At 32.9% G+C, this 72,089-nt stretch overlaps 2 protein-coding genes across 2 annotated transcripts; one reads left to right on the top strand and one right to left on the bottom strand.

Moving 5' to 3' along the window:
- Positions 1 to 6,890: 6,890 nt before the first annotated feature.
- Positions 6,891 to 24,367, top strand: LOC123668500 (protein bric-a-brac 1-like). The gene is made up of 5 exons (XM_045602234.1): positions 6,891 to 6,983; positions 13,161 to 13,218; positions 21,617 to 21,880; positions 23,419 to 23,585; positions 23,879 to 24,367. The coding sequence occupies exons 1-5, from the start codon at positions 6,891 to 6,893 to the stop codon at positions 24,365 to 24,367; spliced, it is 1,071 nt and encodes a 356-aa protein (XP_045458190.1).
- A 12,280-nt stretch (positions 24,368 to 36,647) lies between these two features.
- LOC123668675 (F-box/WD repeat-containing protein 7) lies at positions 36,648 to 67,543 on the bottom strand. Its single transcript, XM_045602383.1, has 12 exons — positions 67,502 to 67,543; positions 66,714 to 67,427; positions 62,274 to 62,288; positions 61,077 to 61,151; positions 54,535 to 54,579; positions 53,052 to 53,215; positions 48,963 to 49,178; positions 47,545 to 47,833; positions 46,881 to 47,062; positions 43,877 to 44,102; positions 37,692 to 37,902; positions 36,648 to 36,934 (listed from the first exon to the last, which is right to left on the bottom strand). The coding sequence occupies exons 2-12, from the start codon at positions 67,416 to 67,418 to the stop codon at positions 36,648 to 36,650; spliced, it is 2,415 nt and encodes an 804-aa protein (XP_045458339.1). The 5' UTR covers positions 67,419 to 67,427; positions 67,502 to 67,543.
- Positions 67,544 to 72,089: the final 4,546 nt, after the last annotated feature.

Genomic DNA, 72,089 nt, shown 5'->3' with positions numbered 1-72,089 from the left:
GAATAACTGCTTGTGTTTTACAATCTGGTACAGTGAGAGCTTATCATTTTATTTATTTATTTTTTTGCTTTATTAATTTCATTAAGTTTTAAATCCGTTTAATATAAATGCTACTCAAAATTTGAACGAACTTAACGTTAATCTCCAAGGGATACTTTTTCAATACTTTTCTTTCTTCCATTTATCTATAGTACCGTCTATTCTATTCATAACTACTAGACACAACTTTATTTTTTTATACAATATGTAGTGGTGTTACTAAAGTTAAAAGAGACACTTTCAAAGGTCTTATAAACTTTGTCGCCGTCATACCTACTGACAACAATACCTAGTAGACTTACTACTACTTTTAGGTACCCTTCATACATGAAATCTGATTATTTTAAATATTTGAGTCACAATATTGAAACTTACAAAATTAAACGATTATTCAATGCAAAATAATCTCATTTCATCATTCCCTGTTCGCTAAATGACTTAGAATTTTTAATAACCTACCGCAATGTCGCAAAAAAACGAAAGTTCTCCCGAAAAGTTATATTTGTTTCGGCTCTGTTAATATTTTTTGCTTTCGTATCGTCGCTTTGTTAAGCGTATCACGATTTGACGGATATTTCGAAGTCGTTTTGGACACAGTGATACTTAGTTAAACCTCAACGATGTTTAATGAAGAGGGGGACATATGAATTTCGACGATCGCCTGAATGCTAATCGATAATGTTTCAATATAAAATATTTGAATTTCCATACTTCAATAAATACAGCGTAGCAATGCATTTTTTTTTGTGTACTAACGTGAATACGCTTAGCTGCTACAGCTAATGCAAATAGCACCTAGTTGTTAGCAACTTATCCCTAGAAAACTTTTCTAAATGAATTGTAACATGTCATACTTTTCTAGTCTGTTTTTCTTATTGTTTGTATAAACTTTTTTACTGGTACATGATTACAGTTTAACATTAACCGAACCTAAATATTTTGTGGTATTCTAACAAATAAAACTTACTACTTACTACTAAATACTGCTAGAATTAATTTTTTTAATATATTGCGTGCAAATATTATTAGTTTCACTTTGGTATCACAATATATTATAGGTTTAAATTCAATATTTGTTATTTTTTTAAATATTTATAAAAAAAATAACAGCGACCGCTTTTTAACGAATATTAAAAAAAAAATAACAATTATAGAATTTTTATCATGCCATTAGGCGGTTGCAGTAATTTAACCATTACAATGCTGACTTATAATTAGATAATATGAATACTTGTTTTCATACTGTTGTTTTTTGTTTTATCCTAACGCGTTTGTTAGAAGATCTAAACGCATTGATCTGTGTGACAATGTATATTGTTTACGGAAATTCGCGATCTACAAGAGACGAGAGAGATGTCACAAAAATTGCACTAACCGCGCTTTTAACAATATGCGAATGGATTTGTAAATAGAACAAAATGGCGTCAACACACGAAGGTCCTTAACCCTCATTAGCTGGACGAAAGGGAAAGCGCGCGAAAAAGAACGAGTTTTAATTCGGAAAAGCCAGTTTCCCCGCGCTGAAGTACGCTTCTTTTTCGTTTTGTTTTTTAATTAGTTGCCGCTTAAACTTTAGCGCGGTCCGTTGTTCACTTTTTAATTCTATTTTTATTTTACCCCTTCCAATTACGTTTTGAAGGACAGCTCGCATTAAACGTTGACAACTTGTTAGGCTGCGAAAACAGTTAGCCCGTGTCACTGCTCGATTATTACGATATTGTAATATTCCATGACGGAGCGTAGTTTTAATAAGAACATACGTCAAAAATAATTTTGAAAACGAGAACAGCCATTCGTTTATTAAAAACGTTTAAACGGGTCCGCGCTCGGAAAGTTTGTAAAGTATTTTCAAACTTTTCCGATACGCTTTGCATGCCGGTATTAAAATCATATTCTACTATTTGCAAATGTTTCTTGCAATATACTGTGCTCGTAATTATTTTTAAACTGTACTTTTAGTTTTAGTTAAGTGGCAGTTACGTGATTATTTTTTTAATAAACGTTAAAGTAACAAAATTGGGTTAGGAAATTATTTTAAATTATACCTACGTTCCGTAATATAAAATGTAAATGTGCTATCGAGAAGACTTATTATGTTTAGATTTTATTACGAAGAAATGATGAGCACGTCCGCCATCTTCTCAAGGAATATGGGAATAACGGCATACCGATTTTAATTTAACAAAACATAATAGCACGCTACGCTCAAAGCGTACGTATGGAAACAAAACAATAGACATTGAGTCGTAAAATGCAGTATTAATGTTCTAAATTAATTATAAACAGATGCGGGCGAAAATTTTCTCGGCTGTTACGTAGGTATGTATATGTGGACTGGTAGTAATTGTGTTATCGTTTAATTTGTACTATTAAATACGACCGTGACTCACAGTTATTTTCATTTTATTACGCATTATTCATATTTAAAACGCACATAAAAAATTTTAAACTTAATAATATTATATTTCAAATACAAAATTTTAAAAAATAATATCAGTTTGTATGACAATTACCGATACCTACTTAGACTACTTTAATATATATATATATATATGCAAATGTTTCTTTTTACTATTTTATAATATGTGATATTTGCCTCTCACATACAACAGGAAATACGCTTTTAACTAATGTCCTGAAAAGCCACGATCTAAATCAGACAAATGAAGGGTATCAGAACTGTTGTTCTAGTATTCCAGTGTTCACGGTCTATCACCGGGCTTTGTTAGACCTGCATATTTGCGACTATCACAACGAAAGTACGTTTCTAAACGTAAATCACTAATGCATGTACCTCACGGGAATTATGAACAAATTGGTAGCTGTGATTCGAACGTTACTGCGCCGTTGTGCATAATGAACGCGAGCCGACCTTCCGACGCAGACCGCGGCTCGGCGATTGCCCCATCTTGGTGAGACTCTTGTAATTTACATTAATCACAAGCAATGCACCAGCAAATATTTCCCGTTCGCTCTTTACACCGCTTTACGAAGACTCTGTTTTCAGATTTCGTATCGGGAAACTCGAGCACACCTCGACTCCACGCTTTACGATTGTTTAATTTATAACGATACCACAGTTTCATCATAACTAAATAATTCGTTAGCGGCAAGTTTACCCATACCGGTGCCGAAATAAAGAGCGATGTATAAATATTTGATACGGGACATAATACGGAACTTGTACATTACTTATTCAGTTCGTTCTATCCACATCATGTCAGGTTCAGCCTTCGCAATGAATAATATATATCTGTTATAATTTCTACGTAGGTATAAAAGTCGTTTTAAATTAAAAACAAATGTTCGACAAAGTTGGCAGTAAATAATTCAGTCATTGCGCCCGGTCGCTGCCGTAATAATTGGGAGTGTTAGGGTGTGGGGGACCGTTCGGGGCGGCGAGGGGTGAGGGGGTGAGACCGGGTGATAATTAACATGTTTGTCTTGCTTACATCGTCACCAGCGCCAAAACTACGCCGAAGTCAAATAAAATCTTACTCGTTTTGCATAAGTACCAGCGCTCACTAATATTTGACTTTGTAGATACGACAGGCGCTGTAATTAATGCGAAGAATTAAAACTTTGGTGTGCCCAACCGTGTGTTGTTTCGTAAAGTTCTCATCTAAAATACGCTTGCTTGCTTTCACGCCACGATGCCCCTTGTATCGTTAAACGGATTCACCAAATGAGATATCTTAAGATCTATTTGTTTGGGAAAAATACAATCGTAGCAAAGCATGACTAGCCCGTTGGCGTAGTTTGTAGTGGCCCTGCTTTCTGTGCCGCGGGTTGCGGGTTCGATTTCCGCCTGAGTCTGGGTGTAATATTTGTATTTATATATGTATTATTTCTAAGTATATTTATAAAAAAAAAATATATAGTTATAACAGTTGGCTGTTACCTGTAACACAAGCATTCAGTTGCTTACCATAGGAATAGACGACCATGTGTGTATGTTATAAGATATATATTTATTAAGACTTATCACCTAAAATTAAAATTAATCCGATTTCGAAATATAAAAAATACGCAAGAATTCGACTAAACTTACCGAATACATTTTTCACTAAGTACTTCAAAGATTAACAATGTCAACAACCGCTCTGGTGTAGTGGTCTGGTGCGAGTAGTCGCCTAAAACACCGACGGTTTGCGGGTTCCATTCCCGCTCGCGATCTATTTTTGTATTTGTACATATTTCTTTCCTATTTGGATGTTGGTCCTTGTGGGTCTCCCCAAGGTGCCTCAGAGAGCACGTTAAGCCGTCGGTCCCGGTTGCTATCATAAATACCTGATAGCTATCGTTACTCATAGTTGGGAACATATTCTCCAACCCGCAGTGGAGCAGCGTGGTAGGTTAAGCTCGAATCCTCGTACATTGAGAAAGAGACCTATGTCCGGCGATGGAATGTTACGCGTATAACAATTTAAATAATTTCCACACGCATTTGCACGATATTTTTTTTATAATGGCTTGTAAAAATTAAGAACGAAAGATTATTGGGAGGTTCTCATCCATATTTTGTTATTTTTTTTAAAAAAATAAATTTAAAATGTAGTATAAAGTAGTGTAACGTTATTCTTTGTTTACATTTCTTTTACCTGATATTTATTTTCGTTTGAAACTACTTTTTAATTCATTTTTTAGTAAAGTTTTACGAGTACATTCATTAAAAAATTTCAAACTGATTGTACCTAGTTTTTTAACTCTAATCAAAACAACAAACATTTCGTGGTGTTAAAATAAAATTCGAATGTTTCAACGGTTTTCATAGTTCTGAGCTTGTTTACAAAATTATAATTGAACGAACGTTACTGAGCTTAAGTCTTAGACGTAACATGAATTTGGATATATTTTAATAACCGGTGGAAAAAGGGCACCTCAGTTTAAACTTAAATCTAATTGTTTAAAGTTATGTTAATAGTCATTAGTCTATACTTACAACAAAAAAAGGTCCTGATTCAAAAGAGAGTCAAATCTGTTGAATTTAGTCATAAATATTACTAGCTGGCCTGACGAACTTCACACTGCCTTTTTTTAATGTAATAATTATTTATATCGAAATAAAATATAGCCTATCTTCCAAGTTTGATAAAACTGCACACGGTGTGCAAATTTTATTAAAATCGGTTAAGTCCATCGCGGACAAACAACGTGACGCGTAATTTATATATATTATGATATTATTAGGTAAGGTCATTTTATTAAGTAGTGGGGGTATATAGAAGAATTATTAGAAATTTTTCCTTTATTTTACTTCTTAAATTTCAGAAAATACCGGTCAAATTTTAAATATTGTTTTTATTTTTATAAGGCCTCCTTGTAGAATAATAATAATAATAAATTCTTTATTGGACCAAATACTTTACAACTTAACCCGCCAAACTGCGTGACAGTATCGGCGGAGAGTTTATACAATTTTCGTTGTCAATACAATATACGTGACTCTACATAACGAATCATTATTCATAAACGCGAGTGAAACCACGCGGTTTTCTAGTATATAACGTAAAAGTAATTTGTTATGTAGAGAATCATTTATTCAAGACATACGTCACATATCAAACACAAGCGATTACATTACTTTTATCTTTAAATCACGTTTAAAAGCATTTTTAAATAAATATATTTCTATCGAAACATAAGCGTCTAGTAATATTAGGTTTTTATCATATATGATAGATGATGATATATGTAATATTAAAGTCATAAAACCGTCACTTTATTTGATTATGCTTTGTCTGCGTTTAATACAAAATCTTTTCTAACAGAATAAGAAAAGTAATTTTATTCCTCGATTTTTACAAGTATAACAAATAAGATTTTTATATGTTTTTTTTTTATGTTTTATATGTTTTTATGTTTAGGTTTTTTTTGTTTTTTTTTTTTTTGTTTTTTATATGTTTAAGATTTTTTTATGTTGGGTAGCTGTAGGTACCCTGCGCGCGTTGCTACGCTTTTTTTATTGTTATTTTTTCGGTCGTACCAACTCAGAAATCTTTGTGGGCTGCACAACACTATGCTGAAGATTATGACGTGGTCAAAGGCATAGTGTACGATTTTATAAAGGACATACAGACAAAACATTTTTATATTTATATAGATTAGTATTTGATCATCGTCATCTTTTTATTTAAAATCCATGCTTCCACTTTTTTATTTCAGTAAAACAGTTATCTTCTGTATAAATATTTAGTTTTTATTAGTATTGTCTTAAGAGATTTTCAAGTACCAATTCCTCATATGTGGAAAAATTTGAAGGCATCTCCGTCACTAAATTATTACTTCAATTGATATACAATCAGCTACGCTTAGAACAATACAAATCTTCACTGATTGTTTTTTTATTTGAGTATACATTAAAATAGACGAATTGATCAACATAATTAAGCGTTTGTTATTCAAAATTTGCTCAAAAATAAAATCAAATAAAACATAATTTTATAATAGACAATAAAAAATAAAACAATAGAAATTCTAAAAGTTTTGCTCGACAATGCTCTGCACGTATGATTAGAAGAGCGATACAATAAAAATTAAAATAGCAAATAATAATTAATGAATGAAATACACATGAATAGTGTCCCACATAGGCACAGCGATAGCACTAGAAACAGTGCAACAATGGCAAATAGGAGGGTGGAATAGAAAAGTGCCTATCAAGCCTTTAGACACTGTAAACATATAAAATGAAGGCAGTTATTGTTCTTCTGAAACAATAAGAGCAACATATATCACAATTGACTGAAGCCATTTCAAGTGAAAGCGCTATAGAAAAAAATAACCATTGGGTACCACATCGACGCACGCCTAAACAATCAAACGTGGAACAAAAAGACAGTAATGTGGAAATGGATAATGCAGAAGCGGTGCGGCGACGAGCGGTCACGCTGTGGGCGGCAGCGGACGCGCCCACAGCGTCGCGCCTCGAGAGCGACTCTCTCGTTCAGTCTAGCTGAGGATTAACTTGTTCTATTTCTACAATACGCTTACTAAAAATAATATTATACTCCTACTTATACTATTAGTTATTATTTCTTAAGTAAAGTATTCATATAGTGATAAAAAGTTGCAAATTATTTTACGCAAATATTATTAGAAACTAGCTGGTCCACGCGGTCTCACCCACGATCTCATGGGATTATTGGGATAAAAAGTAGTCTATATATTGTAGAGTTTCAACTATTAACGTACTTACCAAGTTTTATTAAAATCGGTCCAGTAGTTTGAACGTGAAAGAGTAACAAACATAGTAGTAGGACTAATATTTTACGTAAAGAATAAAAACGCTAACTACTCGTATATTTGTATTTTCTTTTTACCCTCGTCCGCCGGCTCTGTGACCGCGTCCCGCCTCCGTCGAGAGGATGTGTGATTAGTTTTATCCTTCGCAGTGGCTCCTAGCCTCCCCATTCTTCACCATCTCGTAACAAAAACGAATCACCCGTAACGTGGAAATGGTTTAAGTGTCTCAACAAATTGAAATCGATAATAATACCAGTCTGTTTTTTTATAGGTACTACTTTAACACTTGTCTGTGCGGCTGCGGTGGCTCGGCGGGACTCTTGAAATACTCGTGCGATTTATTGAAATGGAAGGAACGTGTTAAATAACTATTCACTGTTCAGTTGCTTTTTATTCATTAACGACTTCGCTTCGATGAGTCTGCTTGCTATCTGTCACGGGGTTATATTCCATTTTAACTCTACGGTTTGTCATCTGTGATGTTCACATTTTAACCGCAAATAAAAACGTAACAATTTCGATATATTCATAATCTATTTACGCGGTAATTTCGTAATATCGTAGTGTAATGTACTCGCGAATAATTCGTTTATTACATGCGTGGATAATTTTCGTAATACGGAAGTTTATTACGGCGTTTCTTAGTCGGTAAGTTTCGCATGGACCGGTAGCGATGAGCGCTGAAATAGGATAAAGTAATAAGCGGCCTATTACACTCATTCGAGACGGGGAAGTTATTCACTTCTCAGTGTTCCTCGACTGTTCGTCTTCATTTTATAACACCGTGTTAAGGGTCTCTACGATCAATCTCGGTCGTGTTTATAAATCTCGTCGGTCAGAAAAATACATTATCACTTATTTTCTTCTAATATATTTTATTATTACTTCTATGATTTCATCGAAATAAATAAAAAAATTAAGTGTAATTAGAGCAATTTGAAAACAGTCAATTTGTTAAATATATGTTCTTAAATCAAACTTGGTAATTTATGAAACGTTTAAAAAAATAAACTCGAATGTCGATGGAATATCTTATTTCGATTTAAAATGAAACGATAAACGCTCATTTAACTATGTTTTCACATTTTGATTATATGTACGGCGTTCGTCGATTGCTTTGCAGAGGTCGTTGAAACCATTATTATATGGGGAGTATCATTTAGAAGTTAGGCCCTATAAATGTGGGTGGTGGGGTGCTGGCGCCGGCCTTATGCAAACCGATTAAAATATTATTTTTGTTTCATATGTGCGACAATTAAAATAATCATTTTTCTTTTATTTCACGAAGACATTATCAACTTTATCATTTTATTTATTTTATACTAACATAATAAAACATAATTCTTTTAGATTACCTGCTTATTTTACTATATAATATACATTTTGGATACAATATAAGTCAACAATATATTCTACTTCTATCAAAAGTAAGTCCACGGGTCGTAAACATTTTTTATGACATCTCATAACAATCGACGAAGTATTATCAGAAGTATCGGAGGTATTCATGTACCTAACATGAAATTAATTAACGTACTAGTATATTAATACAATTAATTGTACAAGTACTTGTTACTTGTTATCACTTTCTATTAAGTATTCGATTTTAAAATTAAAGGATGGTACTTTAGTGTAAGTTACTTAAATTAACAGAAATTAAATAATACCACCAATGTACCATACTTATACATATAATATTTAATAAGTAAAAAAAACATAAATAAAATATAATAATCAAATGTTATTTTACCAATATTATAACAATATTTGCTATGATTTAGACTATTTGAATATGCTAAGACTATCAAGTTTCCTTTCTATAAAAAGATAAATAAAATTAACTTGAACAATCAAACAAAGCAAATTTATCAATTATAAAATATCGTTACCGGAGTTCACACTGAAACAATACATTATAAATTATATTGTTTGTTTAAATTATACACGAATTTAGTATATTTATTCGAGAAATGTGACATGTAATTAAAATACAAGTCACATCGAACAATTATAATCACGAAATAGAAATGCACTATTAGAAATAAACGTCGATGACACATGCGGTAATTTCGCTATACTATTTAAAACCTTATTGTAACCATGTTAAAGTTCAAAAACGTGTAAAGGTATTTCAACAAAGGACCATCCGTACCGTTACCGTTTTGTTATCAAACTAAACCTTAACGACCCGGACTTAGAAATTATTAAAGCCTATAACCGAGTTGTTACAAAACTAATTATAAATAAATGTTTATTTAATGTGTCATTTCTAAATGTTACACATTATATTTGATTGTAATATAATAACTTGTTTTTATTTATCAAATAAATTTAACAATCAATAGCGAAATATATGATTGATCAAATTAATAATTCAAATGCTTTAATTGGTCTTCAGATCATTGATGTTTGTGCTTAGTTTTTCCCTGTATAAGACATCTCGTGCTATCTTATAGCCTAAACTCAAAAAAAAGCAAAGTAGTAAATCTGAACCACCTCAGCATACATTATATAAATAAGCAAGTGTAAACTAAATTTACTTATAAATTATGTAAAAGACAAACGAAATTAATTTGTCAGCCAATAATTTTTAACTTTTTTAAATATCGAACTAAACTCATTGGACGGTATTGTATTACTTCACTGAGCCGATATACAAGTTAAATTCTTAACCTCTGCCTTATTACAAATTTCACATGTATTATTTATTAAAGGAGACACAATATCACTTGTAAACAAACATGTATACGTAAAATATATTCAGAATTAAATGCCTCATGCAAATATGAGTCTCATCTTGATTCATTCGTTTATGCAATTTTGTTTCGGTGAATTTGTCACGTGGATATGTACACTGGATTTTTTCTTTTGTTTTTGTGTGGTTTACTTTTTATCAAATAGATTTATGAAAACCCAGGTGTAATGGAGTGGATTTTATTATGCACAAAAAATGGCACTACAGTTTCTGAAATGGTTTCGCAGTTTAAATGCAGCATGGCATAACATATCTTCTGCCAGATGTTCTAAATAATCTTTAAGACAAATAAAAAATCGTGAAAGACTAAGACCTACTTAGTAAATATAATTAATAAGTTAGAACATTACGTGGTGTCTTTGGGTCATATTTCTGTTAGGTGCTACTTTTTTATAGACATTCCACAGACCAGCGTCTAAGAGCCATTGTAACGGCGAGATGAAAAGATCGATTCATTAATTTATACCTCCCGATCTCGAACAGGAAGTTTACGATCGGACATTTTATCTAATGCTACTGTATTCCCGCCTATCGTTCCGTCGGGTTTATTTACATTGAAACAGTAAATCGCCTTCGCAAAGAGCGGCATTCTTTGTGCGTCGCTACAACTAAACATTATCGAAGTTTTAATTGTGAATGCAGACAAAAGCGCCTTGTAATAGGCAGCTGTAAATGAGCAACAATAGATTCTACAAATAAAGGATTGTATTAAGTTGACGCGGGACGTCGGACCGCGCGGCGAGGCGATGCCGATGGCGCGCACGTGCCCGAAGTACCGGTTGAAACGTTCCGATGTATTGTTTGTTTACCCGAATAAAACACTAAAATCCAATTCAATAACAAAGAATTAAAGATCCCAAAATAAAATTTATTGCTCGCGTACGATAAAATAGATTTATGAACGCGCCGCGCGAGCGACTTGCCCATAATATTATTAGGTACGCGAGGGCAAACAATTTACACCTAAATATAATATCTAATACCGCGGCATGTACTGAATTATGGAAATATAAACGATATTGCCTCTGTCAGAGTCGTATTGCCAGAAGCATACGGTTATTTCTCGGTAGCCACGGGGTTTGCTTTGTAATTTACCTAACAACATTCTCTTATTAAGTAAACAATTACAATTGCTTCTAAACATGAATACGTTCACCAAGGAAGCTCCTTTTAACTATTTTATCAAATTAACTTGTCCAAGAGTTCTCGTTTCTCTATGTACAGGGCAATTAGTTCAAGGTGGTAATCTAATAAATCATGTTAAAAAGGTTGTCATGTCTACAATAACTTTTTTTTTTTGTTGTAATTTAGTGTTTTAACCATCTATACATAACTTTTTTACATAGAAAGCTTAACTACTATACTATTATCTGCAAAAAGTTGTTTTTTATTAAAGGATACTCACAGAAAAAGACTAAAACTTACATTTTTGGCACGTCATTATATTTCATCGTCAAGTCCTTCATCATTCTGTTGTCGAAGAGATTCGTCACACACATTGTGACAAGGCCTTACTAAATTTGTGGAGTTCTGAGATAGGAAATTATTTCTGTCAAGAAATTAACTTCTATACCTTTGAGCTGTTTCTAATTCCAAGTATTTCGTACTTGAAAGTACGGTCACCAACCCGCCTGCCCAGCGTGGTGACTATGGGCAAAACGGATGAGCTTTAGTGCACGCCAAAAATGGCGTGAACTTGTGGAGGCCTATGTCCAGCAGTGGACTGTGAAAGGCTGAAATGATGATGATGATGTACTTGAAATATCACCCCAAATTGATATAAAAATTCACCAACCGCAGACGCAGTGGAGCAGCAAACTGTAGTTGTTGTAGTTTAAAATCGAGCCCTTCTACTTTATAAAATGACCTTTGCGTAGCCTTTGCCCTATAAGACTTGATTTTGACTTTGACCTTTAAGACAATCAGATGGTCACGAGGCCCCAGAGTTGAGATCAGTATGTTAACTGTCGTTCTATACTTGTACACTAGCGACATACCTATATTTTAAATGGCATTTCTGCTCAGTATTTGACCCATATTGTCGTGTTCCTGATTGATATCAAATCTTAATGGGAGGGGGGGTCAGATTTTGGTCAGTCATAATAACAAACTTGTTGTTATCCAATCAAGGCCATTTACGAGAGATATATACTCAGAGTTTAATATTGTTTCAATCTGCTATAGTTTATTTTCATTATTTTAACCCATTCTAAAAGCATTTGTATACAGCCATATATAGTGTAACATTTTTTATCTATTAATGAAACATATTATTACTTAATAATTATATTATAATCTTATTCGAGAGCACGCAGTGGAGCAGCGTGGTGGCGACTTTTTCAGACCTCTTTCTGATGTTATAGGCTGAATCGTCTATCGTGTCGTATTATAATCTTTAAAGTCAAGGAACACATGTATGGTTTAAATTAAGAGACATCTTGTTTGGAGTATAGTTTTGAACTCAATTGTCCTGTATGTTTAGTCTGTGGAATTATATTTTTACTCTGTTGTGTCATAATAAATAAAATAAAATATGAAAACAATTCTCATAATTGTACGCAAGATTCTGTTTCCGGTAACGAGTCGGCACCGTCACTGACACGTCGCGTCAGTCCTACAAAAATGACAATATGGACATATTTAAAAATGCTCTGCGGTTACCTTCATCAGCGGAATTTAAATGTTTACCTCAAAATTACAAAAAGCTTGCGCATTTGCTCTCGACATTTGCGACGACTGACAAATTTATTTTTTTTCACGTTTGATATTACAAACTTTTAAATTGTGAACTAAATAGTTCTTTTTATTATGACCGGTGTTGCTATAAAAAAAAACTAAAATAAAATTCAACTAATGCAATTCATGTTTTCTCCCGCCTTGATACTTGCCCTTCTCATTCACTAGTTAAGAGGCCTATAATCAGGCATATATATGACCTGATATGTACATATAGACACAGTGAATAACTATCTCTTTATTATAACAGTTAATACCTACATACGTTTATAAGTAAAAGGGGGCCGTTGAGTGTCAAGCGTTTATAAACTTAAACTATATATAACACAACTTACGTAAGTATTGTATAAACTGTTGATTATAATTTATCTTTCTTTGTCCACAGGCTAAATTGCTTGAGAACTCTCATGCATGGCTCGGTGCCTCCACATCTTCGATTGCAGGTCAGTTAAATATTCCGATATTATCTTGCAGACATTCTGTTTGCTATGCACTTTTTATTTTTACTAGTCATTTCATTAATGGTTTCGCAATCGATTTTAAACGTACTATTACATTTATTATAAACGTGTATATAACATGGACTGTTACAATATAATAATTGATATTAAATTATTTCACAAGTCTTATATAAAATGTTACAGGCTTACTAAGTTGTATAACGTCGATTGCGTGACCAATAACATATTATTTTGCACGTAGCACTTTGTAATATTTTTCTATTCTATTGCATTATCATAATCCGTATAAATAATGTGGTAACATTACTCACATACAAGTAACAAAAGTACCGTCGGTGGCGTGAGAAAATTCTGTCTAGGAAAACTATGACTGGGAGTCATATATGATGTTATTATAATACAAAAAGATGGCTCCCATTATTTACCGCGTCAATTCTTTATTGTTTAGAATGATACTATTCCGGATAGTAATCTAGCTAATACATGCTGCAATTTCATCGCTTACTATTGTAAAAAAATAATAATCATATTCTTGTTTTATTACAAGATCATTTTGTATTATACAAGACTATGTTGCTGGACAAGCATCTCAACAAATTTAATTATTTAGTTTCTTTTATTATTATTAAAAATTTAACATACAAATCGAATGTTACTAAATAATATTGCCAATGATACGGATTATGGATAGTGTTTTTATACGTGGCGTTCTTGCTTTTATCTGTCAATCAGAATTCCACGGTCATACACTGAAGCTGAAAGCCCCCACGTGGACGCAGAGTCAGCTCCAAGAAGCGATACAGGCCGTCGTCACGCAGCGAATGAGATTCACACAGGCCGCAACGCATTACGGAATACCTAAAGGGACATTATACGATAATATATTAGGAAAATCTAAACGAATGGCTGTGTTAGACGAAGCGGGGCTACTTAGTAGCGAGGAGAGGGCTGTGCTAGACTTTTGTTGTGAAACGAGTGTGTCACCATACAACCGTCGAACAAAAAAATCACTAGTGGAGGTCCTGGCTTACGTTGAAAAATTGAGACGAAGCAGAGACCCCAATTTCGCGTTCATAGGTCTCACAGGGTTCAGATGGTGGTGGGCTTTCTGTAAGAAGCATTCGATAGTGTCTCTCTATTACGAAGGAACTTCCAAATTAAAAATTTCTAAAGTGAAAACTGAACAACAAACTGATGACGAATCTTGATCGACGTTAAAGGACAACATTATATCATTGAAATGTGGCTTAAAATATTGTTGAAAAATGGTTATGAAATAAAGTTAATAACTAAATTTTATTTCAAGTAAATGATCAAAATACAAATTTTTTCATATTACGTTATTTTACAGATTTACGTCATTATCTCTGAACAAAAAATATAATATTCTTTAAGTTAAAACAGTTCGTTTCGTTATTTTATTGGTACTTCTACTTTTTTTATTGCAAAAAAAAAACTACCTAAAACGCCACACAAATATTTTGTAATAGCACATTATCGTAATATATACTCGCTTTTCAAGGATTGCTTTTTGTCTAATCTACAAGGAAATTATTATTATTTTTTTTTTTTTTTTTTGTTAACCACGTGAAATGTTACAGGAATATATGACTATGTTTATTTTAACCCATATTTGATTTACTTGAAATCCTTACAAAATGTACAAGGCAGTGGTCGCTACAGTTACAATTAATAAAAATAATGTATTAAGAGTTAAATATATAAATACTTACGGCTTACTATTGATGTGCAAAAATTCCAAACTAGCCCTCTCCTCCAACTTTAGGTTCAACTGTAGTCTGTTAATCATATCATTAGTTAAGACTGTGTACTTAATTATGCGTTGAAATGTAATAAAATATCAAATTGACTGATTAATATTAAAATGTTATTGTTAGTTGAAAAATGATCAAATTAGGTAAGTTACTTGTGCCTTATATACATTGTTTGCAGACATTTAATGAGCACATTTAGTTTTATTTTATAAATATTTTGAATTATACATTATTTTTAGTTATAAGTACTTACGTTACTAATATGTCCTAGATATGTATGTTAATGTTATTCACAAGAACTGGAAATTTCTTCTCAAATTATTGATATTAAAATAACTGAAATAGTTTTAATGGCACTAAAAATTTAGAAACGTAACGAGATGTTATAGGTATTTATGTACATATTTTTGTATGACATTTTATTTCTGACCGTTTTATAAACTTTAGGTCTTTGAAGCAACTATCAAAACAAATTAAACTCGACCGTCATTGTAGCACATTGTATCGCACAAATAATAAAATGTCGTAAGTACCATTTAGGTGCCCCTTTCGTCATTGGATTAAGGTTTAAAATATGAAAGCATTTTCTCGAAAAACAAAGTGACTGGGGATGAGACATACGGGGCCACCTGTACAATAATAGTTCTTCGAACGGAAGGCGACCCTTAAAGCGACATTTGGGCTGTAACGATTTTTACAAACGACAATTACTAAAAAAAAAAACAAAGAATATATTTTTATTGATAACTACAATAATATTATAATAATATATAATAATCTCTTTCTTCTAGAACTTTCTATTTTCCTATTCTATTTTCATTTGCCTTAAATAATAATAACGAAAGACATAAAATTATTATGCAAAAATAAAAATATCTTCAATATAAATATGGACTTTACAGAAAGGAACACAAGCTATATGTCATTTTTCAAGACCGGTTTAATAATAAATAATTACGTTAAAACTAGTCTTAATAAAATTTGTTCAACTGATAACAACAATAAACATACACAGTTGAATAATACAATTTTATTTCGCATGGCTTAAAACTTCGGCATCTGATGCTGAATTTCCTATAATAACTCGAAAAAAAAAAAAAAAAAAAAACGGAGCATAGTCGATCAATGCTTTAAAATACTTTATAGTGTTCACAGAATATTAAAACTATGTGCTTAACCAAATTTTGCCAATTCACTTCCGACTAGCGCATCAACAAGCAACACTCATTATTAAGCGAATTTGTATTGTACGTCACAGAAATTCATCGTGCAAATTCAGTGCTCACATTGGTATGTCTTATTCCAACTGACACAATTATCTAACCATAATCTAATTAAAAAAATTTCGTGCCATGGTGTTGTGGTCGCACTTTTCTGAAACGGCTCGACCGATTTTTATGAAATTTGTCTGTATATTTGGTAGGTGTTAGATATCGATCGATAGAATATAGTTTATTGCACACTACTCAGAAGATATTTACATAAAACATAGAGTTAGTAATACACAAAGGCGGTCCTATCGCTTAGTAACGATCTCTAGGTGTTAGGATAGGTCGTTTAGTTTATTTCATATATTTCATAGCGATATGTAATTATTATCCCTATCTAAAAAATATTATTTCCATTCAAACTACAAGCATTTTCATAATACGCTGGAAAGCTCCAAAATAGTCCAAATATCTTAGGTATATTCGGAATGGATGATATACATCCATTCCGAATATACCTAAGATATGTACGTACGACTATTTCATATCAAGTGTGATCACTCAATGTACTTGTTAGATACTAAATATTAATTTTAGGAACTTGAAGGCGGCATCATTCTCGAACTATCTCGTGTTACTCTAGTTCGTTAGTAAGATAAACGTTGCCGATGCAATGCCTGTCTGTCAATTGAGGACCAATAGTAATAACCATTCACGTTGTCCGAAACTAAAACTAAAATTTCATTGTGCAATATGAAAGATGTGTTGTGCTATTAAATAATTACAACAAAAGCATATTTTTTTTGCATGGAGTAACAAGCCTAAATATTTCAGTTCACTGTATTTCTCAATAAAACAATATTTATAATATTAATGTCATAACATGTTATAATAATTAATATCACATTTGTTTGGAAATATTTTATTCATATAGTAATTGATTAAACAATATGGTAGAAAAATTATAAAAAAAATAATATTCAGTTAAACTTAATTATATATTGAATAAAATTTAAAGTGACTAATCCAATTAACATGGTACATTGACTTCTTAACGTAATGCGTTCGCTATATCAACCGCGTTTAATTTCGGTTCTTGACAGATTTTTTGACATTTGTGGTTTTGCGTACCTTCTGTAAGTCGAAGCATTAATACCAGAACACTTAATAATAATTAGATTATTTACAAAATAAATGGTATTTAAAATTTGACCTATATTAAGTACTTATTTTGTAATCCTAGCTGAATTACAAAGGTGACTTAAAGTTCCGTTAATATAATCCAAGTCAGTTAAAGCATTTGCCGTATTTTGACGCAACAAGTCGCATCGCTTCGCATCGCATCGTATTGATTACTAAAGCGGCGTAACACATTAAAAACCCTTCAGTTAAAAAGTATTCATGAATAATTTAATACATAATAAATCAAGGTGCGAAAGTAAAATGCACAAATATCCTTAAAAATAAAATGTTAGCAATCGTAATCAAAACGTGTGCAATTTAATTCGGAGATAAAATCAAATACCGTCTGTAATTGCGTACATAATTCGAGTGGCCAATGAAGGCAATTCCGTGTGCAGACGCACTACAATTAAAATATTGAAATATGTTACCGCTAGAAGCGGGATGATACGATTTTTAATTAAGATAAAATTAATTTAACGAAATCATATTTTTACTATGACTTATACTAATTGTTGTGCTTTGAAAAAACATATAATAATATGTATTGTGTTAATTTCATTAGCTTAGTGTTAAGATATGAGTAATAAATTTTGCACGTGATACTTTTATGTTTTGGCTTTATTTTTTGGCTTATTCCTCTTTCTGTAGTTATTATTGCAAAATAATAAATAGTTAAAATTCAAAAACATTGACTTAAGCAATACTTAATTTGTTATACTCCGTCCATTCCTTTATTTTCTTTTTGACAGTTTAAGAAAATTTTAAATTAGTAACTCACACGTTACCAATTCGATTTGAAATAATAATCGAAGTTATTTTAAGAAGAATTTCTAATCGATTTAAAGAAATATTTTTTACCTAGTTTGTTAAATAAATAAATAGGTAGGTATGTGATTTTCCGTGTATATTTCTCTCATAACTCTTAATATAAACTTGGTTTAGACTTTATTATCCACGCGTTTTAAATTTAAATTTCACTAACGCGTGCATAGTTACATTTTAAGGCAACCGTCAAAAAATTAATTGATGAATGAACAGAGCGATTGTTCTTTTCTTTTGGTTTGAAATTAAATTACAAAATTTCGACTTAATTCCTTGCAAATAATCAATCTTGGAGTCATAGATACTATTTTTATTTCCTTTTTTATTCAATTTATAAAAACAATAATTACATAACGTCAACTTATTTTTATCATATGATTGATTTATTTTGTATTTCAAGAACTATTTGATAGTCTGTGGTTGTTTGTTATGCACAGGGCACTTCAATACTAATCACTACCCGTCAGTAAAGTATGACATTACTGTAGAATTTTATAGTACATTATTCCAAAAAAAAAACTGTAATTAATAGGCGTGAGCTGTCAAAAAGAAAATAAACGGTTGGACGGGGTATAATGTCATTTTTCTTGTCAAAGTCTTGTATTACTTGTAACGGTACAGACTACATAAGTATAGTAAGACTAACCTCTGATTCCACTTCACATAAAAATTCACTTTTAGTGTCACGTTCAAAAATGGCACTACTAATTTGCGTCATCAATTTAACTTAATTGCAAAATTTATATACTTAATGTTAATTGAAAACAAGGTTCCAGGTGTTTATAATAATAACATATACATATAAAATATACATTTTTACCACAACGGTCTGCCTGCATCGAAGTGCTTAATTATATACGTAATTATATTATTAAAGTACAGACAACAGTTACTTTCTTTGTATACGATTAATTATATGCAAAACAACTGGCGGATTTCGATTAACTTTCGCTTATTTTTATTTTATTATTTAGAAACGTCGATATATATATATATATTTATATATTTACAAACGTCCATATAATTTATCGATATATTTTTTTGCAAAAGTCGTTACAGCTCATTATTTTTAATTAAAAATAATATTATACCATCAGACGTTTCAAATTTAATTTATTTTGTAGAACGAATTATATTTATGTTTTGATATGACGAACTAATTTCTCATAGGCCGAATTGAATCGTAATTATAATTATATATGTATACATGTAAAGTTTCAGATATATATTACAAAATGCCATAAAAAATTAGACACGTGTTGATACTTTTCAATATACCTACTAAGGGATTGCTATTAATATTTTTGTTTCTATTATTTTTTTTTTTTTAAATACTATAATTGACACATTAAGAAATGTAATTTGTCAAAGGAATGTTATTTTTGTTTCATTTATTTCGTTAGGAATACATTTTTTTCACGTCTAATGAATATGTATTTAAAACGCGATTGTATATCGTAGATAGTTATCATTTAATTAATGTACGTGCTGTGTCGCAAGCTGCTAACTTAATTCGTCTCTCAATTGACAGTCTAGTCTTGTAAATAAACTGCCTTGTTCTCAGAGTGACGTGAATGACATTCAATAAAATAGCATTCGGTGACTGACTTATACCGACTTATTGACGCTTAGGCCGTTTTTATAATAAGGCGATATTGAATACTCTATGATATAAGTATTTCCTAAGATATGCAATGAATAGTCGTGGTACTTAGTAACGTAAAAGTAGTTTTTTTTTATATAAAAAGGGCATAAGGGGTGTTAGTAAAGTGTTTCTGAACTATGTCTGTTTATTACAAAGTTAAATATCATTACGATTATTGCAGAAGTGCTGTTTAGCGACAAGACTAGACAGTTAATTTAAGTGCGAATTCAACTTGATTGCAACTACATTAAATGTTATTTTATATAATTATACCATTTCAGTGTCTTTGTTGATTGCTAATTAGGTTAAAAACATTTTTACAGATAAAATAAATAAAAAAATGTTAATTAGTTTTTATCACGTCAAGAATCAGTTAATTATTTAAAATAAGTACAAACTATATTTGAGATTTTCTTTAAGAAGATTATAACAAATTTGTAGCTCGTTAAAGAATAAAAGTTATAAGGACTTTAAAAATAATATAATATACACTACATACCTAATGCCGAATTAATCATATTTTGCAGTCTTACTTAATATTATAAGGTAATCTAAAAAGTTAAGATATACAGAAAAGTTGTTCGCTTAACTACCAATGTAAAAATATTTTCGTACTAATAGTTATTGTACTACAAAAAAATAAAATCAGCTTAGTAGTTTTGATTGACTGCATCTATGGCTTATTTCTGGTACTTTTCACAGCTAGATTTTCTTAAAATTTCTCAATGACTAAGTTTTTATTAAGTTGTTATATAATCTCTAATATACCCGACAAGCTCATAGAATCATAGAGCGTCTCGTGTGATTGGTTTGATTTGAATTTTGGTTGAGACATCGTGTACATTTTTGATTGATTTATGAAAATTGTTACGTGAACTTTAAATATAGAAAAGCCTGATAAAATGGTTCCATTTAAAAATCTTCCTAGTATCGATTCCTAGAATGTATCAACTTTGAAATATAATTATTGTTTTTGTTTTTTTTTTAATCTTAATTCTTATTATTATATAATTGTTCACGAATATAAGTTTTTCGAATTGGTCCATTATAATGTTCGTTCGTTCTTTTTTAATAATATCTACAAAAATACAATATTCTGATTGAATTATGTAGTTTCTTTTAGTACTTTAACTATTAACCTCATTATTTACAGATGACTATGGAGGTCAGTATGTAGGTTTCGTTATATTTTTCATGCATTTGTATTTTATATTAATTATTGTTTTAATGTGTGTTGTAGTATAAGAATTTAGACAGTTAATTGACTTATTTTATGTTACATCCAATAGTACCTATGATAGCTATTGCACATCATTACATATTATAAAACAGAGTCGCTTCCCGCTGTCTGTATGCTTAGATCTTTAAAGCTACTCAACGGATTTTGATGCTGTTTTCTTCAGTAAATAGAGTGATTCCAGAGGAAGGTTTATATGTATAATACATGCATAATATAGTAGAGGAGCTCTGATAGGTCGCTAGTTTGTATTATATAAATAATCCTGTCATTTTGAAATAAATAAATAGACAGAAATAATAATAAAGTGGAATAACTAAATCTTAAATAAAAAACTTCGTTTTTTTAAAATAATTATTCATTCGGATGATAACGCGTTCCCCAATATTACGTAGAATAGGGATTGATTTGTCTTTTCAGTATATTAACAATCATAAAATGACACCGTTATAAATAAAATGCGAAACAATTTCAACTATTATAACAAAGACCTTTTCATTTCCAGCAGATAGCTACCAGTACCAGCTGCAGTCGATGTGGCAGAAGTGCTGGAACACGAATCAGAGCCTCGTTCACAACCTGCGATTCCGCGAGCGCGGACCTCTCAAGTCCTGGCGCCCTGAAACCATGGCCGAAGCTATATTCTCCGTTCTGAAGGAGGGGCTGTCCCTCTCTCAAGCTGCAAGGAAATACGACATACCATACCCGACCTTCGTTCTCTACGCTAACCGAGTTCATAACATGCTGGGTCCGAGTGCTGACGGCGGTGCAGGTACGTGGTATTTGTATTATTATATTGCTAGCGAATGAGTGTTGTATGTAACGGTTTTTTTTTTAATTTGTATATATTCTTTTAGACGTTTGGTGTTTCAATAACCTCAAATATTTTCTCAGAAGAAACTTGACATAGATGTAGGTATTTCATTTTTGGACGGTACTAAAACAAATATATACATTAAAGAAACATAGTTTCACTACGGTAAATTTAAATAAGTTTTTCTTGCATATGTATTTATAACAGCTGATCCCAAGAGGCGTAAGATGCTATATTAATTTCTTTTAAAGTTTACCGTACGAAAAAAAAATTTTTTTTTCACATTATTTTCAATAAATTGAATAATTTGTTTAGATACATTATTTAAACATTAAAGTTTGGCTGCAGTTGAAGTCAATATTTTAGTAAGCAAATTTGTATCGAGCAGCCGCGTAATTTCTGAGCGATAATTTTGCAAATGCCACTTACCATATATTCTATTACTCAACACTATAAAATTTTAAATTTTACTTATAACTTATTAAAAGTAATAATAATAAATTAAATATTGCATCAATAATATTGCAAATACTTTCACGAATCTTATTCTACTACTATTTAACTGCGACTATTTAAAATTAAAATAATAACCTGGATTTGTGATTTTTCGGATTTTGTTTACCCTATTCCACTCAAACACGAGCATCTAAAAAAACAGTAGAACTGTTTCTGAACGAATATCTGAAATACAACATTCATTTGCTACTCGCTAAGCCAACGCCACCGGTTTCTGATTGGAGCAAGCGACGACAGAGAATTTTTAATGCCTACATTGGATTACGAACTCAGATTTCGTATTAGGTTACGTATACACCTTCCAATACAAGTACACATTGAAATCTGCTCCTTACGACATTGATATCTAACTAGCTTATGATACAACTCGTAAATATCATAAACATTGTTAAAGATCTCTACCGAATATACGAGCGACGAGAATTGATTTGTACTTTCATTACGGCTAAAGCGAAAATCAGAAACCTGTGACTAGGAATAGATGAATATATCATAACTATCTTAGTGTATGTTTCTATTCTATGTATGTTTTTTTATTTTATTTATTTATTTAATATGTCTGCAGAGCGAATTTTCATACATTTGCGATCTCTCGCCATTGCGATTTTATCTTGAATCACCATGGTATATCCCATTGCGAATTTAGCATAAGCATTATTAAATAAATATTAAATTTTATATTCTCCCAATGTCCTTTTCATTTTTAAGAATATTGTTATTAATTTAGAAATTATTTAAAATAATATTTAAATTTCAACATCTAAAAGACTACCAAAGAATCATTTGAAGTGTAAAATCAAATTTTTCTTTGTCGTGGAGAATTTGAGAGAATAATAAATTATTGTGACATAAATTATCAAAAGCAGTATAATTCAATAATGAAAATAAATATTTTTTTTTTCTTAACATAATAAGTAACTCTGGTCGATTCTGTGATTGTGCTTTGTCTGTTCACGCTTTACGGTTGTGACTCATTCCAGATTTGAGACCAAAAGGTCGCGGCAGACCTCAGCGCATCCTGCTTGGAGTCTGGCCTGACGAACACATCCGCGGCGTGATACGTGCCGTAGTCTTCAGAGACTCACATACACCACACTCGACGCACCACATCAAGGAGGAAGTGCTCCCGGTGTATCCTGCCATCACGGTCAGTATTGAAAACCGTGCGAACTAATCAACGCCAAAAACCCCTCCTACGAATGTCCCGAATGAATTGACCCTTGTTCATATATTTGAATGATATGCAAGTGCGCTTTGCGATCTTCTGATTATTACAAGCAGCTAAGCGATTAAACTTTAGGCTCTATTCAGATTACGTCCTTCGTACGGGTGTTTTTTATGTGACATTTTATATGTTTGCGATTTGTTATTTATTTGACTTTGCGAACAATGTTTGCTCAGTGTTAAGCAGCTAACCATGTTGGCGCATGCGTGTTGCAGGACGGTATGAGCGTGCAGAGCCCCTACCCGGTGGCGTGTGGCAACGGGCGCGAAGGCGGCGTGTCTCCGAATGCGGCCGCCGCCGCCGCCGTGGCTGCCGTGGCGCACGGCCTGCGCCGCCAGATGTGCAACATGGTGGTCGCCGCTCAACGGCCTCCCGATCATCCGCCACACCTCGGATTGCCACCGCTTCCGCTTCAGTCACCTCGTCTACCGTCACCGCTCTCCGCCGGATTGGAATCGCCGCTCTGCTCGCCCCCGCCCCCTGGCCACGCTCTGGAACCTCCGAAGCCCGCGGATCCTTTCCGCCCGTTCGCTTCGCCACGTCCGGACAGTCGTTACGGAGAGCGCGACGTCGTCGCTGAGATAACTGACATGGGCCCGCCTAAGACACCGGTTTCGATCGCTAAGAATGGCAAGGATCTGTCGACGCCGCTTCCGGTCAAGATGGAGCCTCCTCCTGCGGAAGCCCGCGCGGAGAACATCTGAAGCGAGGCCGCGGGCGCGGTGCCGACCCACTCGCCGGTCGGCATTCCTCCGCCGCTGCCCGCTTACCCCTACTTCGTCCCGAACCGCAACTCCGTCGGCTACTTTTAAAGCGGAGCGTGCGAGCGGGCTCTTCGCAGAGCGGGGCGGAGCGGCAGCGGGCAGCTCGCCGCGCCGCCTCGCGCCGAAGACACGGAAGTATTTAATCAAAATGATTGTAACGGCATTATTTGATCATATTTAATTAATTATTTAAAATGGACTCGCTGTGCAATAAATTGCTTGTTATTTAGTTACGAATTTCATATTATTATGGAGGAATATTTTTAGTTGAACTACTATTATTTTTTGTATACATTGTCGTTTATGTATGTTTTTGTATTACATACTTCAAGTATATATACTTTCGCTAAAGTACGAAGAGGAGCGCGGCGCGCCGCGTCTTCGCTGCCGCTGTCGCGCTCGTGGTAGGACTAAACAATTACGTGTACTTGTAAGCTTATAAACGTTTTAGATCCATCTGTGAACGTAGAGGTATCAAAATTAAAAACATTCGGCCGGATTCAAAAGACTGTTTGGTATACCTATTCATTATAAATCAGCAACCTACATGCGTATGCGTAAGAGAAAATCATAAATATAAATTAGCTATAGATGTTAACTTTAAATAAAGCATAGATGTATGTTTCATTTAATCGTCGGGTTGTCAATTTCTCTATAGCACGATAGTGGTGTGAAGCTTGCGGCCTCCCCCGAGCCTGCCCTCGCTCGCCGAATGGTGCAGCGAGCCAGCGACTCGCACCACGTTCGGTAGACTTAGTGATCGCCAAATGTAACATAGATGTATCCTTAGCCAGTAGTGATTGTTCCAAATGTTAGGCTAAATTAGATGTTCGGGGCTCGACCGACCTCTCCGCATTGACTTCAATTAATATTATATCGATGTCGCTCAGCTTTCTGTGTCTAAAGTTCCTCGTGCGTTTATCGAGCTGTACTAAGTAGATGTTAGATTACGACTACGACAACATCACTAGTGTCGACTCGACTTTATCGCGAGCTATCTCGACGTACCTACGGGCTACGGTCGCTGTATTTTATTTCGATTTCGATGTAAGCTCCCTCGGAGCTGCTACGACGTCACTCAAAGTGGACGAGACAACTAGTGTTGTTACCGCATTAAAAATATTGCAAATCTTAATGGATTTAATCGTTATATCAGATTCATTGGTTAATGTTAGGAGAAACATCGGCTTGCCCATTAGGTTTAGTAGCACTGATATCGCCAAGCGTTGGATGTCATTTATTCGAACGTCTGCTGACCTACCTATTGTGTAGCTAGAGTATACATTTCAATTAACTTAGATTAGCTGTGTAACTATTTGTAGTATTCATCATTCACGCCGGCGATTCTGTCAGAGCCTGCGCGTCGCGCTCCGCTGAGCCGGACGGACGGTCAGAATCACAACATCGCTCCCATGAGCGTTGCTGGCGTGAATACATATATTAAGGTGCATATGTACAAATTTGTTTTAACACCTCTCCTGAATACGATGTTATTTTGATTCACACTTTCGGCGGGAAAAAAAAATGTAGTATACAAATCTTCTTGCTGCAAAGGGTATACCATAATTTAGATATTGTTGGCGACAATCGTTGGCGTTATCACATTTAACAATTGAGGGGGAAGGCGGAGCGCACGCGGCCGGGGACCGGTCCGGGCCGCGTCGGATCGGTCCGGTGCTCGCCGCAGTCGGACGTGCTCGTCGTGACGCGCTCCGTCTACGCGAGTCTCGTCGCAGAACAAGCTCGAGAAGCATGTTTAAAATAAGTCTTCAAGTGGCCTTGATATCTAACTTTTATTTGGAATTTGGATTATCTGGTTCGGTTGAAGTTTGGAAATTAGTGTATAAAATGAGACCAAATTATTAAAAATACATTTGCGATTCAGATCTAGTGTTGAAACTTTTGGCTATCCTTTTGGAAATAAAGTTAACTATAGGTAAAATTAAAAAAGAAATAAAAATTATATAAACGGCCTATACGTTTCGGATGAATTGCGTAAATTTGGTAAATGTTACTACGCATATTTTCTATTGTGTAAGTTTAGGCTAATGTGTTCAAAAAGTAAATTAAAATTTTTGAAAAAGTAGAAAGTGCCTTCCAAATTTTTGACCACGGTAAGTGTTGGAACGGGTGCGGCGATGATCGGCTGGAAGCGGCCCGCGGCGGCCGGCGCGGCGCGCGGGGCGGTTGTCACCGCGCGCCGCGTCGCCGCTCGACCGCACTGAACGTGCTTAACTATTAAAAGTAAGACTAATAAAAATTCAAAATTATTATATAAAAATTAAATACATATGACTATTATATAGTAAAAAATATACATAAAATTATATATTTGGCCGATGTGGTATTACCCTGACAGGCAAGCGTTAGCTGACTATTCGGCGTCAAAATTAATTCTATTATATTTTCTTTACTAATATTATAACAAAGATCAGAAAACAATGCATACATGCAATGTGCCATTTGTTTGAACTGATGTTCGGTTATACATCACATTTGGTTTTCGTAGTTATGGTAACGAACATTAATTAATTTATTGTATTGGATTGAAACTATACTATACCTACATTTCGATTACATAAAATATAAGTGACTATATTATTTTCGTGATAGTTAAGTAAAGATTACTTGTATGTAGTGATATTATACCTACACTTGAAGAGGCGATTTTGTTCGATACTGTGTTAATTTATATGTTAGCTATTAAAATCATTACTGGCGACACGCACCGTGTGCTGCATTGCATGACAATTTTTCCAAGTCCGATATATTCTTTTTATATACATTTGTGATAAAATACATGTATTAATATTTTTTATTATCAAGAACAACAATGTTTTGCAATATACAATTTGCACTTTTACTGTTTAATTAATAATCATATATTATTTTATAAATATATAGGCTCAAAGTAATGACTTTCCTTACATGCTGAGCAACCAAAAACTTTTTTTTTTATTTCAAAGTGTTATATTACATATGACTGTTTAGTTTTAAGTAGACACTTTTCCCGTGGGTATCGATTTAATTATAAAATAGTAGGTATTTATTAGTAATATCGTCCGCTTTTGGTCTTTCAATTTATTTTGTATAGCTTACATAGATTACATACAAAATCATACTAGACACATTTTTATGATTCCTGTGTAATTTTAATATTTCTATGATAACTGCATTTTATTCTCAGTGTTATGTGTAAAATTATTTGTTTTTTTTTTTTTTTTTTTTAAATTATAGTAAGTCTCGTATTCATGTTAAAATGTACTTTTGTAAAGACATCGTGAATTATACCCATGTATGAAGCCAGTAAAAACTTTTGCATTTTAGGTTTATAAAAGAAAACTTATTTTTGATGATAATTCAAACAATGCACAAGCATTATATTAGTTAGTTATTTAGTGTATAATATGGACTCAATGTGCTGTCACTGCGAAAATGATTAGTTTTCTTTCCTCCTTGCAATTAATTACAACAACACAGGAGTGATAAAGATTTTTTAAAATGTAAAGATTTTAGTTGTAACTTTATGTTAAATCATGTCTATAATTAACGTTCGACGTTTATGTTAAATACAATTATTGTTGTTAAGATATTTCTTTTTCAACAACTTGTGTTCCTGAAATAATTACCGTGTATATGAATGTTTTAAATGTGATCAGATATTATTAAATTGACGTATGATAGCTCGCGTGTTCGCCGCCCGATCATTCTGGAATTATTATTATTGATGATGGAAGACATTGCTTACGATATTACGACTACAGTTTGTCTTATAGACATGTCTTCTTGAATTCAAATTTCAAAGTCACCTAAGTTTAAGTTGAGGAACAATGAAAGGTTTAATGTGGCCAGTAAATTCTATAATATAAATCGGGCGGTGAACGTGGAGCACCTAAATTAGTCTGTCACTCGTATTTTATCAAGTACAATTATAAAATTGGTGTATTACTTCGATATAACTAAATGTCTACCCGTGTAGTTGACAGTATCACGTAACAGAATCAAAATCATTTAGTAACAGTTCATCAGATAAATTATTATGTAGTATGTGTATCAATTACATTTTAAGTTTGTTATTGTCACAGTGTACCGTTGTCTGAATGAATATATAAAAATAGATAAAAATAATGTGGTTTTATTTTTACCCTACAATCCCGTAAGAATGATTTAATTTTAGTGAAATAATTGTATGATCAAGTCTACTAATAACTTTTTGACTATATCTTTTCCAACCGTTTGTTTTCTTTTTGAGAGCTCACGCCTATAAATTACAGTTTTTTCGGAATACAATCACAGACTATGAAACAGTCCTTGAAATACCTACGATAAATCAATCATATGATAAAAATAATTTGACGTCATGTAATTATTGTTTCTATAAAAATAAAAAAAAAGGAAATAAAAATAGCATCTATGACTCCAAGATTGATTATTTGAAAGCAATTAAGTCGAAATCTTGGAATTTAATTTCAAACCAAAAGTAAAGAACAGTACAATATGTACGCGTTAGTGAATTTAACTTTAAATACTTAATAATAACTTTTAATACTTATTTATTTAACAAACTAGCTACGTAATTGGTTGTACATATAATCTAACAAAATAACTAATAAACAAATAATTAATATTTGTAAACTAAAACTTCACGCCTCTTTACCGTAGGGATAGGCAGAGACCACTTCTTTCTACTTGCTACGATCCTTACATACTTGTTTCGCTTCGTCCACTTTCATTATTCCCTTCATACATGCTCTTCGGTTTAGGGTACTCTTGGCCTTTTTTTAAGATATCCCTGATTTGGTCTCGAAACGTCCGCCTAGGTCTACCCCTTCCAACACTTGCATTCACACTCGCCTTATACACTTTTTTCGTCAATCATTCTTCACTCATTCTCTCGACATGGCCAAACCATCTGAGCATATCTCTCTCAATTTTTGTCACTACATCTTCTTTCAGACCACAAAGTTTCCTTATCTCACTATTTTTTATCCTATCACTCAGTTTAACTCCTATCATACTTCTTAACGCTCTCATTTCAAGTACATTTATTCTGCTTTCATGTTTCTTCTGTCATACCAAACTTTCACTTCCGTACATGAGTGTTGGAACCAACATGCACAGCCAAACGAGCCTTGTTAGACACCTTTCGACTGTTCATAAATGAGTGCAAAGCTCCATTCACCCTGTTTCCTGCATTCACTCTTCTTTCAACATCACTCTCACACTTTCAATATCTCGTAAACTTTGAACCCAGATACTCAAACTCATTCAACTGTTCAATTTTTTCATCTCCAATCAGCAGTATGTTACTACCTCATCTCTTTCAAACACCATCACTTTCGTCTTCTTTACATTTATATCATGCCCATTCTAACAAAAGCTCCACTCGTACCATAGCAGTTACCATCTCCTGCAACTCCTCGGTCGAAGACGCAAGTAATGCTTGGTCATCAGCATAGAGAAGACATTTGACGAGTAATTTATTCATTCTCAACCAACTTCCATTCTCTTTTAACTCTGTCAAACAATTGTTCATGAATAGGTTAAACAGCCATGGTGACACTACACATCCCTGTCTAACATCTTTTTCGGTATTAAACCATTCAATATATGCTCCGTTTATCCTTACACAAGCACTAGAATCCCTATAAAGAGATTGCAATGCTCGTATGACGCCGCGTTGGCGCAACGGTTACAGCCATGGATTGTACCCGTTGCGCTGGCGGTTGCGGGTTCGATCCCCGCACATGACAAACATTTTATTGGCCATACAGATGTTTGCCGGGGTCTAGGTGTTTGTGCAGTCCTTGTGGGTCTCCCCACCGTGCCTCGGAGAGCACGTTAAGCCGTCAGTCCCAGTTGTTATCAAGTACACCTGATAGCGATCGTTACTCATAGTAGGGAATATATCCGCCAACCCGCATTGGAGCAACGTGGTGGATTAAGCTGTGACCCTTCTCCTACATGGGGAAAGAGGCCTATGCCCAGTAGTGGGATATTGATATTTGACGAATGGACAGAGTATATAATAAAATTTTGATCCATGCATGCATTTTTTGAAGTCGGTTAAAAAAAGTACCACACCAATCGAGATCCCACAGACAAACACAGAAAGAGAAATTGGCATTAAAATTATGAGGACCCTTTATTTGGGTCGAGGAATAAAATTTAAATCTTTTTCATCACCAGAATGCTTTATCTGATAAAGTAGGAAGAAAAAAAAAAGTTGAGCAAATTATTCATAAAAAAAAGTAACTGTACGATAGACCTTATAAGGTATTAGTTATTTGAAATCGGAAGCATTCACCTTATAATAAGAATAGAATATTTAATTATGTACTTTAGTTTATTAATTTACATGTAGGTTAGGTACGTATTAAATTTTGCGTCATTTGTATTATTTAGTTTATTTTTAAAAATTCATATAAATCATCTGGCGTGAACTTGGGGAGGCCTATGCAACAAAAAATAGATACTAGAGCCATCTTTAATCATCGTAATAAATTTTATAGTGCTTTACGTAATGTTGAGTTTAGAGAAATACAATAGAGCGCGCGCGTGCGAGAGCGCTCTTGCGAATATTTTTGTTCCGCGAAAACAAAACAGATGGCACTTCATGCATGTCATATTTTAAATTATAAGACGCTTTACTTTATTAACAAACTTCAAAAAAGAAGTTTCACAATACGATTGTATTTTTAACCGACTTCCAAAAAAGGAGGAGGTTCACAATTCGATGATGTTTTTTTTTAAATGTATGTTACATCATAACTTTGGCTGGGTGAACCGATTTCCATGAATTTTGTTTTAGTTGACAGGTGTTGCGTGTCATGTGGTCCCATTTAAATTTAATTGAGATCTGACAATTGCTTTTAGAGTTATATCTAATAATGCGCATTTACTTGACTATTTTTTCGTCGACTTACATTGTATTACTTGTCGATGTAATTTTAATTATAATATAACTTATTAAAAGTTAATAAAAGTGTTACATGAAATTAAGATAAATATTAGAAAAAAAAACTCGATAATATTTTTGATAAATTCATTTATCGTAAACAGTTCTACTATAAGCAGTAAAGCCATAAAATAGACATAAAAGTATTGTTGGTAGACTAATTTTTAATAGAAGAAATATTTTATAATAAATGAAGCATAATAAATGAAATCAATAAGCAGAAGATGGAAACCTTAGAAGTAAAGATGGAAACCTTCTGCCACGACGGCATTTTGCAATAGCACGCAAATTCATATTCCACCATATCTAATAAGAATTATTATGTAATAATATAAGCGCAGCGTAAAATACGTATCGCCATCTATTAAGTAATCTCAGAACTAAAATTAAGTTTGAGTTTGTATATGAATTCAAATATTCTGTCTGTAAGTAAACGATTTTATGTCACGTGTGGATTATTTTATACATACTTTGCAAAACAAGATTTTTTGAAGTACCACTTTGTATTGTATCAACAAGTATTTGATGTTTACTATTTTTTGATTAAAAGTGAACATAGATTTGATACTTGAAACAAACAACCCAATATATACCATAAAGCTTAACCTTTTTCTCAAAAATCATAATTTAAAAAAAAAAATCTCATACACCTAAAATACCTCGAAATTAGACCGTTTATCGGCATAATTACGTTCCATGACATCTCCGGCGCTAAGCAAGTCATTTCCTCTTGCAATAAAAACAAATGTAGACACGTACTTGCAACGAAAGCAATTTTCAATATATATATATACATATTTTAAATTTGGCAGGAATTGACTTATGCCTCATAATGGTCACAGAACGGAATTAACTTACCCCGACTCCACGTAGTATTGTTTGCCATGCCCCTAGTGTTCTTTAGAAGCCCGAGGCGCGGAGGGAGCTAGTAACTAGTAGCTAAGATAGTATTATTCAGACTAATTTAGAAGACAATGTAGATTTTTAAAGGCATATAATGCTATTAAAAGGCAGTCTGTTTAATTAGCACCCATTTAAAAGAAAAAAAATTGACAATTTTAAGCATTATATTGTTATAATAATGGTACGATATTTATGAATTTCTCAATACATTTTAGCAGTAAAAATATAATTACTAGCTGACTCCGTAAACGTTGTTTTGCTTATTAACCCCCTTAACCCCCCCTTATATCTTAGGGGTATGAAAAATAAATGTTGGCCGACTCTCCGACCTACCCAAAATGCACAGAAAATTTCATAAAAATCGGTCCAGCCGTTTAACTAACATTGTTACACGTCGTCCGCGTGAAATTTAGCAAAATTTTTATTTTACAGTTCGCAAAATTATAAAATAAATAAATTTCTAAAATAAAAGTAGCCTAAGTTACTTCTTATTACATCAGCTATCTGTTAGTGAAAGTACCGTCAAAATCGGTCCAGCCGTTTCAGAGATTAGCCGGAACAAACAGACAAGACAGACAGACAAAAGTTGTAAAAAAAATATTTTGGTATATGCAACGTGTATACATCCATATGCATTTAGTATAATGCGGTTATTTTATTATTACAATCAGACGGAGTGTCTAATTGTAATTTTATTTATTTGTATAGATAAATTAAATATAGGTAGGTGTGTAGTCAATTATTTGTAGATATATTAAATAGTACGGAAAGAAATATGAAATATTCGCAGGAGGGAATGAATACGCAACTAATTTGTACGCCCATAACATTGAAAAATAATGAAACAAAAATAACTTGAAAACAACTGATTTTATTAAAAAAAAAGGGTGGTACAATAAAAGCGAAATAAGAAAAATAGGATAAAACAGAATGAAAAAAAAAATACACACAAATCGAAACTATCATGCACCGTATTAATCGAAAAATGTCACAAAAAATAAAATAAAAGTCGAACATACTGTTGAACCAACTCGATTATATTGCATATTTTTATTCATCCAATTTTATGAACTACAACCGATCGTTTACATAAGTATGTATATACGGTGTGGGCCTAGATATGAGAGCATTACAGGATCGACCCTCGAAACAATGTAATATATCGATTAAAAAACATCGATAGTGACACCTATATTGCCTGAATTTTGTTGATTATTATAGTATTATTTAATTATTATTTATTTACATAGACAGTGAATAAATTGATTATTTAGGTGGTCGAGTAACCGCATAATATAACTGAAGTTACCACCACCCTCTCATTCCTAGGCGCCACTTAGGCAAGCAAGGAAATGATTAAATTAAGTCTAAATACTAAATTACATAGTAACTAAGTAAAATTGATGGCGAAAAACGCATCACTTCTAGTAACTAGTGACAATAAACAAGACGATATAAAAATAACACCCGACTGCGCGTACTAAAACTTTACGCTAATTGACTCGGACATAACGTTGAAAAAACGAATACATATCGAACAATCTTCTATCGATATACTTATCAATACATTTTAAAATACAATATAAACAACATTTTTGCCATTTAAATTACATGTGTTATTGCAAAATGATACGTACGATTAATTTACACGACAAAAAATCGCCAAATTATACTTGCAGTCGAGTAAACATAAAAAAAATTAGGGAGAGACCGCTGAAAACAATTCTGAAAAGAGCTCAGTGCAATGGTGGGTAAGAGTACACTCGCAACGAAATAGCTACGGCCGTCCGTGGAAAGATAAAACATCAAAACGGCCACGTTACATTCATACCGCTTCAGACATTTCAACATTCCACCGACGATATTAAATACTATTATTATTAAACTATACCTATTCTTCAGTCTTCGTTTAATTATTTAATCAGCAATAGACAACGCGGAGTCCGCTTCCGGTAGTAGCCGTCAAAATGTCGGAAACCGTACCAAGGTGAGACTCGCTCGAGACTGCCCACCGTTCCACCATCAATATTATTATAATATATATACACAGAATGTTATTCAAAAAACGTCTTACAACTTACCAACACAACCGCTCATTATATTTAAGACAAACTAAAAATGTATAGACACGCTACACATACATTTTTAGTTTTAATATATTGAAAGGAGTAGCGGTGTTGTCGGACCTCCTTAGACATATTTAAATATCAGATTGACTTTATTATGATTATGCAAATTCTAACATCAAATTGATTATTGTTTTAATTCGGTATTACAATAAGTTTGAAAATACTTCAATACGTTATATATAGACATACAATTAATTATCTTATGAGACTATATTTCAAATTATTAAATGATATAATTCCTGGCCATTGATTACACATTGATTATGCGATTATATATTTCAAATTAAAATAAAAAATGTATTATTGACAAACAATTAGTGTAAAGTATTTAATTATTATTATTATTATTATTATTATATTATTGCAATAGATTATGTTTACACAGCTGTAAGATTTGATCTTGTGGCGCTTTACTTTACAATAAATTAATTAAAATGTCATCACATTTAAAATTACGATTGTATATATTAAATTGAAATGAAATAACAAACAATACGATAACTGTAAATTAAATATTGAAAAACCAATGAACGATCAAATTTTATACATTTCATGAACTTTTTCTCTCTCGAATTACAAATTAAGTCGTATACATCAGAAACATTCGTCTAAAGCCAATAGACAATGCACGATTGTTAAATTACTGTATGTACTGTGTATAATGTAATTTAAAGAAGTGAATTAAATAAAACATTTTAGTAAATAAAAGTAACATTGAATATAACTGTTTTACTATTATTTCTAAACGTACACGCAGTGATAGTCAAATCCTTCAAACTATTCTAATTATGTCATTTAATTAGCGCCCGGAGTCGTGCGTCAGATATTGAAAAGTAATAAGTAGCAAATAGACAAGATAACTGCACGTAAATATAAGAACGAAAGAAAGAATTCATTAATCAAAATATATAGTTAAAATGAGTAAGTAAGTAAGAGGGATAAAATGATTTGTTATCATTTAGTTTCTATTGTTCAAATACGGCACTCAGCTTTGTCATTATCATTTAAACTTTCAAATTTAGCATTCAGCAGGCAACTGTTAAAACGAATATTTCTGATGTATACATTTTAAGTTGGTATCTGTAATTTTATTCCACAGTAAGCATTTCACAAATATAATTTATAAATTATATCTAATTATTTGTATAGAACTTTTTTTTACATAATATCTAATACATTACATATGGATTATTAACTTGAACAAAAATTAAACTTTTCATAACACACGATATTTACGCTAAAATAAAAAATTAACATACAATTTCAACTAAACATCAATGGGATTGTTACAAGAATATTGAACGAAAACATACTTATTTTAAACAATGCGTCAAATTATAAATTCCTTAACATAAACTAAACCTAAGATCCGATATCCTCATAACTCTTTGGGACAATGAAGCAAACAATGTTGTAACCGAAACATGCCAATGTGAGACTGTACAGCGCAACTTATAACAATGGGATCAAAAGTTGAAGAGATCAGTCATTGTGGATTATGCAACAGTGTCACGTATCAGTTAAACCCCAACGTGGCAACTCGTAAAAATATATGTGTTACGATGTTAAAAATGTATCATAATGGTATTGAACGTGGTAAAGGTAATCAGAGTACATTGTGAATATGTCATCATGTTCTTCTTTTTCATACGGTTCTTTAACACATCCCGTGTCAAGCCCGGTGGGTTAACATTGTATCATTAATTTCACAACCCACTAGACGATGCCGTTGTACGTACGCTTTCGGCCTGAAACTTGTTTAATCAGATCAAATATTCAATCTATAGAATGCCAAGAGGCTAAAAGAATTTATAATTTGAAATATTTAATCCAATCTTATACAGAACACCACTAGAAATGACAATGTCAAGAGTGAAAATCAGTTTATTTTCATTCCAGAAGTGACCGCAATACAATCAATTGCAACTGGCTTTGTAAGGATTGCGATATCCTTAATACACCGATGGACACGTCGCCTTTGTGTGATGCTCATTGACAATTCATTACATATGATATGATGTAATTTATACATTGTCAATAAATGAACGACAGATTACGGACCGCTAGCAAAAAAATTGCAATTAATTGCTTCGGGGAGGCTTACCAACATGCAAGCAGTATATTAAAATCGTGAAATCTGTCATTAATAGCGGATGTAGTGGTAAGCTTAACAGTTCCAAGGCGCGTACATATTGGCATATCGACGCACAATGCGCCGGTTAAGTCGATGCTATTCGTCACATTTCCTACAAGCACCTGGGATATCGAAATCGAGTACTAGGAGTTTCGTCTCTTCGGTACCATTACGGGAACCAACTGCGCATATGAGTTTAGTCGCGGACGCTCGTATACGCCATACGACGCCCCCAGAGCCACCTGAACTGAGTTCTACTAGATTGCGTATAAATTCGCCGGTTCTGACGTCCCATAGCTTCACAGTACCATCGTCGGATGAGGTGATCACAAAGCGGTTACTTGATTGGAGGCAGGTCACGGCGGATTGATGCTTGTTAGGGCCTGTAAAGTTTTAAATGAATAATTAATATAAAAGATTAAAATTATATTTCATTTAAACGAAAGCGTGATATGATACAATATGAGTATTCTGACGAATTCTAATTGGGAGCCACAAGTTTTATTCGAAAATCGGAATTATTATAATAATAAATAAATATCTACACAATAGACACACGGTCGTCTGTTCCCAAAGTAAGCAACTTAATGCTTGTGTTATAGGTAACAGCCGACTGGTATAGACTACATTTTTTTTCCTATAAACATAGTTATAAATAATACATATGTAAATATATAAATAAATATTTATAGTACGCCCAAACTCAGGGCGGGAATCGAACCCACAACTCTCAGAGCAGAAAGAAGGGGTCACTACAAAATGCGCCAACGGGCTAGTCACGGAATCGCTTTCATACTTCTTAAGTTCGAATATAAACCAAATAGATAGCTTTTGAATATGCTCAAGTTTATTCAGTTACTTCTCCCTGCATTACAGGTATCAGTATAATCGAGAATAGGTAGGACTTAAATAAGAAGAGAGAAAAAGAGAGAAAGTAAAATGAACTCGTTACATGGTAAGGGTTTTAATGAAAAGTAAGTGTTGTAAAGCATATGATTTTTAAATATAAGACAGCATATTTACTTTTGGACAGATCGATCAGATTGATAGACCAGTAAATGTGAATTTTGTATACCACCATGTGTGACGTTTGAAACATTTACATACATATATGGACAAGTTTTCACTAATAATACATACCTGACAATGTGTGTAAGCAATGGCCTGTTGTGATGTCCCATACTTTGACAGTGGAATCAGCATTTCCGGATACTAATATATTAGAATGCAGCTCCATCCCCGAGGTAAGTGACTGATGTCCTGTCAGGGTGTGCTTCAATTGTCCAGATTCCACATCCCAGACACGAATTGACGTGTCCAGCGAACCACTTACAACGTGAACACCATCAAACTGAAAACAAAATTATATTAGATTCCAATATAGTCAGTCCTTGCATGATATTTAATAAAAGACAGACCGATTAACATAGTTATAAAGAATACTCAAATTAATCTCTTATATCTTACGACATAGTATTTGACAATGTGAAAAAGAAAGTGTAAATTACTGTTATCAGTATATATTATGAGTTTAAAAATGGTTATTCATTAATGTAAGTAGGAAAAAATAATTAATTAATTTAAAAATCAATAAATATAAATTCATTTTTTAAGCGTATGTCACGTGAAACAGAACGTTCCTGATTGGTCGAGTTTATGATGACGTCACTTGCTTGTAGCCGCATTTACCTGCTTGTTGTGTTTATATGCTTTCGAATTTGTTTTGAAAGACTATCCTATACTATCCATTTTTTTTTGTGTGATTTATTTGCAATATTTTACAAATTCTGTCAGCTTTATCATGGAAAACGATTTTGTAAAAGCAGACATCAGAAACCTGCCTCAAGTCGACGCAATCATGGTCGGATTATTTTTCAAAAATAATTCAGATTTCTTTGCTTCGGAACTAAATAATTGTTTGCTCGCAAACGAAAAAACAACCGACTCTAATTATATCGACAAGTTGTAGTAGCAGTGTGTCGTACAACGTAAGTAGAAAAAAAAATTAAGAAACGCACTAGTCGTCACTACGATTTTCGAGAGTTTCCCTCGATTTCTCTGGGATTACATCATCAGATTATAGTTTCCTTATCATGGTACCACACTTGGTATATCTCCTTTCCGACAAACCAAAAAAAAAGAATTATCAAAATCGGTTATCAAAACAGCAAAGTATAAAGACAGTTCAGCGGTAACTTAAATTTTATCATAAAAAAAGTAAAATAATGATGAACTTCACCGCAAGCAATAACTTTTATAGGTTATATCGCATCCTTAATAAAGCAAAGATGTAAATAAAAAATCGCAACTTGTGGGAATTGGCGTTTGAAGTTTAGCACTTTTTTCGCATTGTGTTTGATTAAAAATTACCAATTATTTGTAATGCTCTTAATGACTTTTACTATTGATATCAGTAGTTTAAAGTACAGAGATTTATAGAATAATAGAAAAAAAAACCTGTGTTAAAATCTATAATAGCTGTAAAATGGAAATGAAAAAAAATTCTAATATTTAAATAATAAAAAGAAGTAAACAAAAGTGACTTTTATAAATAGCCTCATTTATTACAATAAAGTGATACTTAATCAATTACTCCAACAACTAAGGCATATATTTCAAAATAAAACTGAAGTGTTAGGCGTTAACTTTGTAAAATTTGTCAATTTTTAAAACAAAACCGAAGTAAATCTAAATGTTACATATCATCATCAAATACGTTTTCTGAGAGAATGAAGTATGATAAAAATCATCTTTTTATTTTTAAATAATAAAATACAGTAATACCCCCGGACTTACGCGATAGGTGGGACTGAGCGCTATCCGCGTAAGTCGAATTCGCGTAAGTCGGGGTACAGTTTTGCATATAAAGACATACAAAGTATGTTTAATTGGGACTGGAGACTAAATAAAATAATAATTTAGGAAATAATTAGTATCTAATTCTAGATAATATGATGATAAGTTTTTATTTTTTCATCGTAGTCTTTAATAATGCTAAGTTTACACTCCAAAGATAATGTTTTTCTCTTCTTGTTTAAAGCAAAAGAGTCGGTTCTACTTCGTTTGGATGCTATAGTTGTACTTAGTAAATATCTCAGGTCGTCATACAACGCACAAAAAAACACAAAATCGTAACTTATGTACCTACGCGCCGATTCCGCACTACACGTCTGTGCCTGTGAAAACTGAACGAATAATAATGCGGGTGTGGGGAGTCAGAAACAAACGCCGCCGGTTGACTTTGACTGCGCGGCGTTCAAACAAAAAACGAATAGACGAGAAAATTAAATCGCGTAACTCCGAATTCGCGTAAGTCGAGGTAGCGTAAGTCGGGGTATTACTGTATTCCATATTTACCTTTTAATCTAATACCGAATTATTTGATGTTACTCAAAACGACAGCACTTCAATCTCCGCTCACTGCCGGTGCATCTCTGAATCACGCCACTTTATAAGAACTGACTTGTCAGTTCCAGTTGATAGAAAAGAGAGCAAAAATCGCGTATCTCTCTGTATCTTATAGTTAAAACGCTGGAGTCGAAGTCTACCTATTCTTTACGCGGCGAAGACGCGTTTTATTGTAAAATCTCCAAATCCACAAATTTTGAGTTACATCTTTGTTTTATTAAAGGTGCGATATTGTAAATGATGAAAGAATATTTTTATAAAATTTTGATTGACTTTTCTTTGTTGTCAGGAATAAAAAATAAAAAAACGTTTTTTGAAATTTATTCACCGAACGGAATTGTTTTTTTTTTTAAATCCCAAATATAAATTAATTAAAACAAACAGTTCAAAATTATCTTCAAGTTTCGAAGAAGTACTATTTAATTTAATTTTTTTCAAGCATATTAATATATGTTCATGTGGTATGTGGGTGTGTTTAAGTATTAAATGAACTAAAAAATAGCAGTCAACAGGGATTCCAATATACATCATTGGCTTTTTTACTATTAAGTGCAAAGTATTCTGCATACATTTCATTTTTTCGACATCTTCATTTGTCCATGTAATACTCGTACTGGATTCAGACACCTTTGATGGAGTGGCTGTCAGGAAGAATCTTGTTGTAAAAGATTTTCTTTATATAAAGATACAACACTCTGATTTTTTATCATCCACGCTGTTGATCCTTTTCTTTATATTATTAGCACCAGATGCAGATAGCTTTTTTGGCAAAAGCATGAATTCGTTTACAATGGAGAAGTGTAACTATACAAAACAGTAGTATTGAGAGGAGAAATGGCTGTATCTCTTGTTAGGGACTTAGTTTGCACTCATTTGCTTCTCGTACGCACTTTATTTATAAAATGACACTGGACTGATTTTTCCACTATTACAACAGGTTCTGTTAACATACTTTTCTCACATTTTTGGGATAATTCTGATATAAAAAAGGATTTATTAATTTATAAGTTATTTAGAAATTATATGATATCACTGTCTTAGTTTACTGGAATAAAACTCTGGAAGCGTAGAAATAATTTCAGTATGCTGTAGAGACTAAGTTTGCATACTTTTTGTACAAGCTTCGACTGCAGTAGCAGTAGGCTCATCATTGCTTATTATAGCTAGTTGAATCATCATTATCATCATTACAGCCTATACAGTCCACTGCTGGACATAGGCCTCCACAAGTTTACGCCAAAAATAACGTGAACTCATGTGTTTTGCCCATAGTCACCACGCTGGGCAGGCGGGTTGGTGACCGCAGTACTGGCTTTGTCGCACCGAAGACGCTGCTGCCCGTCTTCGGCCTGTGTATTTCAAAGCCAGCAGTTGGATGGCTATCCCGCCATCGGTCGGCTTCTTAAGTCCCAAGGTGGTCGCGGAACCTTGTTATCCCTTAGTCGCCTTTTACGACACCCACGAGAAGAGAGGGGGTGGCTAAATTCTTTAGTGCCGTAGCCACACAGCACAGTTGAATATCTTCACTTTATTTAACAAGTTCCATTATTACCAGCATGAATTACTAGCTTCATGCATTCTTTTAATGCGATCTGGTTGGCAATGAAATTTAGAAGGCAAAACTTTATCTTTTAAAATTATTTTCTGGCTGAAACCCATTTTGTACTGGTAGTATAGTGGTGTATAGTATTTGCCATGTCATTTTCCATCTGTAACAAACAAACAAGTTTGTAAGGACCTTTAAGTGTAATGCTTTTTGAAATCATAAGTCTGTAGTAACAACATTCTGTATTATAACCGCAAATCAATACAAATTATTTACATTCAGAATGTAATAAATTATTAAAAATATATAAATATTATGTTTACTTACATCGAAACAGTCTTCACAGGAGAAAATATTTGTACTAATCGCTATGTAATGATCCCTCTGAGAAAGTTGCAACCACTTTCGGCGCACTTTGACATTCTTTGGAACACTTACGAATAGTTTTTATGGAGTTTTTATCGACGTATTCCTACATTTTGGTACTGCATAGCATTTGCAACTCATTTTATTAGATAAATCACTGTTATAATAACAATTTCGCTTTTTGTTTGCAACAAATGTATGTAAATGACATGTGCCACAGATCAAACTACAGGCAAGTGACGTCACCGACCCCGTTGCAGCGCCATATTGTCAAAATAGCGTATTGGCGAGATATTTAAATGTTGTACTTTTCGTTTGATATTTTTCAGCAAATATGTAGAAGAATTAAAAAGAAAAGCTATTACTGGGTTTTTGATTATCTACTAAATAAGATAAAATGGATTTTGAAAACCAGTCAAATAGCCTATTTATAACCCAAGAGCCCAGGAGGGCCAGACCTTCGTCATTTTATAAAAGCTGAAAGTTTCTCAGCGCATGCTCCCCACACAAGTTGAAGTAATGGCCAAATATGAAGTTCAACTCATGGTTACTTTGGCAGATACCAGGTATCAAAGGCGTACAAAGTGGCAACTAACTTACGTCATTCATACATTTCTTATGCGTAATTTTTTAATATTCTGTTCGAAGTAATATTAGATATTATGTTCACCAGAGCCACAAACTTTTGTAACTAAACTTACGTCATAGTATAAAACTGAACTTCATACGTGTTACTCGGGTACCTATTAGAAGATTTTTCTTCAGTAACCGGTCAATTTCGATAGCTCCAATCCCGACGTAGACAAACATTTAGGTTGGCCGTGGGTGCGAGTGCGAAGTAATTTTATACGTCTTTGATATCTGGTATGTGCCAAAGTAACCATGAGTTAAACTTCATATTTGGCCATTGCTTCTATCGGTATTGGGAATATGCACTGAGAAATTTTCAGCTTTAATGAAATGACGAAAGTCTGGCCCTCCTGGGCTCTCGGTCTATTAGATTTTAAAATCAATACATTGACCGAAGTGAAGTTATTACTCTACAAGTATTAATAGTTAATTACGCGGCATTTACGATCTTAGAGCTCGAGTCTCCCTACGGGATGTTTTTCCAAAGGTATAAACAATTGCGTCATAATACATATTTATAACAATATTATGTATATTCACTAGAATATTCATTGCTTTGAAATAAATATTATTAATCGCATTGTAAACACGAGAAGGAATCACAAAATGGTAAACTCCGCAAAGTAAACGTCTCCTTTCTGTGTTATGGTATTTGCATGTATAATGAAATCCCACAAACAATTTTGGAATTGTCTCAAAACAAATTTAAAGTTTTTATTTTATAACACTATATCCTAACACACATACTAAAACACATTTTATATATTAATTTCAAAAGAGTAACTGCGGAGTTTCTTGCCGATTCTCCTCTGAATCAGAATCTGCATTCTGAATCGATGGTAGCTTTATTTTTACAAAAATAATAATCAGATTTTTTGATGACAACTCTACATTATTGTATTAGCAATTGTCTTATGACATTGTCTTTACTACAAAAATAGACACAAACCATAATGAAATATAATTACATATCTGTTTATATCGTTTATGACAGACATAGGCGCAGAGCCATGTTGTAGAACTGCTGTGTTGTTTAACTGAGGTAGGGCAAAGTAGGAAATTTCCTGCTCAAAATATGAAGCAGCCCGACGGGGGTAGTACCTCGACCTTACAGAAGACGACAGCTAAATAATAACGTTGTCAAGCAGTGTTGTATTTCTGCTGGTGAGTAAGGTGACCAGAGCTCCTGGGGGGATTGGGGATTGGGTCGACAACGCGCTTGCGATGCTTCTGGTGTTACGGGCGTCTATAAGCTACGGTAATCGCTTACCACCACTAAGCCGTATACACTTGTTTGTTGACCTAGTTATATAAAAAAAAAAAAAAAAAAAACTATCAAATATACTAAGCCCTGTCACGGTACACTATAACTCACTTGTAAGCTATACACTCTATTGGTGTGTCCGGCCAGGGTATGGAGACATTCTCCAGTTTCGGGATTCCATACTTTGACGAAGTAATCGTAGGCTCCGGAAACAACCATTTTACCATCATACTGAACACATCGAACCGCTGCCAAGTGACCGACTAGTACGCGGAGACATTTGCCGTCTGGGATCGACCAAACGCGTAGTGTCGCGTCGCGGGATCCGGAAACAACTCTGAAAAAATTATTAATAATTATAAATAAATCAAAACTTCATTCTATAAACAGGCATTCAAACATACTAACAATATGGTCCTATTTTTTTTTTTTTTTTTGTTTCTTTATGAAATACTAACTCAACAGGAAGGTAAATATATAATAGGCAATTAATTCTTTATCTTAATCATTACATCATTACAGCCTATACAGTCCACTGCTGGACATAGGCCTCCACAAGTTTACGTCAAAAATAGCGTGAACTCATGTGTGTTGCCCATAGTCACCACGCTGGGCAGGCGGGTTGGTGACCGTTTATCTTTAATGCTAGCGAATTACTATTTAGTAAATAAAAATTGGAATAAATTGACGATTATTTCTAGTAAAACAGCATAAATATGCATTTTGCGCAACGCCTTACACAAAATATAATTAACAATTACAAATAACCAGCAATATATTTCTTAAGTATATAAAATAACACAATGCTAAAAAAAACAAGTAGCTAGTTAGATTTTTTTTCTCGCCTAACCCACTCAATGGGATGCAACCTTTACATTAATAACAATATAATGTAATATAATATAACGATAGGAATATTAACAGCTTACGCAATATATTAATAATTATAAATATAACTTGCTTCACAAAAGGTATATATAATCTATTCTCATGTTACAAACCTGCAGAGTTTGTAAGACTGAAAGTGATAATCTAAGAACTAATGGCTCAAATCGAAAATGTTTAAATGTTGGATAACCCAGTTACATCCAACACATAAAAAAATGTTGCTAAAATTTTTATTCCTTTTTATACCATTACATATGTCACGGCCAACTGATAATGTAACGTATATAATTATACTATCGGCTCCCAAATTTGTCCAGCATATTAAGCATTATACATTTTTTAAATGCTAGCTTTATACGCAGTAACGAGTTACTCCCAATTCGGTGCAGTAGTATTCGTGTTAGAGTACGTATTATATTGTGCCTCCTGTGGACAACTGACACAATACAGTCGAAAATCATCATTTTACAGGAGAACAAAAAAGGTTCCAAAAGATTCAATAGGTGTATCTTCTTTTGTAGATTAAAACATTCTCTCTTTCAATGTGTTTAAGGTTTATGATGACAACTTATAAGTTGTATTTTTTTTTTCCACAATTATTAAGCACTTAAATTATGTGATATATGATACTTTTACGGTTGAATCACTTTAAACGTATAACTTGTGTTTGTCCCTTGGTCACGCCATCACGCGTGAACGGCTAGACCGATTTCGCTAATTCTTTTTTTTGTTGTGTTTGTTATTAAAACTCTTTTAATGAAAACTTAAAATGTTTGACATAGATTTGACAGAAGATTGCTTAAACTACTTTTCTTTTTTTTAAATTAATTATATCAATTCGAATACAATATTCATACTTAAGACAGGACAAGGTCTGTCGGGTCAACTAGTTATTAAATAATTATCGCAAAGCAATATTACATAATGTCACAACTTCTTTTATTCTTCCTTCTTTAACATACGGACACACATTCTTTTGTTACTAAAATAGGCAACTTAATGCCTGTGTTAGTAACAGTCAACTGATATAGCTACAATCCAGACTCGGAAAGTGAATCAAACCTACAATTATTGTAGCATTTTTGCAGCATGCTAGCAAAAAAAATCTACACAGATATTCCAGTAATAATAAGCTTAATATATAAGCGCTGCAGCTGTACACTTTGAATAAAAACCATTTAAAAATAATTCAATATTCATAACAATATATAAACATAAAACAAATCAATGTCTAATATGATATTTAGATCAGACATTTCAATAAAAATACTGAAGATTAAATCTGCAAAAGTATTATAAAACAAATTCGCAAGTAACAAAACAATACGTTAATCTTCTAATCATTTCGCTCTTGTTCTGAATTCGCCATAGCTCAATGTTAAGTATCGAATAATATATTAATAACGTTATAACTTTGACGACTTCGTAATTGTAATAATTTACCATAAAAATTATATTGTCATTATTTAGAACTTTAATCTGCAAAGGTATATTTTATTCTTTTAGCTCTGCCTTTTATATTGAAACCATTTCATTTCACATTGAAATCATTAAAAAAAATACAATTTTTGCTTATAGATTACAAAATTAAGTATGAAAATTGAACAAAACATATGTATAAAAAATAATATACATAACATTATATGGCAAAGCAGGAAATTTCCTGCTCAAAATATCGAGCAGCCCGACTGGGGTAGTACCTCGACCTTACGAAAGGTCACAGCTAAATAAAACTGTTTTCAAGTAGTGCTGTGTTCCTGTTGGTGATTTAGCGGACCAGAGCTCCTGGGGGCAATTGAGGATAGAGTCGTTAACGCGCTTGCGATGTTTCTGGTGTAGCAGACGACTATAAGCTACGGTAATCGCTTACAATCAGATGAGCCGTACATATTTATTTATTATTCCTGTATGAAGCCCACTACTCCATATAGAAGAGTTGGGAGTTTATCCTCGTAGTTCGATTAGTGAGTGATCGCTACTACGAGTAATGTTCACTTTCAGGTTGCGATGGCATCAGATACCAACGGATTGACAAGCTCTGAAGCCCGTGGGTATAATAAAACCAGATCAGAAACAAATAATTATTCAAAATCAATTTTTTTCCCAGCAGCAATAGCCTCGGCATTAAGGCAACATTCGCAGCGCTACACATAAACGGTCGTCGCGCCCGTCTAATTGTAAAGTATTTGGTCTAATAAATAATTTATTATTATTGTTGTTTCCTCACCTCTTTTGATGCAAATGCATGCAGCGTACAGTCGACGTGTGCCCGGCGAGAACTTTAAGGCACTGTCCGGTCTTCGCGTTCCACACACGTAGCGTGCGGTCAGTAGAGCCGCTGATAACGAGATCGCCGACCATTTGCGACGACCACACTCCACCAGAGTGACCCACTAGTGTACGTAGACACTGAAATATCATAAATATATCATTTAGAAAATCGTTTTGATCGATTACTATAAAAACTTCAAAACATTAGAGTAAGACAAAGAGCTCTTCTGTCTGGAAGAGTTTGAACTTTGAGCTCCATACTGTTTGTTTCACTTTACACTATCTGTAACAAACCCTCATGACTTTAACTTGCAAACTTGTTATCTTAGTTCAATACTTAGAGTACCTCCGAGTACCCTGAACCATTACGATGACACTTAAATATTTCAAAAAAACACGAGGCGAAACTTTATTAAAAAAAAAAAAAAAAAACTAGAATATTATTTGAATTTTTTTATTTTTTTATAAATATTCATATTAATAAACATACTGAGACTCGGGAAGGGGTTAGAACCCACAATCCTTGTAGCAAAAAGCAGGGCTACTGCAAACTTGCTAAATACGCTCTAGCTAATTGTTATAAAAATTATCGTAACAACTTAATAAAAGGTAAGAGTTACCTTCCCAGTGATAGCTGACCAAACTTTTAGAGTGGTATCATCACTGCCGCTCAGAATCCTGTTTCCATAGAACTGGAGGCAAGTTATCACGTGTTCATCATGACCACGCATTACTATGGGATTGTTGACTGGCTTGTGTAGCCAATTGTCTTGTATCAGAGACTGACGCATGTAAGCCGCTTTCCACGGACTGGCACATCTTGGCAGCGATCGAGGCGTTTTCTTCAGAGTCGTTAGCCCTATGCGACGGCACTGTTCTTTCCATAGGAGGTTATCGTCGGCCAAAAATCTGGTGACAACAAATATATTTGTACTAGCTGTGCCCGCGGCTTCGCCCGCGTTGAAATCAGTTTGTCACAAAGTTTTCCCAGCAAACTTCCAGTGAAACTCTCATCAAAATCGGCTTAGCCGTTCCGTAAACCTTCCTCTTGAAGCCATCTCTTCATTGGTGGAACCGCATGAAAATCCGTTCAGTAGATTTTGAGGGAATCAATCACATACGCTTTTGGGGACTTTGTTTTATAATACACTAACTGTTACCCGCGACTACGTCCGCGTGGTTACGAAGATATGCATTACTATTAAGATGCTTAACGCAAATATTTTTTTTTTATTTCAGTCACTTGAAATGCTTATCACTCTAAGTAACTTTTTCAAAGGCACAATTTAGTATAATTTAATAGTTATTTTTATAAAAAAAAATATTAATAACCTATCAGGCGAACTTATAGCTGCTGTATATGTTTCGTACAAATTATCGACCCCAATTAAACCCCCTTAGAGGTGGAATATCGCAAAATCCGTTCTTAGCGGACGTTTACTAACTATAATCTACCTCTCTGCTAAATTTCATCTTTGTCCATCCTGGATGGATGGAACCATCCGGCGGTTTTTGAGTTCTCGTGATGAGTGAGTCAGTGACCTTTCTCTTTTATATATATATTACGATGTATTATTTGGACACTTCCTCACCATCTATATATCCTCCTTAATAACATAGGACTTTCATATAAAGTTCCAACCCCCATTTTATCCCCCTAAGTTCGTAAGAGTTTCGTAAAATCCATTCTCAGCGGATGTTTACGCCCTAAAAGAAACCTATCTGCAAAATTTCAAGTTTGTAGCTGTTATAGTTTCGGAGATTTCGTGATGAGTGACCTTTCGCTTTTATATATGTATAGATAGATAGATAGATGTATAGATAGATTATTAAAGAAGAAACTTTATACTGATAGAAGATAAATAATATAGGTAGTGTTGATATTGAAGTTGGCTAAATTTCCTTGGAAAGCGTATAAAGCTGTATAATTTTCGAAAAAATTATTAAGAAAAGTGTATAAGAAAAAAAGATAAAAACCAAAATCAATTGGCAATCAAGGTTCTAGAACCAATTTTTTTTTTATCCATTACATTCTTACCTCCAGTAACGGCACGTTTGTGCAGCTCGCAACAAATCTTTCGGCTGCAAGTATCCCAATACGGTGAGCGCGAGTTCCTTTGGTAGGAGCGATATAAAGTCCCTCTGGAATAGTGGCTCGATCGCCTTCATCATGTAGCGGACGTGACTGGAGGCACAGCGGTTGATAAGAGCGTCAATAGCTTGGATCTTTTCTCCGTTTGACCACGATTGAAATCTATAAAAATATAATAATAATAAATTTTCGACAAAACTGAATGCAGCGTTCTGTAACCGACCGATCATACCTAACATTAAAAACGTATTAGAATCGAAATAAATATAACGTTGACATGTCAATATAGAGGAGAAGCACATAATAACCGTTAGTTGATTTTTTTTTGTCTGCCTATAAATAAGCGAAAAGTAATTAGGTTAGTAGAACTAATAGAATATTCTATAGTTTGCAAAAATATATATTCATTCTAAACAATCTCAGATTATAAAATAATTTTGATATAAATCGAATAAAATAAATAATGTGTACTGTAAACGTGCATATCTAAGACAACGTTTTTTACAGCCTGATTTAATTTATGTAGAAACTATTATAGTTGTATATATCAGCAATTATTTTGGAAATAAGTTTTTCATTTTTGGTGCATCTCAATTTTTTTTTTAAATTCTACCATCACAAATGCTATGAGTAAAAATTTTAAAATAAAAATTAATATCCTAATGACTAACTATGACCTAAAAACACATGAGTTCACGTTATTTTTGGCGTAAGCTTGTGGAGGCCTATGTCCAGCAGTGGACTGTATAGGCTGTAATGATGATGATGAATATCCTAATATTTTCATTAACGACCTTATGACATCGTGTGGATCATTGTTAAAAATATAAAATTGATATATCTTTATCTTTTAAAGAATTACCGATTAAAAAAAAAACTATGTTTTGTAGGAATCCCATTTTTCCCCGTACAGTACTTGTCAACATTTTAAGCCGCCGAAACGAACAGCATATCTTAAATAGTTAATAAATAAAAAAATTGCAAATTAACACTCAAAAACAAAAAATAAAATGTTTTAATCGCCCTAATTATAAAATTTATCTTGTTATATAAAATACTCGTGTCGCGGTGTTTGTAGTTAAACTCCTCCGAAACGGCTTGACCGATTCTCATGAAATTTTGTGTGCATATTGGGTGGGTCTGAGAATCGAACAACATCTATTTTTCATCCCCCTAAATGTTAAGGGTAATCCACTTTCATTTGTAGATAAATTATTTATTTCTTATTTTATTATGATTTGGCGTTGAAAAATACATACAATCCTAAATTTTCACCCTTATACCACCAACACCTATTTTTAAATAACGTTTAGCGGCAAGACAACGTTTGCCGAGTCAGCTAGTCTTGTTATAAATATCCATGGCTTACGAAAAGAACTGTCTAAAGTAACAAAATAATAAAACTTTTAACAATAAAGGCGGTGTAAAATATACTAGGCCAAACGCTGATTTAACCTCACAGCGTAATAATGCAAACGTGACCGTGCACGCCACAGTAAAAAAATAATAATTATTTCGTGAAAAAAAAAACTAATATAATTCTTTTATTTAAGAACCTAGTCAAATTGACTTTTTTTACACACTATCCAATTTTTTTCAATTTTATCCCATTTCCAAAGTAACTTAAAATCGTTAAATATGAATTCAAATATAATTATCGTAATGTATTTTGTTATATGTGTATTTGTATTGCCTTGAAAAAATACAGATGGATCATAAAATTCGTTTGGAGATTCCAGGCGCTTTGATCATTCTCAATGATAGGTCAGAGTTAAGTGTTTTGTTGTGAACATCAATTGTGTAGCTCATACTATTGATGGGTCCCCAGAATAAAATCGTATCCGAAAAATTACTGTTTATTGAACAAAGAAACCAAATCTAAGAAAATAAGATTAATTATTTACTACAAATAAAAAATTTATGTATTTCAATTTTCTTCTAAAAGCCTAGACTTCATTTATCTAATATATAAAATTCTCGTGTCATGGTGTTAAACATTGAACTCCTCCGAAACGGCTCGACCGATTTTAATAAAATTTTGTGGGCATATCGGGTAGGTCTGAGAATCGGCCAACATCTATTTTTCATAGCCCTAAGTTATAAGGGGGGGGGGGGTTAAGCGGGTTAATAACATATATGGCAAAGAAACGTTTGCGGGGTCAGCAAGTTATGTATACAATCCTAGAACAAGATGCTGTTTTCTTGATTTAATATTTATAACTTTTAACGGTAAATCGACAAAACCTACTTCCTCAAATGACCAATACAGTTAAAAATAGTTTTAGGAATTATTATTATTATTATTATTAACAGTCTCTTGTTTGCAGCGTTGACGACAAGCGACAAAACAAAATCGCGATTTAAATGCGCACAAATTTAAATAACAAAGTTTACCAAGTCTGAACGGAGGATATACATAAAATATTAACAAGTCAAATTTGTACCAACAGGACGTACGGAGCAAAATCTGTGATTTGTCATTGAAATGTAGAAATATCTTGTATGATTTCAAACATCATCAATCAGCGATTGTTACTTATTTATATACTCAGACCATAGATAGTGAAAAATAATAAAACTATTGCTATTCAATTTGATCTCCTGTTCGAAGCATTAAACTGATTTTAGGTCGAATAGAATTACTAATACGATTTATAAATGCGTTATTTTCTTCGGACAAGAACATCTGCGCCTTGTGGTGTCATATTCTCAAAATTTCTCGTACAGACAGGGATTGTCCATCAATTATAAAACCGAATTAATAATTTATTTAGTTGGAATATTGCGATTTCCTTTATTATACTTTTAAAATGTGACATTAATAAATTATGTGGTGTCATGGTACACCAGGTAGGAACGAAGTTCTTTCGGATAGAAGCACCACAATTTGAAAAAAAAATTGAATTTTATATATATTTTATAGTTCTTGATTTTTTTAATTTTGTTATTGGTTTTTACATAAAAGTATTTAGGAAATTTAGTAGGTATTTTAGAAAATAACAAATACCGTAAAATAAAATAAATCAAACAAAATAATAATAATAATTGAAACTATTAAGTGAAATAAAAAAACATGTGTCTTTATTTATTTTTGTCGACAGTATAAAATTACATAAATAATTAAAAAAAAAAGTTTACTAGTAATATTTTAATTTTACAAACGACATATTATACAGTCGTGTGACTGATATTACGTCACTTCCGTTATATATTTTTCTTACGGTTTTAGTCTCACATTTTTCTCAGTTCGGTCGCCCAGCCTGCCGTAAGGAACTTCGTTCCAATAAATAAATAATTATTTTGCAACGTGAACTAGTTTCTACGTAATTGCGGTTCCCGTGTGGAAAAAATCAATTGAAAAACAAATATAGAATCGCAATTTCAGAAATGTTCCGACGAGTTCCGTGTTGATGTGTGAAAATGTGATATGACACAAACATCGACAATGTAATTTAGGTTCAGGCAGTAAATAATTTATAACTCTTATTAAATCGATCGAAGGTTATGTAAGTCGATTTTCAGTTTAGGTTCTGTAACATGAGATGACAGTGTTTAAAGCATCGATGATGTTTAACGCTCGTGTGAACAGTGCAGACGTTACCGTAGCGAGATAAAGTTGTGATTCCACATCACTAGTTTAAAGACGATTTTACATACACTGTTTGCCTATACATATTAAATATAACGCAAAGATCCAATCCGTATCAAAATAATTTACACATGAAATAAGTAAATTAAACATCGACAATACGATTCCGATTCCAATTGTTCCGTTGATAGAGAATTTTTTTTATGAAAAGATGCAATTATTTTATCTGTTCTAATATTAAAAAGGATTTGATTTTGAAAGATTCGGTTGGAAAAGATTTGTTTTGATTTTCTTTTCTATAAACTATGGCTTTGAACTTTTTAATTTTTTTTTCACCAGCTAGAAAAACTCACTTTGCCGAAAAGTCACATACAGTCAGGATTAGTGATGTAAAATTAAAAGACTACATCACACATTATATCATCACAGATATTTGAGAGATTTACCTGTTGAGCCACTGCTTTAGTTCTGGTGGTCCTTGTACGTTGTTATTCTGCATCGACATGTTATGAAGGTTTGGCCACTCAGTACCAGTTCCAGTTACAACGCTACCGTCCGTACAGAATTTCTTAGCCGATTGTGGCCGAGGAGGTTCGTAGCGTCTTTTCCTCTGAAATAACAATATAATTTACATGATCGAACGATACACGTTTTTTTCTTATTTTATTTATATAGCGTATGCGGCTATATTATGTAATTAAAAACCAGATTTTTGACAGGATGGATTTAACGCGAATATTTGGTCTTAGCGGTCGCTACTATGTAGTTCTTTCAGCTATGCGGAGTTGTTTTTGAAAAATGTATTTTTAAACATTAGTACTTAAAGAAGAACAATACTAATAGGTTATCCTAAATAGCTGAACTATGTTAACGCTTAGAGACGCACGTATCGCCATTCTCAACATATTGTTTTAGAGCATGAGTATTAGTTGCTGAATAAACTATGTTGACCGTGCTTTCTGTACCATTGGTCAAATGTTTAAGTCAATAATAAAATGACCTCACTTACATTTTTCATTTACGCTGTTAACGTTGGTACAAAAACACCAATGCGGTATTAAAAAGTAATTTAGCTATCAGTCCTGTTAACTATTATTTTGTTTAATATATATTATATAACATTAATTATTGTATAAGAACATAACCGCATGTAACGAGGGAATTACAGTTTTATATGAATTCCTCAGAGGATCAATAGCATTCCCATCGTAGCCACGTAACTTTAATGACAAACGAATAACAATTTCGACTATACGTTTTTTATTTCTTTTTATTATAATTCAATTGTAAACCATATATAATTTATTTATCAAATTTTCTACTTTAATAATATAAAAGTAATTTAAGGTAAGGTATATGAAGCTTCACTTTTGGTTATTCACTTATTATGTTGTTCAAATATTTGATTTTCACAGATATAGAAATATTTGTAACGAAAATATTAGAAACACTGTTCCGTAACTTCTATAGTTTCTCAAAGTTAGAAGTATCGATCAGATTTAAAGTTATTTTTGATCTGCGCTGCCTTTATATCGGGGATATATCGCGAAAAACAAACCCAACTGAATTATTAATGATTTTATCACTTTATACAGCCACAATACGCATAAAAGATGTTGCAATGAACTTCGTCGCAGTATATAATTTTCGTGTCTGTTTTAACTTGATACTAAATTTCAAAATAAAGTGTAGATTTTTTCTCTCTCAATAAGTTAAAATGTTAAAAAACGAGAGATAAAAGGTAATTTTTTTTGTAACGGTCTTTTAACTTATCTGTTCTAGAGGTTGGCAATAGAAATTTGTGACCGATAATACAAAATGAATCTGTTGGATACCGTTGGATACCAACATTTATATTTATCAGTAACCGATTAAATTGGACCTAAAACCGATTATCAAATAATATTTAATAAATAAAAAGCTACATACCCAAAGTCGATCATCGTGCTCTGGATCTTCCTCTTCATCATCGTCCTGTATAACGCAAAACATTATATAAAATAATTGAATAAAATTTACAATTATTTGAAGCGCAAGAAGAAATTAATTTGAAGAAATCAAATTTAATCAGCTATTGAGCAGTCTTGTGGCTTCGATGGTAGCCTATTTGCGAATGGAGCATTTTCAGAATTTGACAATTTACATAACACCTACGGGCATAAATTATGGAAAAATTTTGTAAGCATCTGCTGCGTTAAAGAGTCTTTTTGATGCTTAAACAGATTACACAAAAGACGTTCGCGTATAAGTTCACAGATAAGTATCACGCATAAAGAAACAGAGGAGGCTGTAAAATTAGTTTCCGTTACTGATGACGGCTAATTAGGCAACTCAAATAATAGAAAAGATTCAGCTACTGATCTTTTGACAAAAATAATTTAAATAAAGACGCCAAAGCTATTAAAATATGACGATCAAAAAAGTTACAAATTGCAACCATCTTTTAAAGTTTAGGACCTGATGATGATCGATGGATTGCAGTGGGAATTAGCGTTCGAAGCTATGAAGAAAAGGGTGAGATCAACATATTCTATACATATAATAAAATGGTAGAAAAGTCAAAACTGTACATTGAATATTTTTTTTAAATAATTATTGGGGTGTGACCTACAATCCATACCGAAGCCAAAAATATAGTTTTTAGAATTTTTGTCTGTTTGTCTGTTTGTCTGTATGTATGTCCGGAATAAACTCAAAAAGTACTGCATGGATTTACTTCAAATTTGGCACGAATATTATTAAGAAGTCGGGTCAACATATGGGCTACATATTATCTCGCTATCCTACCTACGGGGAACGAGCAGTGAACCTTTATTTCTTCAACGCATTCTGTAACAACGTGTAATCTAACGACGCATATTTTAATGTTGTTGTTATTATGTTAATAACCATGGTCATAAGCTAGCTTCACACTATAAATAGACATTCAGTATATATTTAGTACCAGCATTGCACCCGTGCGAAGCCGTGGTGGGTCGCTAGTTAGCAATAAATATGCTGAGATCTACCCACAAAACTTGAACACACACGTGACCGTGGCGCTTGCACTAGTGCCAACATATTGGAGACTCAAAATAAGCAACAGATTACATGACAAAAACATCAAATGTGATAAATCTTCCGTTTTCCATACAAATTATAAATAGAGTAAATATAGAATTAATTTTAAACATATATTTACTTATAACGATCAAAGCTGAATAGCAACCCAATGAAACGTATTTCAATTAAATTGGGCATACTAAAACATACATTTAAACCATAATTTGGCAATTGTAACTCCAAAATTACATATGGTGAATGTAAATTCCAATTTATAATATATTTTTTTAATAATAATAGTAATAAGAATTTATTTAATTCAGATTCACATCCATACAAGTGTTAGTAACAATTTTATAACTCAAAAACTAATCAATTTTTAATAACATATCAAAAATCGACCGTTCCAGCGGGGATCGAACCTGCATCTCTTACTGACCGTGTCTGTGCTTTAGCCAATCAAGCTATGGAACGATGTAACTATGATGATGATGTAAATGTGACCAAAAAAATTGTTCAGAATTCCCTAATGTGTGGGTAACACAAAAATTAACTAAAAACTAATGTTAGTATAACACTGTAACACATAAAGAAGAAGTTAAAGTTGGAACTTTGATTTTCTATTCCAATTTTTTAGCAGTTAGTTTTTTTACAGATTTAATCATATTTGCGTACTTTAAATTCGTCTTTGTATAGTTTTTTTGCAGTACTGTATATACATTGTAATATAATGGAACTGTATTACAGGTCATAGTAATCACTATTTAAATAAACGATATTGTTCCGTTATTAAAAGAACTAAACGGTGTAGTAATAATGGTCGTGATGAATAAATGAGCGATTCACACTCGACACCCTTCAGTAGGATGTCCTGTATGAGGGATCCGAAAATACACGACACCGCATGAAGACTATTATGAAACTATGAAAGTAACGTAGTTTATTTATTGTAAATTAAATATTAGAAACGCTTCGATAGTTGCAAAATCTTTATTCCTATTTAGATGATACAAATCATGAAAATACATCCTGCTCTGTGGGAGAAAAAATAAAGGCGTGTAAAAATGTAAGGACGTTGACGATGTTAGTCGTAATGATGCAGCATCCTATTGCTGGTCATGGGACTCTTTCTCTATGTAAAAGAAGGGGTCAGAGTTTAATCCACCGCGCTGATCCACTGCCGGTTGGCTGATACATTCCCTACTACGAGTACCGATCACTATAAGGTGTATATGATAAAAAAGGTGGGGAGACCCAGAAAAAAAACAGAGACGACAGACAACCAGACCGGAAAGAAATAATTGTACAAATACAAATATGCGCCCCGAGAGGGAATCGAACCCGCAATCGCCGATATGTGAGCGCTCACTACACGGTGCACTCACCACTACACTAGAGCTGTCTATATATCCAAAAAATGTAATTATAAAAAAAGGATTTATTATTCTTTACCTTTATCTAGAACAGTTCGTCCATTTGTCAATGTTATACGCGCAGTTTTCCACTCGATATTTCTGTTTTAATATAACTATAAAACGCTTAATTCACATTACTTGTAGTCAATGCCAAGTCACAATCATAGATATTTATCAATTACCTATTAGGTATATTTTTAAGTGTTATTTGCTTAGATGGAGGTAATTAGACAAAATTAAAACATTAATATTATTAAAATATTATCAATAGGTCGCTAGCTATGACCTTACGTCGGACTCGAGCAATTTTCATATTAAAATTGTAATCTTACAATAGAGAATACAATCATTATCTTAGTAAGCAGTTAATTAAATGCGACGTTGCACGATTCATGACGAGACCACCTGAGAGACATTTATCTAAAATAATAGACAAATACTACGGGTTTACACGCTTTAAAAACATAGATTTTAGAGAACTCAGAATATTTTCATCAAACTTATGGCTTGGGTTTCTTTTATACATATATATATATATACAAAAAAATATAAATTGCAATTAACTTACTTGAGAAACATTTTTGTTTTTGTCATACAATCATATTTTATTTACTCTTCATTTACGATATTACATTCTATACACACTAATAAAATAATAGCACTTACACGTACTTATTACTGTAAAATAAACTATATTACAATTTATTTATTTAATCTCATTACGGAATGTAATATATAACAAAAAAAATATTCTACCCTCATGTGATGACAAGTGACGCAGTTACGAGCAATGCATTTTGCAATGACAATCAGTTCGGAAACCTACTTCATTTATAAATATATATATTTTTTATATTAGTAACATTGTGTCTACACAGACTACTAATAATTTATGCAACTAATAATTTATTGTTTTTTTTTTTTAGTTTAGGAATAAAAGTATTGAATTTAATTGCATTATTTATATTATGTACTGGCAACATAGATAGATATGAACAACAATTTTCGCATACCCAGAGCAACATGAACATGATGCACCTTTATGCACTTTTCATGATGAGGTTTCAGTGATTTGATATGTCAGCATATTTCTTATTAGAACGCAAGTCGCATACGCGCTTAAGATAATGATTTGGATGTACGTGTTGAGTGATCATTATTGAGCAACATTTTAATAAATTGCTTTTGTACAATCTGTTTTCTAAAATATTTTTAAGATACCTCAAAACTCAATTTAACATTAACAGATGAGGTCTTATAATGACTGCTGACATGCTGGTCGAAGCCGGCATTGAAAGAAATTACGCAGAGAACCTTCGGATCGATGTTAATGTATTAGTAATCATATCGACTGTAGTTGATAGGGGTTTTAGAATGAGGGCGAAAGTCGTAATTTATCATATAAAAATGGAAAAATTATTGAACATAGACTGTATACGCTGATTACAAAATCTTTTCTTGTTGACCCAGTAAATTTATTTTTCACTGTTTTACCACTCCTACTTCTATAAATAAAACCTGCAATACTAATTCTACCAACTCATTGTCTTGTAATATTAACATTAAGTAATGTATTTAAAATAACCACTGTCTAAGGTTCCAACTGGTTAATATGATAAATAAATAAAAAAAAAAAAAAAAAATTAGAATTAGCGAGCTAACAATGTAAAAGATTAAGTAGATTTGTCTACACGTGTCGGTTTTACAAACATCACATTTGACCCCGAAATAGGCGGTAGGCATTGTTATGATAATTACTATTTGGTTATCTATGCAAAAAATTGAGGACCAAAATTTTTTACATCATAATGAAAACACATCGTTCGTATACGTTAACGTTATCGCTTTTATAAATTACATTTGTTTAACCAAGGTCTTCAAAAACCTTAATCGCTAATCTGTTTACTCCCTGACTAACTCGATCACAATATTGTTTCTTTTTTGTATTTATAATCCTATGATTAAATTACAGATACTAAAACTTGTATGTCATTCGTCTTGCTACGATAGCGGGATAAATCTGTACAAATAAATAAAATTGAATGTCTATTTATAATATGTTTGCTTTTTAACCGACTTCCAAAAAAGGAGGAGGTTCTCAATTCGACTGTATTTTTTTTTAAATGTATGTTACATCAGAACTTTTGACTGAGAGGACCGATTTCGACAATTTTTATTAAATCAAAAGGTGGTGTGTGTCAATTGGTCCCATTTAAATTTATTTGAGATCTAACAACTACATTTCGAGCTATATCTAATAATGCGTTTTTACTTGACGCTTTTTTCGTCGACCTACGTTGTATTATACCGCATAACTTTCTACTGGATGTACCGATTTTGATAATTCTTTTTTTGTTGGAAAAGAGATATCCTTAGTTTAGTACCATGATAAGGAAACCAGGATCTGATGATGGGATCCCAGAGAAATCGAGGCAAACTCTCGAAAATCTGCAATAACTTTTTATTGGGTGTATCGATTTTCATAATTTTTAATTTAATCGAAAGCTGATGTTTATCATGTGGTCACATATAAATTTTATCGAGATCTGATATCTACTTTTTGAGTAATCTTTGATAACGCGTAGTTACTTGACTATTTTTTCGTCGACCTACGTTGTATTACTCTTCGATGTAATTGAAGTCGGTTTTTTTTCGTTTGCGAGCAAACACAATTATTTGTATTTATAATCCTAAGATTAAATTACAGATACTAAAACTTGTATGTCATTCGTCTTGCTACGAAAACGGGACAAATCTGTACAAATAAATAAAATTGAGAGTCTGTTTGTAATGTTTGCTTTTTACTAAATGCATATGGTAAATATACCAAAATATATTCTTTTTTACAATTTTTGTCTGTCTGTCTGTCTGATTGTTCCGGCTAATCTCTGAAACGGCTGGACCGATTTTGACGGGACTCTCACTGGTAAATAGCTGATGTAATAGGGAGTAACTTAGGCAACTTTTATTTTAGAAATTTATTTATTTTGTAACTATGCGAACTGAACAATATTTTTAATTCCACGTGGACAAAGTTGCGATCACAGCTAGTATATAACCATTTTTATTTATACCCATTTAAATTATAGTTATATAGAAGGGGCCGACAAACACTTATGCCTATTAGAAAAATACTAGTGGTCGCCCAGAGGTCGAAAACCGGCCATAATTGAAAATTTAAATGAAAAAAAAATTATGAAAATAAAGATCCTCTTTTTTGTAAATTTTCAATTTGAAGAGTAATCAATGATTACAGACTTTGACAATCAACAAGAGTATAACATGCGTGTGTTGTCAAGTACACGGTAGTGTGTGTAATGTATTTTTATTGATTTAATAATATATTTTTATGCATTATGTGAATAAAATATTAGCATTCTGCACTCCTTCTCTATTAGTATATCTTATTGCATACATAAACTATAAGTGTACGAAATTTCACACTTCTCCGTCTGCGCAATTTTCGTAAAAAGGTACCCCTTTAGTTTAGCCCAAGGTACCCCATACTTTTTGTTTCTCGTATTAATATATGTATAGATATCATTGAGGCGTTATTGATTATCTAGTTAATACTTGATGTTAAAGATGATGTTAACGTAGAATGTTGCTCTATATAGGTAGAACCTATCGAAAAAAAAATCATTTTCAACACTCGTTGTCACAGATATCTAATATAATAATAATAATATATCTAAGATGTTTATGAAGAGGTCAAAGACTAAAGACCTCAGTATGAAAAGAAATCCTATTCTTCAAGAGTTCAGAAACAGCAAAAAAAAATTTTTTTTCTCTTAATCTATGCGTACATAAGCTCCACGTGTTGTAGTCATTGTGTCTATCAGATTATGTTGTATAATCATTTTGTGTGTTGTAGTCATTGTACGTTTTAGCGCTGACAACAGCTCTGAAACGTACAATGACTCTACGACAAATATATATCTCACAGATATTATACGTATACATCATGTATGTGTGTGTTTGTAATCGTGTAGTTTTCTTATTACGTTGTCTTACCTCGTGTGATGAAAGGCATGTGCACCAAGACTCTTCGTTGACCTCATCATCGGACTCCTCATCGCCATCGCAATACTGATAGGTCTGAAACAAAGCGGAAAATAGGAATTTAAACTCTTGCTTGGGTTTTACTAATTTTATATAAAAAATATGACGCCGCGTTGGCGCAGCGGTCAGCCATGGATTGTACCTGTTGCGATGGCGGTTGCGGGTTCGATCCTTGCACATGACAAATATTTGTATTGGCCATACAGGTGTTTGCCGTGATCTGGGTATTTGTGCAGTCCTAGTGGTCTCCCCACCGTGCCTCGGAGAGCACGTTAAGCCGTCGATCCCGGTTGTTATCATGTACACCTGATAACGATCGTTACTCATAGTAGGGAATATATCCGCCAACCCGCATTTTAGCAGCGTGGTGGATTAAGCTCTGATCCTTCTCCTACATGGGAAAAGAGGCCTATGCCCAGTAGTGGGATATTACAGGCTGAAGCGATATAAAAATATACTTCGATTACAATACATTTATATACCGAGAAATATTATAAGGCAATATTATTAATAATCATTTTTAGATAGAAAAAAAAATATGATTATGAGCATGATGTAGAGCAGATTCCAAAACACAGGTGGCATCGCGCAAGCCACCTAGTTTCTCATTATTTAAATAAACGAAACCGTTGAATTTGTATTACAAATTCCAAGTACACATTTCTATTCTTCCATATTTATAACTAGCTGACCCGGCGAACTTCGTATCGCCTAACACAAACTTTATCGTATGGTATTAAAGTTCAAATTGACTTTTAAGTATTATCACAAATCTTTTGTATAGGAGTATAGAAAAGTGTTGTTTTTAGACTTTTTCAGGAAATTTAATTTTTTTTTTTTTTGAATTTTTCTCTCCGTAAGAACCATCCTCGTACTTCAAGGAATAATTAAAAAAAAGAATTAGCGAAATCGGTCCAACCGTTCTCGAGTTTTGCGCTTAGCAACACATTCAGCGACTCATTTTTATATTATAGATTATTACATACAAATAGTGCATTGAGGCCTTAAAATTCAGCTATACTCATGACACTATATTATTTGTTTAAAAAAAAACTGATACAAGCCTGTGTTTAAGTCGCCTGTTGCCTAAAACTTCAGACTCTGAAGAACATACGATAATGTATGTTAAACATATTTATTTCAATTGACACTCAATAAGTGTTCCTTGACATTCATTGTTATGCTAGATAAGATTTATCATAAACGTTTACGCAAGCATGAAGTAACAAAATACTTCAAAAAATCATTACGGACACATAAACAGTATTACGGAATGTACATTACGTAAAATTTATTAATTTCGAAAATTTTTACAGTCCGTTACACACTTTGAATTATTACGAATGACATTGCATGAAAGAGGCTTATAACATATCAACCTATCAGTGGTCCTTCTATTAGTTCCGCTAGTTAAACTAGTGACCAGCCCCGACGCCACACGTGTTACACAAAACTTACAACTGAACTAGACATCTTACGTGTCTCTACAACTCATATATTACTCACAGATATCTGTTATTTTTTTCTCATAATTAAGTTTTTTTTTTTTTACGTGTCTATCTGTTGATTTTTATTTTATATTCTCTTTTTATTAAGCACATTATGTTCTTGTGGCGTTTGGCGTCTGAAGTCGCCGATGCAGGCTCTGACGGAAGAGCAGCGCCTTAGCAGTAACAATTTGCTGCTAAGCAATGCTGAGGCAGAGACCTGGTTGGCCTTCTAACTTAATTGTATTATTAAAATTTTAAATGATAATGGCCAATAAAGAACTTTTCTTTCTTTCTTTCTTTCTTTCTAGATAATACACGTATACAAGATGTATGTGTGTACACTATATAATGATTATTAACAACTATTTTAAATATTTACATTTAATGTCGGCACAAACGGACTTTCTACCCGTATTTACTTTAGTTTCATAAGTGCATTCCTGAAAACTTGCAAATTATATAAGCCTACCACTCAAGGGTCAAATTCTACTTGCAATTTTTATAAATAAACTAGCTTCCTTCCCGGCTTCGCGCGGTTGCAAAAACTATCAGTGTTCATCTACTATATCATGCACGTATTATACATATAAACCGTCCTCTGGAATCACTCTATTTACTTAAGAAAACCACATCAAAATCCGTTGTGTAATTTTAAAGATCTAAGCATATAGACAGCGGGAAGCGACTTTGTTTTATTATACTATGTAATGATTATTTAAATTATACTGAACTCTGTCGTATAGCGATGGAAACTTAAACAAAATAATTTGAGTAAATTAGTTAAACCTAAGTGAATTGCGTTTAGCTGTGTGGCTACGACATTAAAGAATATAGCCACCCCTCTCTTCCCGTGTGCTAAGGGATAACACAGTTCCACTACCACCTTGGAACTTGTAAACCCGACCGATGGTGGGATAACCATCCAATTGCTGGCTTTGACATACACAGGCCGAAGACGGGCAGCAGCGTCTTCGGTACGACAAAGCCAGCTCTGCGGTCACCAACCCGCCTGCCCAGCGTCGACTATAGGCAACAGACATGAGTTCACGCCATTTTTTGCGCGACCTTGTGGAGGCCTATGTCCAACAGTAGACTGCAATAGGCTGAAATGATGAATTGCGTTTCGAATCACATTATAGAATTGTTTTTTTTTTTTTACAATTTTATCAAAAAAAAAAAGAAGAAAGTTACAAAAAATATTCGCTTCTTAAATATATTTCTATATTTTTTAATCCCATTAAATATATTGTAATTTAAAATATAATACGGAAATGAAAACCAGGTAACAAATACGCTGATACAGCTTCATCAGAAATAAATTATTCCGACGGGCGATCGATTCGATCACATCAAATTACGAAGTTATTCGGTTATATATACAATAAAATTGCAGTGCTATAATGAAATCACTTTTTCGGATTTTATCACGGTTTATGAAGTATTTTAAATGCCCGACGTTTCGGATGGATCTTCGACGATAAAATCCAAAAAAGTTGTTTCATAATAATGAGTGAAATTCGCGTAAAAATTAGAAAACAATTGCAGTGTTGTACATCTCATGACACATTATTAATCTTTTTTGTCTATCTATTTATGCTGTAAAATGTTTACATAAAAAAGATTCTACATAATTATATCTTTATTTTATATCTACGTCTAATCTTGCATAATTTAATTATAGCTTCTGTCGGACAAATTGTATAGGAATTGTTGGGATATTTTTATCGCGAAACGTCTACCACCTGCCATCCGCTCGGCAGCCCATCACACTATATACACGCACCGGTAAGTTAACGGGTTGTCGTTTTAAGTTTTTTTTTTTTTTTTTTTTAATTTAACCACAAAAAAGTTTTCACTCTCGTTAATCTTTAACCAGAATTCGTTAATAATCGCTCGCGTGTGTCGATAGATTAAAATTACAAACATCAAATTAATATTAAAAAAATATTTTATTGATGCGCGTTTCAATTAGCTCCTAACTAGCCTACCCAATTATGACCGAACCTAGGTATTTTACATAAATAATTAAATTACAACTACAATATACGCTTCAGCCAGTAACATCCCACTGCTGGGCATAGTCCTCTTTCCCCATTTAGGAGAAGGACCAGAGCTTAATCCAGCACGCTACTCCAATGCGAGTTGGTGGATATATTCCCTAATACGAGTAACGATCGCTATCAGGTGTACATGATAAATTGATAACAACCGGGACCGACATACAAATATTTGTTGTGTGCGGGGGTCGAACCCGCAACAACCAGCGCAACAGGCACAAACCAGTGCCGTGACCGTTGCGCCAACGCGGCGTTGAACAACTACAATACAAACAATTATTATTAGTCAACTACAATATAAACAATTATTATTAGAATTATTCCTAACTAAACAAGTTTAACGATAGTTTAATTGCAATCATCAAAGTTTAGTTTCGGAAAGATAAGCGCGCTCTATCTTAGACCGCATTTTCACTTATTACAGGTGAAATAGTGGTCAAACCCAAGCCTATCATTGTAAAAAAAAGTTTTATCCCAAAGTTTCAGCATACTAAACGAAACAAATATTATAAATTATTATTAAAAAACTAAGATAAATTATTATAATTAAATTGTTTGATCATAGTTTGAGATTAAAAATTTGTGGCGATAGGTATCTAAACTTTTCCGAACATACCACAGTTTGTGGACATTCATTTCATACTATAATAATTCTTTGTTCTGTGTGTAACCATCAAATGAAGCGATTTTCAACTTTAACTGGAATCAATAGGCCTCAAAGGCTGTCAATAGGTCACGAGAGAATGGCTGGTATGGTATTTCTGGGATTTTGAGAAAAAAAATAACAAAATCAGTTGATTTGAATGAAGTTCTTCGCATTTTTAATAACATGTCATTTTAAATATTTTTATTATTATGTTAATTATTATAATAATTTTACAGAAACAATATGATCTAAATGATATTTCTGGTCGTATCTATTTACTCGTATCACCCTACCCAACAATTATTACATCATTCTTACTCAGACTCTCAGATCTCTACATCCAAATCTAGAAATTCAACCACCTTGTTCGCTTGTTTTTCATCATTGAGGATTTAATAGTTCTTAGATCCATGCTCATGTTCTGTCACACAAATCATTTGTCTATGAATAGCTATTGGATGTACATCACTCACCTAGAGGTCAGTGATATACATGGTAATTGATTTAGGAGCCTGTGCTTCGAAACTGATAAATTATGATAATTATTTTACTTCCGCCCTACCTGTAACCAATGCTGCCCTACCTTAAATTCGACTCTAGGTACAGCCCTGGATCAAGTACATAATAATAATACATTTCATATGAAAATTCTATACTACCACAATGAAGGTAGAGTCTTTTTAGCTGACAATTTAATTATAATATGTACAAAACGATTTTAACACAGTTAGCCTGTAAAAAATCTCGCTATGACTTATAACACAAGCACATTTTAAATAGTAAACAGATCTGAAAAGAATCAAGACTTGGGTGAAATCATTATGGTACAAAAAATTCAAACCAATATCCATATTATTGTTATTAATGCTTAAAATTAGCATTTGACTTATACGAAGTGGTTACTAACAGTTAATACAATATCAAACTGAGTCAAAGTACATGTAATAATTAAGTGAAACACATTTTAAAGGACATTCTTGACCGCTATTTTCAAAACAAAAATTTAATCATTTATTTGCCTCGTATATCACAATTACACTTTGATTAATATCTGAAACAAATCTTATCATTATTTACTCTGACTATATATACTAACTTTTTACTGTTGATTAAAATCTAGCATCAATAAACCTCTGATGAATCATTTCACTTTATTACTATATTCTTTTTCAAAAAAAAATTACAAAACAGTATTTTATTTAAAAATCTTTTCAGTGACAAGAACTAATACAATGACATTTTAGCTATTTTAGAATAAAAATGAGGAAAACCTTTTTAATAAAATTAATAATAGAAGTAACACCTAATAAAAGAGTACACACACATACAAATAACTAACGTAATTATTATAATAATAAAAATAGTAACTATTACAATATAAATATGGAACACTTACTTCAGACTTCGAGCTGCCACTTCCATTCCTCTTGCTACTGTCATCCAAACCTAATAGTTTCTCAGCATTTGACGTTGAAGGTACAGTAAACTCTTTGCTATCAGAACTGGAACTTGAGGCGTTTGAACTTGAACGACCTGATTGTCCGCTGCCATCGCACACATCAGAATCCCCAGAATGTTCCATCAGATCTCCTTTATAAAGCTTTCCTTTAGGAAAGTGTTTCTTTTCTTGTAAGTTACTAGTTAAAAGTTTTTGCATAAAATCTACTTTCTTGCGAGGATGCTCTACGACTGAGTATAGAGGAGTTCTGGAGTATATCATGTTCTTTATTGTTGCGTTACTGCCTTCGCAGTCATCACTTTTGCTACAGCCTGGTAAGCTAAAGTCGTTGGTTATCATGTTCGAAAGTGTCGATATGGTTTCTGAACTTGATGCGAGACTAGAATTGGCACTCGACAAGTTACCAGAATATCTTGCACTTCCAGCTATTTCACCATCAACTATCATACTAGAGCAATGCTTTAACATCCTATTCTCCTCCTCAAAATCTTCACGCTCAATGTCGTCAATTTGTTGCCTAACTTTACATGAACTGTCCGGCTTTTCCGGTAACCTGTTGTCACTATCAGTCTCGACATTTTCATATGAGATTTTTTTTCTCTCGTACAAATCACACTTGGAATGTGAACATGATGGTTCCATTCTAAATATCTAAAATAAACATTTAATTAAACACAAATATGATTTTATTCTTAACACTATGTAAAAACTTAGGTTAAACTTACTGTTATTTATTGCTTGTTACAAGTCCTGCATGGGTTTACCTGAGAAGAAATAATTTTAATTAAATTTAATAAATAAATTATATTTTCAATTAGGTAAATTGTTTAACAGGTAATATAACAAAACTGAAATTCTGAAAAAAAAAATTCTGTGGTATTCAGCTGGCCTATACTCACTAAACCAGTACTAAGCATGACTTGTCTGTAACCTCAATAAAGTTAATTCAATATTAACTCAGTATTTATGAGGTATTATAATTAGTAAATAAACAACGTAAATCAATGAATGTATGCATTAAAATATTCTCCAATTACTCTTATTTGTGCTTATGTTCAAATTAACTGACTAGCAATATACTTATAATTATTTTCATATAAATATCTATAATATAAAAATGAGTCGCTTAATGTGTTGCTAAGCTCGAGAACGGTTGGACCGATTTCGCTAATTCTTTTTTTAAAATATTCCTTGAAGTACGAGGATGGTTCTTACAAAGAGAAAAATTCAAAAAAAATGTTTTAAATTCCCTGAAAAAGTCTAAAAACAAAACTTTTCTATACTCCCATACAAAAGATTTGTGATAATACTTAAAAGTCAATTTGAACTTTAATTCCATACGATAAAGTTTGTGTTAGGCGATACGAAGTTCGCCGGGTCAGCTAGTATGCATATAAAAATAAATACATGTTTGTATGATGTGATTATATATCCCACTAATTTGTATGTAGGCAACTGTTAAGATTAGCGACTAATAAATTTTGTTGTAATAAATTTTGAAAATGTGTAAATATATATTTATGTACATATTTTAGTACTTTACATTCTCTATATTTTCACTGCAAGATAATATCACGTATCATAAATATCATTATCAATAAAATAAAATAATAAAATAAATAATAAAATAAATAATAAGCCGATAAAACTCTACCATTGTTTTAAAAATTTCATAGTATTTAAAATAAATTAATATTGATTCACAGACTCTATATCCTTTACTTATATTTACACCCAAGATATTTAATATAGCCATACATAAGCACTAATAAAGCCACTAAGTCACAAGTATATAATGTTATACTGAAGTTAATTCATTCCTCATAAATATATCTATATATTAGTATCTGATGCAAAAACTTTGGACCCCTTTTTACGAAAACATTACACAGACTACTATGTATTTGACACACACACACATATATACTCTTTTGTTTATTATTATAGTGTTTGACTATAGAACTTTAATTAATGTTCAAACTTATAATTTAAATTAATTATGGTTGAATTTTGACCACTGGGCAACCACTAGATATAAACCCTTGTAGAAACCCTTTGTAGGAATAATTTTAAATAAGTGAGATGTTTAAAATCATTCTACTAAAAATAATATGCAACTGAAGTTGAGATTTAATTTTTAGGTAAATAGTTCATTTATTATATAATTATAATATTACATGAAAATATTTTCACATAAAAAGTTGACACTTTTGAGCAGCACTTTATTAAAATGACAGTGTTTTTTTTTAATTTACCAACCATGTAATATCACATAGGCAATTTAAGTTGTTTAATTGAAAATAAGAATAACTGAGGTAGAGCACAGTAGAAAATATCCTGTTCAAAATCTAGAGCAGCCCGACTGAGGAAGTTCTTCGACCACACAGAAGATGACAGCTAAATAATACTACTTTCAAGCAATGTTGTATTCTGTGGTAAGTAAGGTGACCAGAGCTCCTTAGGGTAGGGGGTAGAGTTGGCAACAAGCTGGTGTTGCTTCTAATCTTGCAGGCATGTATAGGCTGCAGTAACTACTTACCATCAGGTGAGCGGTATATTTGTTTGGTGACCTATTTGTATTAAAAAAAAACACACACACAAACACACAAGAAACAAAAACAATCAATCAAATACAAACAACTATTTGCCACTTTTACATCAACAAAATTATTTGACGTTACTATATTTCACCAAAACATATATTTACAGGTTATGATTATAATAATGTTTGAAACATAATGTTTTGACCAAAACACATATTTAAAAAAATAAAATAGATACACAGACATATTTGACTGAATACAGTCACAAAAGCAACAAGTCACTCTATGCAAGATGTATAGAGACAAAATGCACAATAACTACACAATCAGTCACACAAGGCCATAACTGAATACCTATCAACTAAACCACTGTCAGAATCAAGGCCAAATTAATTTTGTTCCTCATTTCATAGTAAAAAGGACATGTGCAATGTTAATTTAAGAACTATACTCGTTAATAGAGGCAAAACCACTGAACTACACCAGATCACGTATCACACGTATTTCGTCTGTTGCGAATACAGGAAATTGAACCATGTGTATTTTAGGTACAAAAAAGAACAGCGACTCCGACGTAAAGGTCTCCGACCGTGAGAATTTTTTTTTCACAGTGCAGGATTCACATGCACTCGTACTAACAAAAAAAACCCTCCCTAGGCAATTATCCACGGTTAATGGCGAAATTCACTGACCTTTTCGTAAAAAATCTATCAGGCCCAGCCATTGACCTATATAATAATAGGTATAGTTGTATGCGCAGAAACGCACTGCCAGCTCTATCTGGGATTTTGAAAGGATAAGGTGTGAAAACACAAAAAAAAATGGAATGAAAAATAACGAAAACCTACATCACTAAACACAGTATAATACACTCACCTGTAGTATTATTTATTATAATGAATGCTTCATTGGTTTGGCGTGTAATATGCTTGTTTCAAAACATAATATGTTAAAAATCGGACAATGTTCTGCACTCTATCTTTTTACGAGCAACACGGTGGTAGCCATCGACCATAAACATGTAGAACGGTTCACGAATTCTCTAACGACATAAACGGAGGTCGGAGATAGTCTGTGGTGTTGAGTTGTTGACACTTGATTCTGAAAAATAGAATATAGAAAATGAGTTGTTTTTTTTGCCATGGGTAGTTTTGGCTGCACACGTGCTAGAGAGATTTTGGTGCTTTATTTTTATTTTATTTTATCCGTTTATTTACTGAAAAAATAGTTTGTTTTTTATAATTATTGTATTTTACTCTCATTACTGGTTGTGGTAAGGGTTTGTAGTTAGTTATTTATTACTTTTAGTATACTATATTTATTTTAGTTTATAAATAAGTATTTTAGCAGGTTTAGGCTTTGCACTCCTTTATGAGCAGTCGGAGGGTGTCTAACAAGGCTCGTTTGGCTGTGCATGAGGGAGTGTTGGTTCTGACACTCATGTACGAAAGTACAAGTTGGGTACGGCAGAAGAAACATGAAAGTAGAAAAAATGCAGTTGAGATGAGAGCGTTAAGAAGTATGATAGGAGTTAAACTGAGTGACAGGATAAGAAATAGTGAGATAAGGAAATTTTGTGGTCTGAAAGAAGATGTGGTGACAAAAATTGAAAAAGGTATGCTCAAATGGTTTGGCCATGTCGAGAGAATGCGTGGAGAACGATTGACGAAAAAAAATACAGTCGAATTGAGAACCTCCTCCTTTTTTGGAAGTCGGTTAAAAAGTGTATAAGGCAAGTGTGAATGGAAGGGTTGGAAGGGGTAGACCTAGACGGACGTTCCGAGACCAAATAAGGGACGTCTTGAAAAAAGGCCAGGCCAAGAGTACCCTAAACCGAAGAGCATGTATAAAGGGAATAATGAAAGTGGCCGAAGCGAAAACAATACAATATATTTTATGAATTAAAAAAAAAAAAAAAAAAAAAATACCCCTGATCCGTCTTCATCTAATTCGTCTTCCGAATCTCGTTAACGTCCTAATGAAAATAACTTGACTGATGTAGTAACTAAGAAAATAATTGTAACTCGTTCTCTGCAAATCCATCCATCCAATCCATCTACGTACATTCATCTTTCTCTGAAGGTCCCAAAAAATACTCAGTTCATGATAAAGGTGCCATCATCGTTCAGGTGTTGTGGGAAGTAACTGAGCCTTCCTCAGGAACTTCTCTCCGTGCGATACAATTTGGTCGATTTTTATTAGTCAGTCCATTCAGCCTATTGCAGTCAACTACTGGACATAGGCCTCCCCAAGTTCGTGCCAGACATCCCAGTTTTCCGCAATCCTCACCCAGCCTACACCGGCAATCTTACGTAGATCGTCGGTCCAACAGCAGGACGTCCCATACTGCGTTTGCCAAGACGCGGTATCCACTCCAAGACCCGTCTGCTTCAACGGCCATCGGTCCTGCGACACAGATGACCAGCCCACTGCCACTTCAACTTGTTAATTCTGAGGGCTATGTTGGTTACTTTCGTTCTCTGGCGGATAGTCTCATTTCTAATCCTATCTTTCAGAGAAACCCCACGCATAGCCCGTTTCATTGCACGTTGAGCGACTTTAAACTTGTAAACTAGTCCCTTCGTCACTGTCCATGTCTCGGCTCCGTATGTTAACACAGGCAGGACGCATTACTCGAAGACTTTTGTCCTCAAGCATTGAGAAATCTTTGAAGTAAAGACTCGACGAAACCTGCCAAACTCCGCCCAACCCAACCGAATCCACCTATTGGCCTCCATCTCGAAATTGTTGCGGCCTAGTTGGATAGCAT

This window comes from Melitaea cinxia, chromosome Z, assembly GCF_905220565.1.
Source record: "Melitaea cinxia chromosome Z, ilMelCinx1.1, whole genome shotgun sequence".
NCBI classification, from domain to species: Eukaryota; Metazoa; Arthropoda; class Insecta; order Lepidoptera; family Nymphalidae; genus Melitaea; species Melitaea cinxia.
This window is presented reverse-complemented; position numbering and strand designations above follow the sequence as displayed.

Excerpts from the sequence above, each read along its gene's own strand:
- LOC123668500 (XM_045602234.1), top strand. The coding sequence starts at position 6,891 with ATGGATAATGCAGAAGCGGTGCGGCGACGAGCGGTCACGCTGTGGGCG. Across the intron at positions 6,984-13,160 it reads GCCTCGAGAGCGACTCTCTC|GCTAAATTGCTTGAGAACTC; the intron begins GTTCAGTCTAGC and ends CTTTGTCCACAG. Across the intron at positions 13,219-21,616 it reads CTCCACATCTTCGATTGCAG|ATAGCTACCAGTACCAGCTG; the intron begins GTCAGTTAAATA and ends CATTTCCAGCAG.
- LOC123668675 (XM_045602383.1), bottom strand. The coding sequence starts at position 67,418 with ATGGAACCATCATGTTCACATTCCAAGTGTGATTTGTACGAGAGAAAA. Across the intron at positions 44,103-46,880 it reads ATGCATTTGCATCAAAAGAG|AGTTGTTTCCGGATCCCGCG; the intron begins GTGAGGAAACAA and ends TAATTTTTTCAG. Across the intron at positions 36,935-37,691 it reads TTGCTTACACACATTGTCAG|GCCCTAACAAGCATCAATCC; the intron begins GTATGTATTATT and ends AAAACTTTACAG.